Source organism: Bufo bufo, chromosome 1, assembly GCF_905171765.1.
Source record: "Bufo bufo chromosome 1, aBufBuf1.1, whole genome shotgun sequence".
Lineage (NCBI taxonomy): Eukaryota > Metazoa > Chordata > Amphibia > Anura > Bufonidae > Bufo > Bufo bufo.
Genome location: NC_053389.1, coordinates 135,094,364 through 135,166,452, shown reverse-complemented (window position 1 = coordinate 135,166,452; position 72,089 = coordinate 135,094,364). Strand labels below are relative to the sequence as shown.

At 43.6% G+C, this 72,089-nt stretch overlaps 3 protein-coding genes across 3 annotated transcripts; 1 reads left to right on the top strand and 2 right to left on the bottom strand.

Moving 5' to 3' along the window:
* Positions 1-11,316: 11,316 nt before the first annotated feature.
* On the bottom strand, positions 11,317-12,019 carry LOC120994897 (transcription factor HES-5-like). Its single transcript, XM_040423809.1, has 3 exons — positions 11,951-12,019; positions 11,661-11,835; positions 11,317-11,552 (listed from the first exon to the last, which is right to left on the bottom strand). Exons 1-3 carry the CDS (start codon positions 12,017-12,019, stop codon positions 11,317-11,319), a joined length of 480 nt encoding a protein of 159 aa, XP_040279743.1.
* A 5,496-nt stretch (positions 12,020-17,515) lies between these two features.
* Positions 17,516-18,884, bottom strand: LOC120998909 (transcription factor HES-5-like). Its single transcript, XM_040429791.1, has 3 exons — positions 18,765-18,884; positions 18,415-18,589; positions 17,516-18,306 (listed from the first exon to the last, which is right to left on the bottom strand). Exons 1-3 carry the CDS (start codon positions 18,819-18,821, stop codon positions 18,071-18,073), a joined length of 468 nt encoding a protein of 155 aa, XP_040285725.1. The 5' UTR covers positions 18,822-18,884; the 3' UTR covers positions 17,516-18,070.
* Positions 18,885-36,980: 18,096 nt separating this feature from the next.
* Positions 36,981-41,973, top strand: LOC120998900 (transcription factor HES-5-like). Its single transcript, XM_040429782.1, has 3 exons — positions 36,981-37,080; positions 37,235-37,415; positions 41,715-41,973. Exons 1-3 carry the CDS (start codon positions 37,015-37,017, stop codon positions 41,939-41,941), a joined length of 474 nt encoding a protein of 157 aa, XP_040285716.1. The 5' UTR covers positions 36,981-37,014; the 3' UTR covers positions 41,942-41,973.
* The last annotated feature ends 30,116 nt before the right edge of the window (positions 41,974-72,089 follow it).

Below are 72,089 nucleotides of genomic sequence, written 5' to 3'. Positions count from 1 at the left end.
GTGTTGGTTACAGTTGCCCTGCCCTATAAAAAAACACACACCAGTTCTGGGTTTGCTTTTCACAAGAAGCATTGCCTGATGTGAATGATGCCACACACAAAAGAGCTCTCAGAAGACCTACGATTAAGAATTGTTGACTTGCATAAAGCTGGAAAGGGTTATAAAAGTATCTCCAAAAGCCTTGCTGTTCATCAGTCCATGGTAAGACAAATTGTCTATAAATGGAGAAAGTTCAGCACTGCTGCTACTCTCCCTAGGAGTGGCCGTCCTGTAAAGATGACTGCAAGAGCACAGCGCAGACTGCTCAATGAGGTGAAGAAGAATCCTAGAGTGTCAGCTAAAGACTTACAAAAGTCTCTGGCATATGCTAACATCCCTGTTAGCGAATCTACGATACGTAAAACACTAAACAAGAATGGATTTCATGGGAGGATACCACAGAGGAAGCCACTGCTGTCCAAAAACATTGCTGCACGTTTACAGTTTGCACAAGAGCACCTGGATGTTCCACAGCAGTACTGGCAAAATATTCTGTGGACAGATGAAACCAAAGTTGAGTTGTTTGGAAGAAACACACAACACTATGTGTGGAGAAAAAGAGGCACAGCACACCAACATCAAAACCTCATCCCAACTGTGAAGTATGGTGGTGGGGGCATCATGGTTTAGGGCTGCTTTGCTGCGTCAGGGCCTGGACGGATTGCTATCATGAAAGGAAAAATGAATTCCCAAGTTTATCAAGACATTTTGCAGGAGAACTTAAGGCCATCTGTCCACCATCTGAAGCTCAACAGAAGATGGGTGTTGCAACAGGACAACGGCCCAAAGCAAAGAAGTAAATCAACAACAGAATGGATTCAACAGAAGAAAATATGCCTTCTGGAGTGGCCCAGTCAGAGTCCTGACCTCAACCCGATTGAGATGCTGTGGCATGACCTCAAGAAAGCGATTCACACCAGACATCCCAAGAATATTGCTGAACTGAAACAGTTCTGTAAAGAGGAATGGTCAAGAATTACTCCTGACCGTTGTGCACATCTGATCTGCAACTACAGGAAACGTTTTGGTTGAAGTTATTGCTGCCAAAGGAGGTTCAACCAGTTATTAAATCCAAGGGTTCACATACTTTATCCACCTGCACTGTGAATGTTTACATGGTGTGTTCAATAAAAACATGGTAACATTTAATTCTTTGTGTGTTATTAGTTTAAGCAGACTGTGATTGTCTATTGTTGTGACTTAGATAAAGATCAGATGACATTTTATGACCAATTTGTGCAGAAATCCATATAATTCCAAAGGGTTCACATACTTTTTCTTGCAACTGTATATAGTATATAAAGCAGTATACTGATATGTGAGGTATGAGGTATAATTGAAGCAGTGTGTACAGATATATAGTATATATAGCAGTGTACTGATATGTGAGGTACGAGATATAATAGATGCAGTATATACAGATATATAGTATATAAAGCAGTATACTGATATGTGAGGTATGAGGTATAATAGATGCAGTGTGTACAGATATATAGCATATACAGCAGTGTACTGACATGTGAGGTAGGTAGTATAAGATGCAATGTCTACAGATATTTAGCATATACAGCAGTGTACTGACATGTGAGGTAGGTAGTATAATAGATGCAGTGTGTGCATATATATATAGTATATACAGCAGTATACTGATATGTGAGGTATGAGGTATAATAGATGCAGTGGGTATAGATACATGTGGTCAGTTACACATTATGGTACATTAAATCATGAGGTATTTCTGAGTTAAAAAAAAAAGGAAATGGGGGGGGGGGGTAAATAAAGGGTAAAGGGGAGAACCTCCTATTACCACTCCATTCTATTATCAATGGAAAGCTTATCTTGACGTTCTTCTCCACGCTGTTGGGGGTTGATGAACCTGTGATAATGTCATCACATGTCCTGAGAGATGCACCTTTCTGACCTGGGAACTACACCATTCTTTGTGCAGTTCCTTTACTAGATGATAAAGAACCTGTGGTGACATCACAGGTCCTTTAGATTTATGCACTGATGACAGGTATTCTGGACTGGACCTGAGCCTGTTTTGAATTTAATTAGGGGGCGAGGCCTTTGGTGCACTGTCGGCCACCCTTTCCCACAGGTCCCATAGCTGCTAGGAGGTCTGCCTCCATTGGATTAAAGGGGTTGTCCAAGTTATCTTCAGGATAGGTCATCAGTATCGGAATATAGGGGTTCAACTCCTGCCAATCAGCTGTTTGAAGTGACCAGGGCGCTCTGTGAGCACTGCAGCCTTTTCCTAGGCCAGTGCTGTCAAGTTCATCTCCTCACATGGCTTAGGAGGCACTAGTGTTGGGAAAGTATGCTCGGCCAAGCACCATTTTGACTCGAGCATCGCGATGCTCGGCACATTGCGGTGTTCGGCTGAACACCATGTGTGCTTGAGCGCGATGTTTGAGTCTCCTCCCCGCACATTTGTTGGCTACGCAGCCAATAAACGAGCGAGGGAGTACTGGCCCTCACTGTGATGCAGTAGCCATGTTGGTTACTGGCATTACAGTGATTGGCTGGCCAGAACGCGTCATCGGGTGCTATAAAGCACCCAATGACACGTGGTTCGGCTCAGTCTTAGTCAGGGAGAGCTGCAGCAGAAGGGACAGATGTTTAGGTACAGGAATTGTTTAGTGTTGAAAGGTGTTAGAGACCCAAAAGTAATTTTAAGGACTATTGCTTTATCTAGCTGCAATATATATTATTATCGCAACCTGCGCTAAATTGCGTGCAATTGTTTGGCCGTTGCTGACAGTGACACAACCTCTGCTACATCTGTCGTGTTACATTAGCGCATCCTAAATATCTGTGACATTCAGTGTAACTTTTTCTTAGCCACTGCTGACAGCGACATTACCTGTGCCACATCTCCTGTATAACGTTTGCGCATCTTAAATATCTGTGACATTCAGTAAAAAATTTTCGCTGCTGGTGACAGCGACATTACCTGCGCTATATCTCCTGTGTAACGTTTGCGCATCCTAAATATATGTGACATTTAGTGTCATTTTTTCTTAGCCGCTGGTAACAGCGACATTACCTGCGCTATATCTCCTGTATAACGTTTGCGCATCCTAAATATTTGTGACATTCAGTCTAATTTACTTGCGCATACACTTACAAAACCTGCGCTACTATACGTGTGACATACTTGCAAGCATATACAGTCATGTGAAAAAATTAGGACACCCTTTGAAAGCATGTGGTTTTTTGTAACATTTTTAATAAATGGTTATTTCATCTCCGTTTCAACAATACAGAGAGATTAAAGTAATCCGACTAAACAAAGAAAACTGAAGAAAAGTCTTTTCAAGATCTTCTGTAAATGTCATTCTACAAAAATGCCTATTCTAACTGAGGAAAAAGATAGGACACCCTTGCCCCTAATAGCGAGTGTTACCTCCTTTGGCTGAAATAACTGCAGTGAGACGGTTCTTGTAGCCATCTACCAGTCTTCGACATCGGTCTGAGGAAATTTTACCCCACTCCTCAATGCAGAACTTTTTCAGCTGTGAGATGTTTGAGGGGTTTCTTGCACGTACAGCCCTTTTCAAGTCACCCCACAGCATCTCAATGGGATTCAAATCTGGACTTTGACTTGGCCATTCCAGGACTCTCCATTTCTTCTTTTTCAGCCAATCTTTGGTTGATTTACTAGTATGTTTTGGGTCATTGTCATGTTGCATGGTCCAGTTCCGCTTCAGCTTTAATTTTCTAACTGATGGTCTCACATGTTCTTCAAGCACCTTCTGATACACAGTAGAATTCATCGTGGATTCTATGATGGTGAGCTGACCAGGTCCTGCTGCAGCAAAGCAGCCCCAAACCATGACACTTCCACCTCCATGCTTCACAGTTGGTATGAGGTTCTTTTCTTGGAATGCTGTGTTTGGTTTACGCCAAACATGTCCTCTGCTGTTGTGTCCAAATAATTCAATTTTGGACTCATCTGTCCAAAGAACATTATTCCAGAAGTCCTGGTCTTTGTCAACTTTATCGCTGGCAAATGTCAGTCTGGCCTCGATGTTTCTCTTGGAAAGCAAAGGTTTCCTCCTTGCACACCTCCCATGCAAGTTAAACTTGTACAGTCTCTTTCTGATTGTAGAGGCATGTACTTCTACATCAACAGTAGCCAGAGCCTGCTGTAGTTCTCGAGATGACACTTTAGGGTTTTTGGATACCTCTTTTAGCATCTTGCGGTCTGCTCTTGGGGTGAACTTGCTGGGGCGACCAGTCCTGGGCATGTTGGCAGTTGTTTTGAAAGCCCTCCACTTGTAGACTATCTTCCGGACAGTGGAATGGCTGATTTCAAAATCTTTTGAGATCTTTTTAAATCCCTTCCCAGACTCATAGGCTGCTACAATCTTTTTTCTGAAGTCCTCTGACAGCTCTTTTGCTCTCACCATGGTGCTCACTCTCACTTCAACAGTCAGGAGCACACCAAACTAAATGTCTGAGGTTTAAATAGGGCAAGCCTCATTCAACATGCAGAGTAACGATCTACTAATTATGTGCACCTGGTGTGATATACCTGTGTGAGATCTGAGCCAATTTAAGAGGGAATACATGTGAGGGTGTCCTATCTTTTTCCTCAGTTAGAAAAGGCATTTTTGTAGAATGACATTTACAGAAGATCTTGAAAAGACTTTTCTTCAGTTTTCTTTGTTTAGTTGGATTACTTTAATCTCTCTGTATTGTTGAAACGGAGATGAAATAACCATTTATTAAAAATGTTACAAAAAACCACATGCTTTCAAAGGGTGTCCTAATTTTTTCACATGACTGTATACCATTTAATATGCTCAGGGCGAGCAGTAAGGGACGGGAAAGTGGCCGTGCTGCTGATGGTGCACGCAGAGGCCATGGCCCTGGGCGCGGTGAGACTGTGCCTGCTGCCAGAGCACAAGAAACACACTCATCCACGATACCTAGCTTCATGTCCCAGTTTGCAGAGCGGCGCAGGACACCACTCTCGAAGTCAGACCAGTGCGACCAGGTGGTCGGTTGGATTGCAGCAGATAATGCTTCCAGTCAGTTAAGCATCACCCTGTCTTTCACAAAGTCCAGTCTCAGTAGCCAAGAGTCTGGTCAACAGAATCCTCACCCTGATCCTCCTTCCTCCTACCATGGAGAGTCTTGGCAAACAAGTGATCCCACACTCGGATATTCCGAGGACGTCTTTTCAGCACCATTCCTTGATTTGGGCCTCTCACCAAGCCTGCTTGAAGAGGGACATGAGGAGATCTTGTGCACTGATTCCCAAACTCTTGAGCATCCACAGTCAGAAGAAGATGACGATGGGGAACGGCAATTAGTGTTTCACAAGATGGATGATGATGATGAGACACAGTTGCCAATAAGTCAACGGCAATTAGTGTCTCAAGAGGTTGATGATGAGGATGAGACACAGTTGTCAATAAGTGAGGTTCTTGTTAGGTCAACAAGTCAGGAGGATGACCAGAGTGAGGAAGTGGAAGAGGAGGTGGTGGCCGATTAAATCACTGACCCAACCTGGGAAGGTGGCAAGCTGAGTGAGGACAGCAATACAGAGGAGGAGGGATCCACAGCACCGCAACAGGCTGGAAGAGGCAGTGGGGTGGCAAAAGGGAGCAGGCGGGCCACACCAAACAGGCCCACAACTCCTCCTCCACCTCCTCCTCCACTTCCACCTCTCAATTCTCATCAAGTGATAAAACAGCACACCGCCGCAGAGCTGTGGCAGGGGATAAGGGAACAGATTCAGACTGAGCCACTCGCCGCTCAACCTACAACCAGGCATGGTTGTGTCTGATAATGGCCGTAACTTGGTGGCGGCTTTGGAGGTCGGCAAGCTCACACACATACCATGCCTAGCCCACGTGTTCAACTTAGTGGTTCAGCGGTTTATCAAAACCTACCCCAATTTGTGAAGGTGCGCCGCGTCTGTGCCCATTTCTAAAAGTCATCTACAGCTGCTGCCGGTCTGGCAATGCTGCAGCAGCGCTGGCAACTGCAAGCTCACCGACTGTTGTGCACGTTCCACATGTTGGCCAAGCTTTGTGAGCAGCAGAGGACAGTAGTGGAATACCAGCTGCAACATGGTCGTCGCCTTTCCAGTCAGCTTCCGCTCTTCACAAGCGACGAGTGGGCATAGATGTCTGACCTCTGTGAGGTTTTACGCAACTTTGAGGAATCAACACAGATGGTGAGCGGCGATGCTGCTATTATCAGCGTAACCATCCCACTTCTGTGTCTACTGAAACGCTCGCTGCTCACAATGAAGGCGGACGCTTTGCATGTGGAAGAGGTGGAAATAGGGGAAGACAGTACACAGGGTGATAGCCAGACCACCCTCCATTCGTCTTCTCATCGCAAATTGGATGATGATGATGAGGAGGAGCAGAAGACGGTTGCCTTCGCTACAGAGGGTAGTACCCATATCAGGTTTATTCCATCTGTTCAGCGTGGATGGGCCGAAGAGGAGGAAGAGGCTGAGGAGATTGAGAGTCATCCTCCTGATGAGGACAGCAAAGTCTTGTCTGTTGGGACTCTGGCACACATGGCTGACTTTATGTTATGCTGCTTTTTGCGTGACCCTCGCGTTATACGCATTTTGGCCAACACCAATTACTGGCTGTTCACCTTCCCTCGACCCCCGCTACAAAGAGAACTTCTCATATCTCATTACTGTGGTGGAGAGGTCTAGCAGAATGATGCAATACCAGAAGGTCCTTGTGGAAAAATTGCTCCAAAAATTTCCAGCTGACAACGCTGGCTGCAGAGTACGTAGTTCCTTGGGCAACTGAGGAGGGGAGACAAGGGAAACACACAGCAGTTCCAACAGAGGCAGGGCAACACTCTCCAAGGCCTGGGACAGTTTCATGACACCCCGCCAGCACCCTCAACCTGATGCGCAGCCTGGTGTCACAAGGAGGGAAACGTTTTGGAAGATGGTGAAGGAGTACGTAGCAGACCTTGTCTGCATCCTCAGTGATCCCTCTGTGCCTTACAACTATTGGGTGTCTGTAGAGCACCCGAGCATCCCAAAGTGTTCTACTCGAGCTCGATCAAAACTACGTAGGCACAGCTCAGTCCTATTTAAGTGAATGAAGATGAGCTATAATACTAAGCACAGCCACTATAAAATGGATGGTGCTGTGCCTGGTAAGCTGAGAGGAGGCCACAGCACCCCCCAGACCCCACTGATCACATACCAATGACCTAACCCCTTCAGGACACAGCTAGTTTTCAGTTTAATGATTGAGCACAATTTTGCAAATCTGACAATAATGTGGATTACGGAAGCGCTCACTAGTCTAGAGGAGCCCTGGGGGGAGAGGTGAGTGCAGTGCTGCTGGTACTCAGCATTTATGCATATGCAAATGAGATGCGTATCTTTGACAATTAGGGACAGCTCTCAATTAGTGTGCTCCTTTTTGGCCTGTTTTTTAAAATATAAAAGACCTTATGTGAGCTCTATGTTTGTATAAGCAATTTTTACCTGATGATCCCCGAAACGCGTTGTATATGTTGCTTTAAGATACTGTACCAATAAAAGAGAATTCTCTACACTTCCTGGTCATGAGGGTGATTGCACCATGCAGTAATATCTACTGTGACGCTATTAGTGTCAGGGGCACTATTTCCTGGCGCAGCTATTTTCTAGGGCCCAAGATCTCAAGAATATTGGTCTGTGTTCCCCTTTTCAAATGGAGCAGTGGACACATATGCTGCTGCTATATTTAACTATATGGGACTGCTGGAGACAGCCAAGCTTTTGTACTCGGCTATGTTCATCAATCCCATAGAGTTGAATGAAGCAGCGAACACAGGCCCCTGTTCTAGTGATCAGTGGGGGCCCAAACGGTCACATCCCATTCAATCAGACACAAGTTGTAATTGGCCAACTCCTGATATACTGTGTATACTTCCCTATGAAAGTAAAGACTCCCCACTAAATAGAAATTCCTGTTGTGTCATGTCATAGGGTCTTTTCACATGGGCAGATTTTCAATCATTTGTGCTGTCCTTGGTTCATCATTGATGGCAGCTGATCCCCTTTTAGTCAGGGTGATGCAACAATAATCATTTTATTTAATGACTGTAAGAAACCAGATAACACTGGGAAATAGTCTGCAGTAAAGAAGTGAGTGTTACATACCTAACGAATACAGCCCTGCTTTTATGGTTCTCCTGACTGGTCTCTGCTTACCTGGTTGCAGTGGTGACATCATGTGGACAACACTTGACTAATGCAGCCGATCACTGGCCTCTTTGGTGCAGGTAAGCAGAGCACGGTTGGGAGAACCATAACATCAGTGCTGTAGCGCTCACTTCTTTCCTATTATTTTATAGTTACACCATATGAAGCTTTTAACCCTAAACCTCCGGCAATGGATCACATATTAAGAAAGGAAGCAGGGCTGCTGTTAGAAAACAAATTTAAAGGGCCTAAAAATTTTTGCAACTAGATATTCTATTGCTTATTTGCATCTAAGATAACAAAAAAGGCAACTTTTCAAATAGCTTTCACTGAAGAAAAAAAAAATATGTCTCTGTTTTGTGTATGCAGCGCTTAGGCAGACTTATGTATCTCCATGGTGACTTGCTTAAAACAAATCCTGTATAATGTCTGATCTTGCGCTTATGTGTAACTACTTTTCATCATCTTCTTGGTAACTGCCAGAAGTATATATGAAGGGAAAGAGAGAGAAAAGAGTGCTTGCAGGAGCAGACCACATAGTTAAACCATGAAGAGAGGTGTGCACATGGGCTGTATACACCAAACAGTGGTAGACTATAATGAAAACTATTTGTAACGTTGCAACATTTGTTATGTTTGATGCACTGGAACAACAAAAATTTAAAGGTGGACATATTCTTTAAGAATTCGGCTTAATGGACATTTTACTTTTTTGTTGTTGCACTGTGTTTTTTTTTATTTATTATGTCTTCTGCTATATGTAGGCAATGCGACAAACATTAGAGGAAGTGTCTGCACTAGGACAAATTCAAATGTAAAGGCCAGAAGATCTGATCGAGTGCTCACCCCCATAATGGGAGACTGGAAAGAAGAAGAAATAAATCCTATCACTTTAGTCAGTAGTTTATTAATGATAATCATCAATCACTTTCATCAATGACATAAATTTGATATTTCTAGGAAAATTAAGCTGCAAATGTTGCATATGATACATATTATGGTATAATACACATCAGGTAATCTTCACTAATAGCTGCAAATATTGCATACCCAACATTATAACTTAACCCTTCTGTTACATAAAATGAGACACATATGTCATTTCTGCAAATTTTGCCAAACAATATTACCATATCCTGTCAAATATCCTCAAAAGAGACGCTGAACAGTATTATTAATTCTATACTACAGGTCATGGTAGCCAATATCCAGCAATACAAGCAATGCAAGTGACATTTTACTTATATATACAGTCAGTACACACTACATATAATCTGCTGTACAGTACTGTATGATACATAGTATCTACTGTATATATCAGACCGAAGGTCTCACCTCCATTATTCTACAATGCTTTGCACTGGAGGTCTGATATATACATACACTACTCCCCTCTGTATACAGCCAGTACACACTACATATAATCTGATGTACAGTACTGTATGATACATAGTATCTTCTGTATATATCAGGCCGGAGGTCTCACCTCCATTATTCTGCAATGCTTTGCACTGGAGGTCTGATATATACATACACTACTCCCCTCTGTATACAGTCAGTACACACTACATATAATCTGATGTACAGTACTGTATGATACATAGTATCTACTGTATATATCAGGCCGGAGGTCTCACCTCCATTATTCTGCAATGCTTTGCACTGGAGGTCTGATATATACATACACTACTCCCCTCTGTATACAGTCAGTACACACTACATATAATCTGATGTACAGTACTGTATGATACATAGTATCTACTGTATATATCAGGCCGGAGGTCTCACCTCCATTATTCTACAATGCTTTGCACTGGAGGTCTGATATATACATACACTACTTCCCTCTGTATACAGTCAGTACATACTACATATAATCTGCTGTACAGTACTGTATGATACATAGTATCTACTGTATATATCAGACCGGAGGTCTCACCTCCATTATTCTACAATGCTTTGCACTGGAGGTCTGATATATACATACACTACTTCCCTCTGTATACAGTCAGTACATACTACATATAATCTGCTGTACAGTACTGTATGATACATAGTATCTACTGTATATATCAGACCGAAGGTCTCACCTCCATTATTCTACAATGCTTTGCACTGGAGGTCTGATATATACATACACTACTCCCCTCTGTATACAGCCAGTACACACTACATATAATCTGATGTACAGTACTGTATGATACATAGTATCTACTGTATATATCAGGCCGGAGGTCTCACCTCCATTATTCTGCAATGCTTTGCACTGGAGGTCTGATATATACATACACTACTTCCCTCTGTATACAGTCAGTACACACTACATATAATCTGCTGTACAGTACTGTATGATACATAGTATCTACTGTATATATCAGGCCGGAGGTCTCACCTCCATTATTCTGCAATGCTTTGCACTGGAGGTCTGATATATACATACACTACTCCCCTCTGTATACAGTCAGTACATACTACATATAATCTGCTGTACAGTACTGTATGATACATAGTATCTACTGTATATATCAGGCCGGAGGTCTCACCTCCATTATTCTGCAATGCTTTGCACTGGAGGTCTGATATATACATACACTACTTCACTCTGTATACAGTCAGTACACACTACATATAATCTGATGTACAGTACTGTATAATACATAGTATCTACTGTATATATCAGGCCGGAGGTCTCACCTCCATTATTCTGCAATGCTTTGCACTGGAGGTCTGATATATACATACACTACTCCCCTCTGTATACAGCCAGTACACACTACATTTAACCTGATACATTGTATCACTGGGAATATTCATAGAATGTGTCCATATAGGACTAGGACATCTTCTTCATAGAAGACAACGACTCCTATAACAATATAGAAACAAGTCCATACAGGAGATCTGCAGCAGACAGCAGATAATATGAAGGACTAGTAAATCACGTAGTAATTACACCATGTCCAGAATGAACTTTTTCTCCATCTCATGATGAGACATTAGTGAGAGGCAGAATCCACCCCATCTCCAGCTCTCAGGTATACGGGGTACATAGCTCTGAGATCAGTCCACACCAGGGGATCCAGTCACTACCAGGGTCTCCACAAGGCTTTGCTGCTGTCCAGGGGGCTGTGTTTGCTGGGGGTCTGGTGGATGGAGGATACAGGAGGAGATACAGCCCCGTATGTCATAGTGTGAGCCCCAGGGAGGTTCTGCAGCAGCTGGATCTGGAGCTCGGTCTGTTTGTGCTGAGACAGGAAGGTGATGGAGTCCTGGACGCAGGTGGAGAAGCCTTCTCTCTGGGCCTGGCTGGAGGCTGTGACATCTAGAACAGGAGAGACATACATGTCAGTGACAGCGTCCATCACCTGCTGCAATCTGCTCTCAGTAAGAAACATATGAGGGGTGTTAAGGGCCGGGACAGGACACTTACTTCTCTCCGCCATGTGGCGCTGCAGGAAGGTGACCGTCATCTCCAGGATATCGGCTTTCTCAGGTTTGGAGGGGAGCTGATGTCTCTGGAACTCCTTCTCCAGTAAGATGTGCAGCTGCTCAATGCTGCTGTTAATCCGGTCTCTCCTCATCTTCTCGATCACCGGTTTCCTCAGCTGCAGAACAAGACATAAGGGTTGGTTAGTTACATGCGGCAGTGGATGCACCTTTATGGCGGTGAAGAAGCATTTGATGCTATGAGAGGAGGAGATGTGGTAGATCAGCACTTACTTTTCTGGGCTGCCGGGTGAGGGGATCATTAGCAGGGCTCTGGATGAGGCTGAAGCTGTAAGGAGCCATCAGTAAGTGTGCGGCAGTGTCCTCTCTGTAGATGGGACGTCAGTGATGTGCGGCCAGGGAGGCAGACAGCCCCTCTATATACCCCTCTCCTGCATAATGATGTGTGAGGATCAGAGCGAGCACAGGTTCCCACACTCAGCCTCCAATCACACAGCAGCGGGGACAATAGACGTGTGTCCATCTGGAGCCTCCAATACAGGAGATAATAGAGGCTGCTGGGGGCAAGCTGTGAGCCGGAGTGTGGGAAAGACCTGCACCAAGATGCTATCTGCTGTAAGGACATATTGCACTGATGTATGTTTTGGATACTAGTTGTTTTTATTGTTTCATTTAAGTCAAATATTACATATGAATACATTTTATTGACCAAATAGTTAAAGGGGTTATCCAGTATCTACAACAGCCCCCTCATGTGCTGGGCCCCTCCGTGGATATATACTTACCCTGCTTCCCGCTTCCTGTGCCGCTCCTGGTCCCCGCACCGCCGCTGCTGCTTCTCCCTGTACACGGATGAAAACATCCGGTGTGGGGGGGAGCAGCTAATGGCAGGCATGGACGGGGACGAGCCTCCCTAGTGTCACCCGCGATGCTATGGAGGCTCGTCCTCGCCTGCCATTGGCTGCTCCCCCCGACACCGGATGTTTTCATCAGTGTACAGCGAGAAGCAGGCAGCTTCTGTCAAGGCAAATAAAATAATGGGATGCATCAGAAGAGGCACAGATTATGATCTACCTAGACCGGTAACCATGACAAGTGGGCATGCGTCACATCTAGACAAAAGAAGCTATTACTAACAGCATAGATTAGTATTTTGGGCCATATATTGTTGCCCAGGGGTGGCCAACCTTACAGACCTTACAGACACAAAAAAACAACAACGTATGACTACCAGGAGCCACAAGCTATACATTTACACACGAGTCACCCTACAAGATGCACCTAGGTTTTAAGAAAGAAAAATAAGAGAATTTTTTTTTCATCTGATCTGAGGTCTGATAAAAATATTTTTAATTAGCAGAGAAAAAAAAGAAAAAATATATTTTTCATTAGACCTCAAATCAGACTCCTAAATCAGATCCCCAATCCTCATCTGACCTAAAATAAGATCCCCAAACCTCATCAGACCTCCAAATCCGACCCCCAAAATAAGACCCCCCAATGCTCGGATCAGACAACACAAATCAGACTCCCAGTGTCAGACCCTAAGTGCTCAGATTCCCCCCCCATGCTCAGATCTCCCCCCCAATGCTCAGATCTCCCCCTTCTCAGATCTGACCCACCATGCTCAAACAAGACCCCCCATGCTCAAACAAGACCCCCCCATGCTCAAATCTGAACCCCCATGTTCAAATCTAAAATGCCATGCTCAAATCTGAACCCCCGATGCTCAGATCTCCCCCCCATGCTCAGATCGGACCCCCATTGCTCAGATCAGACCCCCATTGCTCAAATCAGGACCCCCCCATGCTCAGATCGGACTTCCATTGCCCTGATCAGGACCCCCCCCCCCCCCCCATGCTCACATCAGAACCTCCCATGCTCCCACAGTGCCAATCAGTAAAAGAGATCTGAGCATGGGGTGGAGAGTGAGCCGGCCTGACTGCTTCCCGGCTCCACAGCTAGAGCCGCACTTGAAGAAGCAAAGAGCCACATGCGGCTCAAGAGCCACAGGTTGGCCACCTCTGTTGTAGCCAGCTGATCATCTAAGGTGTATGGGGGCCACCCGACTTCCCCAGAGGCAAATGTTGGGGGAATAACGATTATACTGTTGGATTTCAATTTCTCCATACTTTTGTTCTCCAGAACGTAAACCAAGTCCATCTGGCAGCGGCTTCCTCCCCTCTCCCAGTTTAGGACACATGCATACACAGCCAACCCAAGCCTGCATTCTAAGCCAATAAAGATATCTAATGGCCAGCCTATGAAATTCTCTACCACAAGATGTTGTGATAGTTTCTCAGGTTCAGGAAGGGCATGACTGCCTTCCTTGAAAGCAATAATATCACAAGTTATGATGTTCATATTTAGAGTCAGAAAGGAATATTTCCCCTTTTATGAGAATAATAGGTGACCACCTCATAGGAGTTTTTATCTTACTCTGACTCAAGTAGTAGGATAAACAATAGGATTATACGTACATATTAGGCTAATCTGTCTGCCATGTTTAATGGAATCTGAAAGGGAGTCTCCTAAAAAGCAGACGTGAACATACAGTATTCACAAAAGTGAGTACATCCCTCACATTTTTGTAAATATTCTATTATAACTTTTCATGTGACAACACTGAAGACCTGACCCTTTGATACAATGTAAAGTAGTCAGTGCACAGCTGTGTAGATTTGGTGTGCCCTCAGAATAACTTAACACACAGCCATTAATCTCTAAACCACTGGTAACAAAAGTGAGTACACCCCTAAGTAAAAATTGCCAAATTGTGCCCAAAGTGTCAATATTTTCTGTGGCCACATTATTTTCCAGCAATGCCTTAACTCTCTTGGGCATGGAGTTCACTAGAGTTTCACAGGTTGCCACTGGAATCCTCTTCCACTCCTCCATGACGACATCACTTTGCTGGTGGATGTTAGAGACCTTGCGCTTCTCCACCTTCTGTTTGAGGACGCCCCACAGATGCATGATAGGGTATAGGTCTGGAGACATGTTTGGCCAGTCCAGCACATTCACCCTTAGTTTCTTTAGCAAGGCAGTGGTCGTGTTGGAGGTGTGTTTGGGGTCGTTATCATGTTGGAATACTGCCCTGCAGCCCAGTTTCCGAAGGTAGGGGACCATGCTATGCTTCAGTATCACAGTACATGTTGGCATTCATGGTTCCTTCAGTGAACTGTAGCTCCCCACAGCCGGCAGCACTCATGTAGCCCCAAACCATGACACTCACACCACCATGTTTGACTGTTGGCAAGACACACTTGTCTTTGTACTCCTCACCTGGTTCCCGTGACACACGCTTGACACCATCTGAACCAAATAAGTTTATCTTGGTCTCATCAGACCACAAGACATGTAATCCATGTCATTAGTCTGCTTGTCTTCAGCAAACTGTTTGCAGGTTTTCTTGTGCATCATCTTTAAAAAGAGGCTTCCTTCTAGAACGACAGCTATGCAGACCAATTTGATGCAGTGTGCGGCGTATGGTCTGAGCACTGACAGGCTGACCACTCACCCCTTTAATCTCTGCAGCAAGGCTGGGAGAACTCATATGTCTATTTTGAAAAGACAACCTCTGGATTTGACGCTGAGCACATGCACTCAACTTCTTTGGAGGAGGCCTGTTCTCAGTGGAACCTGTCTTGTTAGGCCTCTTTCACACAGGAGTCGCGTGTGAGGGCCGGATAGGATGCGGGTGCGTCGCAGGAAAATGCACAATTTTTCCGGGCGAATGCAAAGCGTTTTAATGCGTTTTGCAACCGCGTTAGAAAAATCGGCATGTTTGGTACCCAGACCCGAACCCGGACTTCTTCACAGAAGTTCGGGTTTGGCCTAGGTGTTGTGTAGATTTTATTATTTTCCCTTATAACATAGCATTCTTAGGGTTCATTCACACGTCCGTAATGTGTTTTGCGGATCCACGGATCCGCAAAACACGGACACGGCAATGTGCGTTCCGCATTTTGTGGACTGCACATCGCCGGCACTAATAGAATATGCCTATTCTTCTCCGCAATTGCGGACAAGAATAGGACATGTTATATTTCTTTCGGGAAGGGAAATGCGGACCTGGAAGTGCGGGTCCGCATCTCTGGAGCCGTGCCGCACATCGTGCGGCCCCATAAAAATGAATTGTTCCACAATTCCGTTTCTGCAAAATGCGGAACAAAATTGCGGACGTGTGAATGGGGCCTAAATACAAAATAGGGATGGAGGGGTTAAAAAAAAAATATATAATTTAACTCGCCTCATCTACGTGTTCGCGCTGTCCGGCTCGTCTTCTCTCTTCTTCTTTGATGACCTGGGAAGAAAAGGACCTTTGGTGATGTCCCTGCGCTCATCACATGGTCCATCAGAAGACAGAAGACGAGCCCTCCATCACTATTTTACTAAGCATGCTGTATTAAGAATGCTATTATTTTCCCTTATAACCATGTTATAAGGGAAAATAATAATGATCTGGTCCCCATCCCGATCATCTCCTAGCAACCATGCGTGAAAATCGCACAATATAGAGCTTGCTGCGATTTTCATGCAAACGCACAAGTGATGCGTGAAAATCACTGCTCATGTGCACAGCCCCTTAGAAATGAATAAGTCCGGATTCAGTGCGGGTGCAATGCGTTCCCCTCACTCACCCGTGTGAAAGGGGCCTTAGAGTTCTGGAATGTATTATATGACACTGACATAAAGCTCCTGAATTTAATGGAGACCATTGTGGCACCATAAGAGGTATAATATATTATGGGCTCTGCATGCATGTAGGACCTGCATTCCCTGAATATAATCGAGGCCAGTATGGTAACAGCAGAGGTAGTATTTAGTGTTAGATTCCTGTCCTAAAGAGATCGTATTGACCCTGGTGGACAGGAACACATAATTTTGTACAAAATATATTTGCCAGGAATAATTTTATAATGTAGCATTAGTACATTTTCTTTCAAAAATGATTTTTATTAGAAATTTTCAATGTAATCTTACATTTAAAACATTGAAATATGTTTATGTAAATAAAAGCAATAAATAATATTACTGCAGAGCACTGTTGCATTGTTGTTTTTTTGCTTTTGGGCTTCTAGTTCCAGCCATGACGACGTGCACCTGTGCACTGGGATGTGCTGACTAACCCCCAATTGAATTAGTTTTTTCTTTGCAGAGAAAAAAATCAGATTCTGCTAGTAGAGCATCTCAGCTCTGCACAGAAAAAGGGCTCCATATTTGTAATAAAGACCAATTTAAAATAAAGATTTTTAGCTCAAAATTAGTAGAATGCAATCATAAAAAAATTGCCGCCAAAGGTGTATATAGCCATTAAGTCCCCACCGTCAGCATGTGGCATAGGGCCTTTGTAGCCTTGAGCAGTAAATAGCATTTGTTGAGACATATTGATAACACATAATATTTTATTACGAGAAAATTCTCAAAACATTAAATACACGTGACATTTCTCTGATACAGTCACTTACAAAAATTGCATAACATACATGCTTGAAGTATATAAAGTATAAAACTATTCATCACATAGATAACATAGTAACAATAGGTCAAATACTGCAAATACTACATACTATGTAAGTAAATGATAGATGCTCATCCTGCATATTATATGTTAGGTTTACACTATAATTATGCAAAAGCTTAGATATTCTGTTAAAAAGTATGAAATATTCAATATACTGTACAAGATTCCAAACATTTACCACTAATAAGTGTGATCTCTAGGGGGCGTTGTACACAGTACATCTAAACTTTATTCTCAGAATATACACATTACTAATTCTGTAGAACTTACAGTATTATATGATACATAGTATCTACTGTATATATCAGGCCGGAGGTCTCACCTCCATTATTCTACAATGCTTTGCACTGGAGGTCTGATATATACATACACTACTCCCCTCTGTATACAGCCAGTACACACTACATATAATCTGCTGTACAGTACTGTATGATACATAGTATCTACTGTATATATCAGGCCGGAGGTCTCACCTCCATTATTCTGCAATGCTTTGCACTGGAGGTCTGATATATACATACACTACTCCCCTCTGTATACAGCCAGTACACACTACATATAACCTGATACATTGTATCACTGGGAATATTCATAGAATGTGTCCATATAGGACTAGGACATCTTCTTCATAGAAGACAACGACTCCTATAACAATATAGAACCAAGTCCATACAGGAGAGCTGCAGCAGACAGCAGATAATATGAAGGACTAGTAAATCCCGTAGTAATTACACCATGTCCAGAATGAACTTCTTCTCCATCTCATGATGAGACATTAGTGAGAGGCAGAATCCACCCCATCTCCAGCTCTCAGGTATACGGGGGTACATAGCTCTGAGATCAGTCCACACCAGAGGATCCAGTCACTACCAGGGTCTCCACAAGGCTTTGCTGCTGTCCAGGGGGCTGTGTTTGCTGGGGGTCTGGTGGATGGAGGATACAGGAGGAGATACAGCCCCGTATGTCATAGTGTGAGCCCCAGGGAGGTTCTGCAGCAGCTGGATCTGGAGCTCGGTCTGTTTGTGCTGGGATAGGAAGGTGATGGAGTCCTGGACGCAGGTGGAGAAGCCTTCTCTCTGGGCCTGGCTGGAGGCTGTGACATCTAGAACAGGAGAGACATACATGTCAGTGACAGCGTCCATCACCTGCTGCAATCTGCTCTCAGTAAGAAACATATGAGGGGTGTGAAGGGCCGGGACAGGACACTTACTTCTCTCCGCCATGTGGCGCTGCAGGAAGGTGACCGTCATCTCCAGGATATCGGCTTTCTCAGGTTTGGAGGGGAGCTGATGTCTCTGGAACTCCTTCTCCAGTAAGATGTGCAGCTGCTCAATGCTGCTGTTAATCCGGTCTCTCCTCATCTTCTCGATCACCGGTTTCCTCAGCTATAGAAAACAATAATATATCTTTAATCCAGTCCTCCAGTATCCAGTGGTCACGTCCGCTCTCCAGTCCTATATAGGAGTATTACAGCAGCCTGTGTATTATAAGACTAGGAGGAGATGTGTAATAACAGGTCAGAGATATGGGGGTGGCGCTGTCACTACAGGGGGCTCTTACCTTTCTGAGTTGGCCACCAGCCTGATGATCAAGGGTCCTCACACTGCATGGAGCCATGGTGCAGTGTCTGGGGGTCTGCAGACTTGTGCTGTGTGAGGCAGGAGCTGTCTGACTACTAGTGAGCAGCCTCCCCTCTATATACTCCTCTCCCTGAGTAATAACGTGTGGAGAGCAGACTTACAAGAGGTTCCCACACTCAGCCTCCAATCACACAGCAGCGGGGACAATAGACGTGTGTCCATCTGGAGCCTCCAATACAGGAGATAATAGAGGCTGCTGGGGGCAAGCTGTGAGCCGGAGTGTGGGAAAGACCTGCACCAAGATGCTATCTGCCGTAATGACATATTGCTCAGGGCATTGATGGGATCATTTTGGTGGAATGGTTATTGATTTACAGATCAATAAGTAGATAGGGCAGCCTTCTAAGGAAAAAAGACAAGTTTTTAACACACTTTGTGTTTCAGTTCATTATCTTTTTGAAGATCTCTGCTTATTGACAGTAAATGGGAGCATTTTTTTCCCATTTTTTCATTTCAAGACTAGAAAGCCCAACGGACCCAATACTTCTCACAGCTCAGGGTATACTATTCTACGTCAGCTAAACACATAGGTGTGGGACACAAGAAATTAGTGCAGGTTAAGGGCCCATGCACATGGCCGTTCTGTGCATCAGTGGACTGCAATTTGCGGCCCCCAATGCACGGGCAACATCCGTGCGGTTTCCGCAGATGGATGCAGACCCATTTAACTTAAATGGGTCTGTGATCCATCCGCACCACAAAAAATTGGAGTCCGGAGTCACGGAGAGAAACCCCACGGAAGCACACCGTAGTGTTACCGTGCCTTCATTCCACACCATCTACATACGATGCACAAATGGCCAGAGCCCGAATATTGCAGACCCGCTGTTTGCGGGCCGCAATACGGACACAGCCGCGCAACGGCCATGTACATGAGTGCTAAGTTTTTGTTCCCATTCGACCCACATTTTTTGTGGGTCGGATTCGCTCCAGTGGGGCCGCAAAAGATGCGGACAGCACACAGTGTGTTGTCCGCATCCGTATGTCTGTTCCACGGCACCCGAAAAAACATAGAACATTTTCTAATCTTGTCCACATTACGGTCAAGGGTAGGACTGTTCTATTACGGGGTCAGATGTTTCCGTCCTACAAAATGCAGACTGCAAAAACCGCTACAGCCGTGTGCATGAGCCCTAAAAGCATCAGTCCAGGCTGTTGAGCTAACCGAAGATTATCTAGACTGGATACATTGTAGCAAACTCTCAGCTGTGATATATATTAGGTATGTACAGGTTTTACCTTCTGGATATAAATCTGATTGTTCCGGAATAGGGATGAGCAAACTTGTGTTTGAGTAACTTATGGTCCGTGGTAGCGGAATCCATAACGGAATTCTTAGATAACCTGAACCCGAACCTTGTACGCCGAACTTGAAACCACAAGTTCGCTCATCCCTATTCCTGACCCCCAAGCAGTGATCTTGGCAAGCAAGTCTTGTGATGGCATGTAAGTGAAAGTCCCACATGGGACTCCCAATGTCTGACAGTAAGGACAGCAGATATAGTCATCCCTAATGTCTATGTTTGTACAGTATAGATTCTATAGGGGTGCTCCTAGGCTCTTTACGTCATAATTCACGGCATAGCTGACTCTGTCCTTTGATCTCATGGATGCACTGTGCCGTCTCTCACATTCTACATGCATCTGTCTCAGTGCAGTCTAGGAAGTGAGCCTGACATGTGCCTGTGAATAACAACCCCCAACATCAATGCCAGGAAGTGTGCCTTTAATTGTTGGCTCATGGAGGAACCTGGAAGTGAACATGCAAAAAAAACCTCAGTCGCAATAAATGCATCTAATAACAAATCTGATGATCCAGAAAGTATGATAATCCGACATAGCGCTGCAGTATAATGTGGAATGTCAAATTCTTCAACACCAAGAAATAGCATCAGATTTTGTGTCCCTTTAAAAATATGTCTAATAATCCAGAATATGTTGTTTTCTTGGGTTAAAGGATTTTTATTGTTTTAACTGTGGAGTATAGGAATCTGCAATATGAAAAATGCTTTGCAAAGGGCGGTAACTGAGGCGGGGTGCAGAAATTCTTCTCAGTTTTAGGGCTCAGTTTTACGCTGAATTTTCTGCCTCAAAATCTGCCACGTGTGGAGGCCTACCTTTCTGCACCAGCCATGGGTTTTAGGGGCAGTGGTATAGATTTAGGGCAGTGGGTAACTTGAAGCTTTAGAGCCACTATTACGTGACCTTTATAATACAGGTCTCTTCATACATAGGACCCCCTTTATAGTATTAGTGATATCACTGTTTCGGGACATGGTCTGGATGTCATCTAATAAGTGTTTTCCTGTATAGAGAAGTAGATGCCGTATAAAAAAAAAAAAAAATACCCATAATCAGCAGGATGAACCTCATTAAACATTTGATCCTGCAGAATAAAATGACACCTGTCTTGTGAAAATCCGTGTTCCCCCCAAAAAAGACTTATTCTTTATGTCAATTAGGTTTTTTCTTCAGAAACACAGCAACTGATTTTCACTATTCAGGTATCATTGTAAACAGCAGGATCAACCCTACAAGTGACAGGTGCACTGTAAGACCTCATTCACATTTCCGTGTCAGTTTGACATCCTTAAGAAAAAGCGGCTGTGTTTAATGCGTGAAGATGTCCACAAAGAATCAGTGTTTGGTCCGTGTGTCCGTTTTTTTGAACTGTGTCTGTTTTTACTCTCCGTGTGTCATCCATGGACACTGCTCAGCTGAAAATTAATTTCCAATGGATCTCCAGTCTTCAGTGAAAAAAAGACGCAACACGAATGCAATCCGTGTTGTGTCTAAGGTGCATGTGTCAGTAGTGCATGTCTCTGTGATTTTTTACTGACCCATGGTACGTGTGCTGTCCGTGGAAAATGCGGGCGGCACACGTCAGTGAAAAACAGAAATGTGAAAGAGGCATTAGGCTACATTGTGGATTACATGTGGTTTTTGAACATAGATTTTCATGCAGAAAAATCGCTGTATAATACAGTACCAGCAAAGTGAATGAGATTGCACATTTCTCACGTATACTTTGCACTTATTTTCCCATGCAGACAGTGACCTGCAGTGTGTCAATTGTTTGCACGAGTCCTCATGTTGGTAGGGTCCATTCACACATCCACAAATGGGTCCGCATCCGTTCCGCAATAACGGGAGTGGATGCAGACCCATTCATCCTCAATAGGGCAGAAATGGATGCGGAGAGCACACTATGTGCTCTCCGCTTCTGCATTTCCGGAGCGCGGCCCCGCAAAAAAAATAAAACATGTCCTATTCTTGTCTGCAATTGCGGACAAGAATAGGCAGTTCTATGGGGGGTGCCGGCCGGGTGTATTGCGGATCCGCAATACACTAAGGACGTGTGAATGGACCCAATATAGAGGACCCCAGTGGTCATATTCCTGCCATGGGACAACCTTTTTACGTACCATACTTCTTCATTAGGCTGTTTGTTTTTTTTTGCCCTTTTACGTTTTTTCCACCAGTGTGGTTTTAGTGTCGATTTTTGCTGTAAAAACATCCAGCTCCAGATATCTGTTCAAAGTCTGTGGGAAAAAAGCAAACAAAGGACTCAAAATATTCTTTTTCTACTGGCATTTTTACAAATTAGGTGGATATTTATTTATTTTGGGGGGGGGGTTCTGCCGCTTGTTTAAAAATGCAGGACGTCAATTGTGTCAAGTTTTTTTTCCGGGGGTTTTGACATCACTTTAAGGAATAAAACACCAGAAAAATGGTCCTGACATAGTAATTAAAAAAAAATATAAATATCCCATATTAAATGCCATAAATACTGAATGTGGTGCAGAAAAAAAAGTTTATATGGCCTACTTTTAGTGAACATGTGCGTAGCGGCCCTTAAAGGGTTTTCCAAGATCTTAGAATTCCTTAGGATAGATCAGAATCTGATCGGTGGGGGTCTGACACCCGGGACCTCTGCTGATCAGGTGTTTGAGAAGGCACCGGAGCTCGCAGTAGCACCTTGGCCTTTTCCATGCTTACCAAGCACAGCACAGTACATTGTATATAGGGGCTGTGCTTGTCGTGTTATCACATTCAGCTCCATTTACTATGGGGATGAGCTGCTTCTAGGCCACGTGACCAATGAACGTATCGTCACTGGCCTAGGGAAAGCTGTGAGAAGGCTGCAGTGCTTTCATAAACAGCTGATCGTGGGGGTCCTGGATGTTGGACCCCCACCGATCACATAATGATATCAGTATAAAAGCTGCAGTACACATCTTGTGCTAAATGATATCGCTTGTCATAGACCCAGAAGACCCTTAGAATCTCCAGGTTAGAATCTAGGTTGCCGAACCCTTGTCTTCTCCTATACAAAACTGTTGGGGTGCAGTCAGTCCGTACTGATAGACATACAGTAAGCAGATCCTGTACAGGCAGTTTCTGTCATTGAAATGCAAATACATTTTGCTGTCCATTTATTAACATTCAAAACGAGTTATTCTCCATTTTGTGTATTGTCTCCACAGGACAGTATTCATATACCACCCTAAAGAGGGGATCATCACAGGAGAATTAGACCTCAGAGCTGCTTTTGATATGGAAATCAGCTTTTGGCAACCATGAAACTTTGGTGGCCCTGCATTAATATAAGGCTGGGTTCACATCACGTTTTTCCCATCCGTTTAACGTATACAAAAAAAATATATACGTTAAACGGATGCCTTAGGTCCCTTTCACACGAGCAAGTTTTTGAGCGGGTGCAATGCGTGACGTGAACGCATAGCACCTGCACTGAATCCTGACGCATTCCTTTCAATGGGTCTGTGTGCATGAGGGTTTTTTCACGCATCAGTTCTGCATTGCGCGAAAAACGCAGCATGTTCTATATTCTGTGTTTTTCAAGCAGCCCTTGCCCCATAGAAGTGAATGGCGCTTCAGTGAAAAACGCATTGCATCCGGAAGCAAATGCAATGCGTTTTTTCACTGATGGTTGCTAGGAGATGTTGTTTGCAAACCTTCAGTTTTTTATCACGCGCATGAAAAACACATCAAAACGCATTACATTTACGCGGAAAAAACTGAACAACCGAACGCAATTGCAGACAAAACTGACTGAACTTGCTTGCAAAACGGTGCGAGTTTCACTAAACGCATCCTGAACGCATCCGGATCTAATCCGTCACGCTCGTGTGAAAGGGGCCTTAGGCCTAGTTCACACGAACATTTTTTTTGCGAGTGTACGGGCCGTTTTTTTGTGTTCCGTATACGGAACCATTCATTTCAATGGTTCCGCATTAAAAAAGGAATGTGTTCCGTAAGCATTCCGTTTCCGTATTTCCGTTTTTCCGTTCCGTTGAAATATAGAACATGTCCTATTATTGCCCACAAATCACGTTCCATGGCTCCATTCAAGTCAATGGGTCCGCAAAAAAAAAGGAACACATACGGAAATGCATCCGTATGTCTTCCGTATCCGTTCCGTTTTTGCAGAACCATCTATTGAAAATGTTATGTCCAGTCCAATTTTTTCTATGTAATTACTGTATACTGTATATGCCATACAGAAAAACGGAATGGAAACGGAAACACAACGGAACTCAAAAACGGAACAACGGATCCGTGAAAAACAGACCGCAAAAAACTATAAAAGCCATACGTTCGTGTGAACTAGGCGTTAGACTGATGCCATACAGTGGCATCCGTTCACCATAGAGTTCCATTGAAAAAAAAAAAGTATACTTTTTTTACCATTGTAAAAAGAAAAACCGTATACTTTTTTTAATGGACTCTGCAGGATACAAGAACGTGGTGTGCTGCGTTCTTGTATCCTTTTTTTTTGTAACGCATACAGTACAGACCAAAAGTTTGGACACACCTTCTCATTCAAAGAGTTTTCTTTATTTTCATTACTATGAAGGCATCAAAACTATGAATTAACACATGTGGAATTATATACATAACAAACAAGTGTGAAACAACTGAAAATATGTCATATTCTAGGTTCTTCAAAGTAGCCACCTTTTGCTTTGATTACTGCTTTGCACACTCTTGGCATTCTCTTGATGAGCTTCAATAGGTAGTCACCTGAAATGGTCTTCCAACAGTCTTGAAGGAGTTCCCAGAGATGCTTAGCCCTTTTGGCCCTTTTGCCTTCACTCTGCGGTCCAGCTCACCCCAAACCATCTCGATTGGGTTCAGGTCCGGTGACTGTGGAGGCCAGGTCATCTGGCGCAGCACCCCATCACTCTCCTTCATGGTCAAATAGCCCTTACTTTCAAAGTTTTCCCAATTTTTCGGCTGACTGACTGACCTTCATTTCTTAAAGTAATGATGGCCACTCGTTTTTCTTTACTTAGCTGCTTTTTTCTTGCCATAATACCAATTCTAACAGTCTATTCAGTAGGACTATCAGCTGTGTATCCACCTGACTTCTCCTCAACGCAACTGATGGTCCCAACCCCATTTATAAGGCAAGAAATCCCACTTATTAAACCTGACAGGGCACACCTGTGAAGTGAAAACCATTTCAGGGGACTACCTCTTGAAGCTCATCAAGAGAATGCCAAGAGTGTGCAAAGCAGTAATCAAAGCAATAGGTGGCTACTTTGAAGAACCTAGAATATGACATATTTTCAGTTGTTTCCCACTTGTTTGTTATGTATATAATTCCACATGTGTTAATTCATAGTTTTGATGCCTTCAGTATGAATCTACAATTTTCATAGTCATAAAAATAAAGAAAACTCTTTGAATCAGAAGGTGTGTCCAAACTTTTGGTCTGTACTGTATGTCAAATGGAGGCATAAAACATGATGTGAACCCAGACTTACATAGACCATCACTGACAAAACAGTTCCCTGCTAGTCCGGTTTTGTGCATCATATTTCTTATAAACCAGATTTGTCAATTCACACAATATAATGATATTTAAGGGAAGATTTGCAGAAAATGACGCATAGCTGTGCATTACATTTATAGGATCTACAAAAACATGGCGCTAGCGTTTTGTTTGTGGGCTAAAAATGGTGCAGACTGTCATCTAATCAAATAATGTGAACAGCCCCCAAGAGAAACTTTCTTTGTTGCCCCATACTTAAATGAAAATCTCTTTTAGTTGCCCATGGCAACCAATCACAGCACAGCTTTAATTTTTCAAGAGCAGACTATGAAATGAAAGCTGTGCTGTGATTGGTTGCTAGGGGCAACTAAATCAGTTTCACTTTTACACAGTCTCACAAATCCCTCCTGACAATTCTGGTGAGCACATGGGGTTCATACGTAGTGCTCGAGACCCCATTCCATGAGCCAAATTGGGAGCAGCTGTATTGCATGGTTGCTCTTTTTTTTTTTGAATGGGCAAGGTGTAATACAATTTTTTTTTTCTGCTACCCATCCCATCTAATTCCCCACTTCCGCTTTTGCTACCCCTAGGTGTTCGCTGACATAACGTTCATAATGACAACACATCAGGTGACCCTCGTGGGGTCTGTGGTGACATCAAAATGGATAAAACACCTCAGAAGTGGCCATATCTTTTAAAATTTGGAGCCACAATTTAAATATTTTACATCCTGCTGCTAAATTTATATCACATCTGGCCACCAAATATTGCCTGTTTTCATATATATATATAAACTAACTAGCTAAAAATAAGTGATAAAATGACGGACAATACAGGACGTTGCTGGGTTTGGAGGGGAAAACTGTGGCCACGGTCTCCTGAGAGAGTTTCTGTTTCTGTCACCACAATGTAAATGTTCCCCTCAATGAATTTGTAAAAATTTCCCACAGATCGGGGTCTCGGTGAACAATAGACGTGTGTCTGACTGAACTGTGCGGCTCTACAAAGCAACAGCTGGAGACAGGGTCACCCATCTCATGAAAGGCCTCAATGTGGGAAAGGACTGCCGAAAACACGCAGTAAATGTGACCCTTCTCACAAGCTAAGCACAATTTAATAGTAAGTGACACATTCCATTTCTGGGAACTGTCCCTGATCCCTTTACAGGGGGACAAAGCGCAAAGTATTACCTCATCGTATTCTCTGCCGCACGATTTATCAACGGCCATTTGTCAGCTAACACAGAGCAAGAGTTAGAGCTTCATCATAAAGAAAGAAAATCAGCAACATTTCTAATATGCTTTGTTTCTTTGCTTGCTGTCAGTGAATGGAATCCTGCTGAGGGCTCATACAACTTCAGTTTGCAACAAGGTATTCACTTTTCCAGAAGCACATTTAACTAACAAATAGGGACATAATCAAGTTTTCATTTAAAAAAGTCTTCCGGAGAGGCAATTTTTTTTATTTTTTTTTATTTCTATTTCATTTTTATATTCTTTAAGCCAGAAACACTGATTAAAAATGTTTAACATTTCCTTTGCATGCATGGCCAGAAACCATCTCTCATTTCTCAGTTTTTGAAAACTTTTTTTTTCTTTTAACCAATGGATGTTCAGTATAAGGGCTCGTTCACATGAACGTGTGATGCCCGTTGCCATTTTGCGGACCGCTTTTGCGGATCCGCAATACACGGGCACCGTTCCGTGGCCATTCCGTGGCTATCACAGATGCGGCCCCATTCATATCAAAGGGTCCGCAAATCCGGAGATGCGGAACGGAAGAACAGAACGGAACACTACGGAAGCACTACGGATAGAACTTGCTCTATCTTTTTGTGGAGCGGAAGGAACGCGGACTGGCCTGCGATCCCCATGCGCCTGCCCCACAGATGGTGCCCGTGCATTGCAAACCGCAATTTGCGATCCACAGCAGGGGCACGGGCTTCACACGTTCATGTGAACGAGCCCTAAAACTGCTTTTTCAGCTTGTGGTTTTTTGGCACAGATCTGCACCAAAAAACATGCAAAAAACACATGGACACCCACAGAGCTGTTTCTTGATTCTTCCCATTCAATTCAATAGGAGATTTAGTGCGAATTCCGCCCCAAGATAGGGCTGGTGGCTTCTATTTTCCACGTGGAAAAAAGCAAGTGCTGCTTCCCATTGAAATTAATGGGAGGTTGTTTTGAGGTGTTTTTTGGAGCTGATTTGGAGGCTGAAAAGCTCCAAAATTTGCACCAAAAAAACGGTGGGAAGTGGCCTGTCACATGCAGGCGTATAACTGGAGAGGGTAAGCTAATAGGATACATGCCAGGGGGAGCGCCAACAACCCACTCTGCCACGGTGTTTAGATACAAAGCTATCGCGACAAAGCAACAAATCAGATTCCACCTTTCATTTTTCAGACCACCTTTTGAAAGTGAAAGCAGGAATCTGATTGGTCGCTACAGGCAACTAAGTCAGTTTTCCTTTACACAAGTTTTGATAAGTCTTTGCCCTGGTAAAGCCTAGCTAAAGCCATTGTATTATAGCCAAACATTAAAATGTATCACCTTTGCACAGGATAGATGACAAGTGTCTGGTTGGTGGGTGTCTGACCACTGGGACCACCTGATCACAATAATGGGGGTCCTGCCGTCCTCCCCATGGCAGTCAACAGCGTACACTGTAATTCCCTTCAGATTCTAAGCTACTACCTAAAATAGCTGAGTATAGTACTCCAGGAGTGGGCATACCAGAAGTGTGAGTGTAGTTGCTCAGGGGCCCAGTAGGTAGGGGCCCTCAGCTGTCTGTGTCCGCCCCTGCAATACTTGGCTATATTTGGCAATTGTATAGGCTTTGAATAGGCAGCAGTGCACATGCTCAAACACTGATCCATTCAGATGGGGGGACATGGGACCCCTGTTCTTGTGATTGGTGGAGGCTCCAGTGGGTTGACTCCACCATCACTTATTCTGTGGGTAGGTTATACATTTTGATTATTGGAAAACACCTTTGACATCCCCATTACGACCAAAACACCAGGACCCTCATCACCCACAGTTTTGACAATCCGAGCTTAGATTACCATTGAGCCTTAGGTGATCTTTCAGTAGATCTTCAGAGCCCGGGGGAGGGTAAGTAGTTTTTGAGGCCTTGTCCATAGTATGGACATTAAAATGTCGGTCTGATTTTTTTTATTTTTCAGCATTTTGCAATAGCAAATAATCACAACCAACTATTTCCCCAGTGGTGTGATGGAGTAGACAATGGTGAGTTGGGTATTTTTGGGATGGTGGGGGTGCATGTTTATTCAACATAGACTTTCTGAACTATAATATAATGAAATCATTTAGTATCTGGCTGACTTCATCACATTCCTGCATGAAAAGAGTCCCCAGCCGGACTGGGTGGTCCTGTATGTAATTCTCACAGGACTGGAATTCATCATTTAATCTCATTCATTTGCAGTCAGTGACTGGGAAACGTAATGGCCATTTAACACTCAACACTCTGGGAACAGTTAATTTATTGCAGCGGCCATTGTTCCTTCCATCTAGAATTCTCCCCCACTTCTAGATATTTCCTCTGTCTTAAAGATTAATTCAGAATGGTAATTTTAGGCTAAAATATAAGACTTTATAACTTCTTGCAATGGTAAAAAAGGGCACCTCAAAGGTAAAGACAAGTTGGGTTGACATTTGGCACCTTTGGCTGTAGTAATGTCACACGATTGTAAGATCTGTAGCAATGGGTTTGCAAATAGCACAATGTGACTTTACAGTCACATTCCTATAGTAATGAACTGTAATGAAAAGTTATGTAGACAGTCATGGAAGTGTTGGAAGCCAAAATTGCGCTGTCCTGGGCACTCGATGTGCTTCGTTTCTCTGAAATTCGATGACATTTTGTCTCACTTGACTGGACCTATACGTAGAATGCACTAGCTGGGAGCTGCGATGCCAGGCAGGTGTCAGCCCACAGGGGCAGCCGCTGCTCAGACATGCTTCTTGTCAGTGGTGTGGGAGTTTGAGTTTGCTCAATTTTCCCACACTGTTTTCTGTTGAAAGCATTCAGCCTGAGCACAATAGAAGTGTGCCGCACTCCATTCATTATCTGGGGGATCTGACCTCACTGGGTGTTAAGCTGTGATTCTGCTCTGTAGACCATCTGGAGGTTGGGTCCCTTATACATGGTTCTGATGATCTCACAGCAGAAGAATTTACATGAACAAATGGACTATACAAGGTTAAATCAAATTACATTTTTTTTACCATCCAGTAAAACTGTCATAAACTAGTGTGTGAGATGTAAACCGCTTAATTATTAGAAATATATTTAACTGTTGGGGGGTTGGGGGGTTTGGATGACTGATTGTATCATTCACCTAATGCCAGAATGAGGGTGCCTTGTGTGGTATTTAGACGCAGGGCTGGGGCCGCAACTGAATATATGTCCTAGTTATGGAAAAATTTGCCTGGTCAGGGGAGGAACAAGCTGTCTTGGTACCAAAGGCAGGAAAGACGTATGACGCCACTTGTTTCCCACCTTCACTTTTAAACTTTTGGAAGAAGAAGATACCCCTTAAAGTTATAACCTGATCCTCAGCTGTGTCATGTGACCAACCGACATAGGACAGGAAGTCAGTTACTCCTCTATTCATTCCTATGAGACTGACATTGAGACTCCCATAAGAATACATAGAGAAACTGTCTTCCTGTCCACACACAAGATTCTGTGTTATTTGGAGAGTCAGAGTGTTGGTCACATGACACAGCTGAGGACCAGAAGGGAGGAGATAACTCACAAATGCAGTCTCTGGTAAGAAAATTACCTTCACTAGAGTTTAGGCTACTTTAACATTCGCATTTTGGGCGGATCTGTCATGGATCTGCAAAAACGGATCCGTTACAATAATACAACTGCATGCATCCGTCATGAACAGATCAGTTTGTATTATCTGTAACATAGCCAAGACAGATCCGTCATAACCTCCATTGAAAGATCCGTTTTCTATTGTGCCAGATTGTGTCAGTGAAAACTGATCTGTCCCCATTGACTTACATTGTGTGCCAGGACGGATCCGTTTGGCTCAGTTTCGTCAAGCGGACAGCAAAACGCTGCAAGCAGCGTTTTGGTGTCTGCCTCCAGAGAGGAATGGAGACTGATCGGAGGCAAACTGATGCATTCTAAGCGGATCCTTTTCCATTCAGAATGCATTAGGGCAAAACTGATCGATTTTGGACCGCTTGTGAGAGCCCTGAACGGATCTCACAAACAGAAAGCCAAAACGTGAGTGTGAAAGTAGCCTTAGGTAGCTGTCACCAGAGTGCGCATGGTTTTTCAATGGTGAGAGGGGAAAATTCTGCTGCCAGACACCTCTGTCTGTGGCTTATCACCTGCGTAAATAAAGGAGGAGGTATGTCAGGGGCGTTGCTAGAGTCTCAATAATCTAGGGCCCAAGCCTTTATGCATATGTGCCAAATTCTTGAAGTAACCACGTCCCATACACACGTGCACTAGCAGTAAAACATATTTTACTTGCTGGTTAGAAACTACCAAACATACAGGAATGTGCAGCACTACATGCCTATTACATCCAGTGCCTCATAGGTGATATCTCTCTGATGTAGACGTTGTCTTTCCTCATCTTCTCCATTTGGCCCATGACAACTTCTTTCTGCCATGTCTTTTCTCTGCAGTTTGTCACACAGATATCTTAGGTTCCTCACTTTTTTTTATCATCCGCCCCACCCTGGTGCCCCAACCGTGTTTTCCTGCTGCTACCCCTAACGCTATGCCTGCTGTGCCTCCCAATGCTTCCAAATACTATACAGCAGAGATTATACCACCAGTACTAATAACAGCTCTCTGTAGTGGCCCTAGTATTAATAAGACCTCCCTGTATTTCCCCCAGTGGTATCAAGGCCACTTTATAGTACCCCCAGTAGTTACTGCATAATGCCCCCCTTTAGTGCCTCACTAGTTATAATACCCCCTATTGTGCCCCATGAGTTAAAATGCCCCCTATAGTGCCCCCAGTAAGTATAATGCTTCCTACAGTGCCCACCTGTGGCCTAAGTAGTAATAAGGCCTCTCTGTAGTGCCCCTAGTATTATAATACAACCATGTAGCATTCCCAGTAGTATTAAGGCCTCTATGTAGTGGCCCCAGCAGTTATATTATGTCCTATAGTACTCCCAATAGTTACTGTATAATGCCCCTATAGTGCTCCAGTAGTTAAAATGCCCCCGGTAGTGCCCCCAGTAAGTACAATGCTTCCTACAGTGCCTTAGAAGGTCAGGAAATGGATGCCTACACAGATGAAAAATGGCCATGAAAAACCTGACACTGTTTTTACCTGACATTTTTAACTGCTGTACCCCAAGTGGTAAGGGGCCCGTGACCTTTAATGCCATGAGGCCCAGATACAAAGCTATTAAGCTGAATAAGATAAAGGTAAAATCTGAACATACATTTCATTTAGAGTGCACATAGTTACATAGTTAAAACGGTTGAAAAAATACATAAGTCCATCAAGTTTAACCAAGGGATAGGTGGGGACGCAAATCTCAGATGGAAGTTAGACTCAGATTTCTACACATTTTTATAAACATTAATGTTGTTTACTTTTTAAGAATTCATCTAAACCCTTTTTGAAACTGTCCACTGTTCCTGCTGTGACCACATCCTGAGGAAGTCTATTCCACAGATTCACAGTTCTTACAGTAAAGAAGCTTTGACGCTTCTGGAGACTGAACTTTTTCTTCTCCAGTCGGAGGCAGTGCCCCCTTGTCTTTTGAGGGCATTTGACATGGAACAGTTTTTCACTGTATTTTTTGTATGGCCCATTTATATGTTTGTATAGGTTAATCATGTCCCCCCTTAGACGTCTCTTCTCAAGACTAAATAAATGTAATTCTTAATCTTTCTTCATAACTAAGACCCTCCATGCCCCTTATCAGTTTAGTCGCTCTCCTCTGTACTTTTCCCAGCTGCAGTGAGTCCTTTTTATGGACTGGTGCCGGCCAGAACTGAACTGCATATTCCAGATGAGGCCGCACCAGCGCTTTGTAAACTGGTAGTATTACATCTTGGTGGAAGTGAAGAGGTTCCAATTCTAAAAACCAATGGGGGCCCCAGCGATTAGATTCCACCAACCTAACATTTGTCAACCATCCTTATTGTACCTGTTTTATACTAGTCTGACACATACAAGCTCATGCACCACCATTAGGGCCCTTGCCAATTAGTTGCCTCGCCTCAATAGCCCCCAAAGAGGATAAAACCTAAAACTGCAAAATAAAAGTAAAAATAATGGGTGCTGAACCCCCCCCCCATCCCCCCTTCCTCCACTGAAACATCCTAAATAGATTTCAGTACCCTCTTAAGCAAATTAAACCTCTGAAATAACATATTTATATGTAAATGAAGTGATGTCATAGATTTAACCCAAGAGCATTGAAAGCTGGCATGAATGAATGGCAGGAGTCCAGGCCTTCAGTGATAATCTAATTAGGCAATTGTGTTCTTGCCTCCTTCTTGTATACAGCACGATTTATTACTCTCACCATCAATCAAGTCACATGCACCTCAGATATACATCACATTAATGAACAATATTAATAATTAGATTGTTGTACGGATGGGCACAAAATCTGTGATTATACTCTATACATAGCAGCCTATACCTTCTGACTGCAGGGGAGAACTGTGAGGAGTGGTAGTGGTGGCACAGATAGGGGTAGTAGTGGTTCATGATAGCTTTCTACACTCTTGCAATCCCTGGGACCCCAGGAGGAAGCAGGGCCAAACGTACATCGGGGTTGCGACGCTTCCCCTACACTGGGTCTGTACCTCACAATGCCTTTGTCTTTTTGATGATTACTCTATGTGCTATGTATTATATGTGCGTGATTTAGCATGCTAAACTATGGTATGCATATGGTATAATTGAATGGTCCCATACCATTGTTGAATTGTTCCAGTAATCGCATCACTCTCATTATCAACTTCCCACCAGGGATATTACCAATAGGTGGCTGGATATTATTGTGAGTCTGTGCGGTAATTTCTTGATTATTATTTATCTATTATTGATTAGGAGCATATTTCAATTATGGCCGGGTATCTTGGCATCATGCTGCTACAGGGGTTATGTGGTGGGGAGCTGTACTTGCAGTAGAGGTGGAAGGGCTTAGCATATTGTGAGTCCATGCTGCATTATATGTAATTATTTTATCTTATTATCTTCTATGATGTAATAAAGGATGTATTGGTATTTTATCTGTGGTGTTATACTTTTGGTCGGTCATATTTTGTTACCACACTGTGGGTTATACTTCTTTTGCTGTTGGTTGCTCCCTGGGCCGTGCAGTGAATGGAGAATACATCCTTTCTTCCCTTAGTGCACACCATGTGCCTTCTGGGGACTCCCGTCTGGTGGTAGTCGGGGTGCCCTTGATCGTGAACGATTGGCAGGGTGCAAGGAAGGAAGGAAGTAAGGAAGGTGCAGGGCCAGATAATGGCAGCGGTGCAATGGTGTGATACCGCAAAAGATAAAAATGAGATTTATTATGTAATTATGCATTTTCCTGTAAAAAGCAGTTAATAGTTAACAGGTCGTAGCCACGTTGTTAGGTGTGGCTGTTGTCACCCTACCCATAGGGAGTGTTTAGAGAATTGAGTGTGTAGAGACAGTGGATGTCTGTGCAGTGTAGTGTGTGCGGAGGCAGCAAAGCACAGCCCTGAAGAAAGCCAGCAAGCAAGAAAGCTTAAAACCAATGAAAGTGGAGAAATATACAAAGAAAACATTGAAAAGCAGTCCAGTGTTGTGGAGGTATAGACTCCATAGAAGACATTGTCCAGAAAGTGAAAGGCTTCCGGCCCTGGACAAACCTAAAGGCATAATCTAGCTATGTCCACTATACCACATCCCGCAAAGTAAATCTGTGGTGACAAGTATTGTGAGTACGGCAACCTGTAAAAAAGATGCAGAGCTTAGTTTGATGTTGGGGTCCATAGAGAAAATAAGAAGTGTTGCACCCCTATTTCTGGATGTTTATGCTAACTAGAGAAGTGTAGTGTGAGAAAAAGGTACTTTAACAAAACATCTTGGCCTGTTAACTTTGCTCTGCAGCCATGTAACCTGTGATAACTATGAAAATGACACTTTGTGTAACAACTGCCAGTCCATGCCTGCTGAGAACTGTAACTAATGTACCTGAACTTGACCCTTCCCATCACATCCCAGGGGAGAGTCAGAGTGAGTAACAACTACAACCACCATTCTTGCTACTATCACTCCCATCTGCTCCCCTGCTCTCTTCTCCTGGGCTCGCTGCACAAAGGTGGATGCTCTTTGGAGTATGCCTCGCACTGCGCAGGCAACATGCAGCTACTCACTCTCAGGTTGCTAGACCTACACTTCTCTGCTCCTCCAGCCTTCCTCCTTCTAAGTTGGGCACAATAAACTAAAGAGTGCTACCATTTTAAGCTCTTAGAATAACATTAGCCCAAATAGCAAATGTTAACCCCTTGCAGTGGTCCTCTGGGGCACTACACTTCCAACATAAATCGACCACTGGACATAGCCATAATAAAGTTTTATTATACTCTAAACATAAACACTACAACATGACCGACTACTGGAGATGACACAATACAATTCTATTATACTCTATACATAGAACACTACACCTCCCAACAGGACCTGATCACTGGACATAAAAGAAAAAAAGAGAGGGTGCGCTCCCTGGTGTGATACCACCTAGGTCACTGTATTAATCCCTGTCGGTCAATACACCTTACAGGATCATACTGTGCAGCCCACACACCTGTGGGAGAAGCACCTCCGCACCTTTATGCATGGCCATGCTAATAATACCTAAATAGAGGAACATTTGAACAAACAGGACGCAGAGTAAATCGCTGTACATCTACGGCTTTTCATTGACTGGACACAGATCACGCTCCAAGTCCCGCAAGATTTTGGGTAAGAGGACTATCGGAAGTAGGAGCGAGACGCCGGCAGTGCCCTGTGCCGCTCGCCTTCACCTTGTATCGCCTTCAACCTGCATGGCCTCAAAGAGGCTTACGGGACACAAACCAACAGGAAGGTAAGAAGGCTCCATCTGTAAAACCTTATATGAGGGGTAAAAACCAGCACAAATAATCCTACTACGTATACTCTGCCAAACGGTATTGTGGAGTGGTATATCATATGAGCAGGAGTGTAGCTGGACTAAATTGCACTGCACAGATTGGAACTTGCAGTTAATACAAGCACCGGAATAGTGTGCAGGAATTAGGAGCTGTAATATCAACTCCCATGGACACACATATTATTGGACATTGAAGTTCAGCCACTGCACAGTAATCCACATAGGTGCAGATACATACACACAGCAGTGTGTTGTGGATACAGGGACTCATCCCACCCAAGAATTCTGTTTGTGTGGATATATACAATAATTGATTTTATTTTGAATATTTTATTTGTATTTTATAAAGCATGCATATTGTGATTTTATATTGTACACGTGTAATTAGATTGTGATTTAATAAAATTTTATGCACTTCATCAAATACTGTGGTACAAGTGTTGTGTGCTCGCCCTAACCCTGGTTATATAAAAAAATAAATAGAGTGCGCTGCAGGGGATACTTCGAGGTAGGTGTTTGATTCTATAAAAAAAAAAAAAAACTTATTAAAATGTTTTTATGTGTTTTTATATTTACAATCACTGGACATGACATGATACAATTCTATTATACTCTATAGCAATAATTCTCAGTCTTTTGCCTGTCATTCCATTGACAGACGTTACTGTCAGCCCCTTACCAGCCTAAAAACAACTGATAAGTGGGGACAATAGATGCGTTCCCCAGATTACATACCGGTTAGAGACCTACTTATTACAATTCCATGTTGTCATATCACCGGCTAATAAGACAAAGGCTGCAGGTAATTATGGCAATTGTTGCACGGCTGCCTCAGCACAGTATCTCCTTCTGAGTTTCCCTCCAATGTCAGATATTTGATCCAGAGGAGGAAGCACGTGTCTTGAGGCCACACAAGCCTTTCCCAGAATCTAATGTATCATTACCAGCTCCGACCCATTGTCATCCCATACTCCACCTGCTGCTGAACAGAGGGTTGTTATCCTGAGGCAGTTCCCCAGTTAATTTAGCATCTAGTAATTGAAGCCCTTGGTATTGTTTGGGGGGTGGGGGCTGTGATTGGCTACTGAGTGTGGGAAACTTCACAGGGCTGAGGACTCACAGATTCAGCTGCTGATATGCACTTATAAATAGGGAACGGGCTCACATCTGTCACAAGCAGAGTTATCAGTAATCAAAGATATATCTGCCAGTACAGTGCATTAAGAATGGCGCCTGCCAGTGCTGCGGTGGAGTCCTGCACCAGTGGTCAAAAGTCCATAAGTTCCCTTCGGGTATGTATCTGGCTTATTTTCTGCAATGTAAGGCTTTCTGGAATTAACATTGTGCATACCGTTATAATATTGTGCATTGAAATTGTACTGTCCATAAGAGCTAGCAATCTATACAGGGGATACAGAAATTCATGTATTTTGTTTTAATTTTCAGCAATTGAGGAAACCCGTGGTGGAAAAGCAGAGACGGGACAGAATAAACAGCAGCATTAAACAACTCAGATTGCTGCTGGAGAAGGAATTTCAGAACAATCAGCCTCACTCCAAACTTGAGAAAGCGGACATACTAGAGATGACAGTCAACTATTTGAAGCAGCGCCACCTGCTGGTGAATAGTAAGTGCAACACACTGTAGTATTATCCTATAGGGGGAATTTATCACACTCTGAACTCAAGAATGTTCAACTTTTTGGGCTTGTTTGCAACATAAAATTTTAACATTTTGCATTTTTACACTGCACATTTTAGGTTTGAAAAGTGGGTAGGAAAGTGGGCATGGTTAGCCCACTACCACTTTTTAAAATGTATTCCAGTAAAGGGGTGCTGTAGAAAGTGGAGTAACATCTCAAGACAGATGTGTTAGGGGGGAATTTATCATGAGAATACCATTTGAAGTCAGTTTTTCTTAAAAGGGTTGTCTGGTTTCGGGAGGAAACTGGACAACCCTTGGGATCTGCCTGCAATAAAGAATCGGTAAGTACTTACCCTAACATCCCGCGTTGTCACTTCGGTTCTCCTTACTGAACTCTATTTAGCCAGCTGCAGAGGTGACGTCACATTGACAACACGTGACCACTGCAGCCAATAACTACCTCGTCAGTTGCACTGCTGAGACCAGTGGTTGGCTGCATCGGACATGTGTTGTCAACAAGACGTCACCATCTGCAGCCAGTTAAGGACATCCTGGCCGGGAGAACCGCAGTGGTGGTGTGGGATCTGTCAGCTAAGTACTTACTAGCACTTCATTGCAGGCGAATCCCGAAGGTTGTCCGGTTTCAGGAGTCTACGTTGGCTCCACATTTTTCAAATATCATACGTTGTTTCACAAACTTGGCGCATCTTTAAACCAAACAAATTTGTCTAGAAATTAAACTCCAGGTTTTTTTAACCCCTAAGTGTCCAGCCTGTTTTGGGTCTTAGTGACCAAGCAGTTTTTTTCATTGTTGTGTTCCAAGAGCTATAACGTTTTTATTAGTTAGCTATATGGGGGCTTTTTTTTTTGTGGGACAGGTTATAGTTTTTAATGGCACTATTTTGGGTTACACAAAACTTACTGATTAACTTTTATTAATCAGTATTATACTGTCAGTGCTATACTGACAGTCACTAGCAGGCTGCACCAGAGAGGCACATCCTGCTAGGAATACACTGCAGGCAGCCCCGGGGCTTCTATTAGGTCCCTAGGCTGACATGCGAAAACATCTGCACACCGCAATCTAATTTGCAGGGTGCCGATAGATGCAGCAGTCAGTATTGGCCGCAGTATCTAAGGGTTTAAACGGCCCAGATTGGCACTTGGGCCTTTAGAGCAGAAGGTCAGCTCTCATGGGAGACCACTGTCATAAAAAGGCAGCCCAGCCTAAGGCCCCTTAGAGACTGCCGTGAAACAAGTTAATAATAGGTCCAGGTAAACTCCACCTCATACGTTGTATATTGAAGCTAATCCTACAGTCACATGTGTCTAATACAGCAATGACAGAATATAATAGGTCCTAGACTATCTCATATTACAGATTATCTAATGTTGGATTAAAGGAATTTACTGTACACTGTTCTCATAGTTATTAAAAAAATGGTTTAGGAAAGGTTCACATCGGAGTTTACATTCTGTCATCCTTATAGAGATGGATTTGGGTGTCCATGTAGATGGTAGATTAAATAACAGCATACAATGTCAATCAGCTGCTTCTAGGGCCACCAGGATATTGTCATGCATTAAACGAGGCATGGACTCGCGGGGCAGGGATGTAATACTACCAGTTTACAAAGCGTTGGCGCCGCCTCATCTGGAATATGCAGTTCAGTTCTGGGCACCAGTCCATAGAAAGGATGCCCTGGAGCTGGAAAAAGTACAGAGGAGAGTGACTAAACTGATATGGGGCATGGAGGGTCTTAGTTATGAAGAAAGATTAAAAGAATTACATGTATTTAGTCTTGAGAAGAGACATCTAAGGGGGGGGACATGATTAACCTACGCAAATATATAAATCGGCCATACAAAAAATACTGTGAAAAACTGTTCCATGTCAAATGCCCTCAAAAGATAAGGGGGCACTGCCTCCGACTGGAGAAGACAATGTTCAGTCACCAGAAGCGTCAAAGCTTCTTTACTGTAAGAACTGTGAATCTGTGGAAAAGACTTCCTCGGGACGTGGTCACAGCAGGAACAGTGGACAGTTTTAAAAAGGGTTTAGATGAATTCTTAAAAGTAAATGACATTAATGTTTATGAAAATGTGTAGAAATCTGAGTCTAACTTCTATCTGGGATTTGCATCCCAATCTATACCTTGGTTGAACTTGATGGACTTATATCTTTTTTCAACCATATTAACTATGTAACTATGTAACTATTCTCGCATAGAAAATGCCAGGTCAGACATTGTCAGTGCCCGACAGATCCCAATCACCATAATCTTAGATATGACTACTGCCATTCTGCCAGACAAAATACAGTGGTCCCTCAAGTTACAATATTAATTGGTTCCAGGACGACCATTATATGTTGAAACCATTGTAAGTTGAGTAATCGGTTCCAAGGCCCCAAAATGTCATCCAAGATAAGAGAAAATGAAGATTTAAAGAAAAATAAGCAGATAACTAAGACAGATAAAACAAGTCCTTACATATAACAGTCAGGAATGGCTGCTAACTAGCAACTAATACAGCTATTATATCGGAGAAGTGGCCTTGATTGGTTGGATCTGAGTCAGAGGCATTGTATGTTGAGTCTAGTTTCAACTTACGATGGGTCAGAAAAGACCATTGTATGTTGAAAATATTGTACAGTATCTTGAGGCCATTATATCTTGAGGGATCACTGTATAGCTACATGCAGCGGTATTTTATCCTTTATTTTTTCCAGATTCTGTGATGGAGGCTCCTGCCAAAACCTCCTCTACAGATGTGCCAAAAATAATGGCTACTGATGCTTCCTGAAACAAACTGATACATAGTGACAAATTTACGTTTCGCACCCTAATTATTGTCACAGCTAAGAGAAACGTTGTGGATGAATTAAAACTTCAATACTTTATTAAACTTACACTAAAAAATAGGGAAGAAAAAAAATAAAAAAATTGTGTGAATCCCTCAATGAACACATACACAGAAACATGTACTTGGTCACTAAACGACCATAAGACACAATCCAAACCCACCACTAAGGTATGGCTTCACGTATCTGGTGGGAGGACATAGGTTGTATTCAATAGTGACCAGCTATCTGTACATGTAAAACGCTATATGAAAGATGGTACCCTGTAGCTGATATATTTCCTGTGAAATTTGCTGTAGCACAATCTATTAACAGGATGATGTCACGCTATACTACCGCCGATAGTCCCCTGCATTGCATGTATGAGTGTGCTGACACTCAGCGCAGGATCGCGGTTTGGAGAGGGGCGAGTTGTGAGGGCGGGCGTGCACAGAGTTTTTGACACGCCTTCCGTCCTCCCACCCGCCCAATGCCGCTAGATCCGCCTCACAGGGGAGGGATGTTTTTTCCTATTTAAACCTCAAAGATCGGCGGCCGTATTACGGCCACCCTAGCGCCGATACCGTCGCCTCACCACCCGAGGCGTACAGCGTTATGTGTTTGTCTGTTTTGTACTATACCCATCTCCTGATGAACCCTTTGTTGGCGAAACGTAGAGGTTATGATAGGGTTTGGAGTACAGACTCAGCGCATCCTAATGTTCCTTTGAGAGGGCAGATAGCCGTTCAGTATGTCAGTTTAGACTATCCAATGTTGTACATAGGGGCGATATAGGGACTAGCAACATATCAGTGGGGGTGTTAATAAATGGTTACCCACATAGGGCGTCCAGGTCCCTTCCCTATAGCTGAGAATAGTCTAGCTGTACATAGAGATGGTAAATTTACATTACTTATAGCGTGACATCATCCTGTTAATAGATTGCTCTACAGCAAATTTCACCGGAAATATATCAGCTACAGGGTACCATCTTTCATATAGCGTTTTGCATGTACATAACGCTGGTCACTATTGAATACAACCTATGTCCTCCCACCAGACACGTGAAGCCATACCTTAGTGGTGGTTTTAGTTTGTGTCTTATGGTCGTTTAGTGACCAAGTACGTGTTTGTGTGTATGTGTTCATTGAGGGATTCACACAAATTTTTTCTTTTTTTTTTCTCCCCTATTTTTTAGTGTATGTTTAATAAAGTATTGAAGTTTTAATTCATCCACTACTGATGCTTCCAGTTTTATCTGATATCAGTGGCATACGGTCTCCTCTGCTGTAGACACACAGGGATGTCACCTGGAAGCACCAAGGTAATTTTAATGAAACCTAATGATACCCTTCTATAGGTTATTATAGCAGTCTATGTTCTGTATCTATGTGAATATAAATTTTACTGATAGTTTATGTTGTTTTTCTTCTTACATAGGAACATCAACCCCTGCAAAAAGTCCTTTCCAAGACTATAGTCAAGGCTACAACCGGTGTCTGGAGGAGACCTTACAATACCTATCATATTCTGAGAAAATGGGCCACGCCAACCAAAATGTCATTCAATATTTCAACAGAGGCCACACAGCGTGCAGAAAAGCACCTGCTACATCACCACCCATCTCAGAGAAGTCACCCAAACATGTCATCTGGAGACCATGGTAAATGACTGTGATGCGTGAGTCTTCAGAGCTGCAGATTCTGCTGCACAATTCACCCTCTGTCAGCTGTGGACTTAGTGACTTTACCCAAACCAGGGAACTAACCTGGTCATGTGACCATGTGTCCTTCCCTTAGTAAAAAAAAAAAAGTTAGCTTTTTTGCCAGTTTAACTTTAGTTGCTTCATGTTGAAGTGGTCAATAGTATTCCCAGGAAATGTCTAAAGCACTTATTGTCTATATTGTACATAGGAATATCAAGTAAAGACTAATAAACTACATTAAGAAAACTGATTATTATGAGTAACATAAGATTATTGTATTTTTAGGTAGTGAAATCCATTGATCTTGTAATAAAAGTTAACGATAATAAATATAAGTATTTGCTGTTTACCTTTGCCTATTAAAATCATTGGTCCAGGACAATATTCAAAGATCTTCTGGTTGCCCTTGGAGACAGACAGCAGTGTAGCTCCTCCCTGCTGTCATACATGTGACTTAGCTTTAATGTCATCTGATCTAAGATATTCTGTAAGATCCTTTAAATTTTTACATTAAAGGCATATTGTAGGATTTTTATATTCTCAGAATAAGCCATCAGTATCAGCTCGTCAGAAGTCCACCTGTGTTGATTAGCAGTTTCAGAGTAGCTTCTGCACTGAATTGAATGGCAGCAGAGATGCGGTTACAAGCTCTGTCCTTGACAATCTGATATTGAGATCCTATCCTGAGGATAAGCCATCAATATTAAAATCCTGGAATATCCCTTTAAACTGGATTTATAAAGTCCATACTATGGTGTACATAACATGCAGACCAGAAGACTTCTACGGGCCCCAGGTGGAGGTGGCCAGGTGGTGAACATCACTTTGGATGTGCTAGTCTAAATTTTTTTGCAGTATGTTTGGAGGGTAGCTGCCTCCTTTATATTAAGCACTCCCATGCCCATCTGTCCAGGGCTTCTAAGCAGAGTATAAATATAGCTGGTTCCTACACCACCCTAAACATTGTACAGTCGTGGCCAAAAGTTTTGAGAATTACATAAATATTGGAAATTGGAAAAGTTGCTGCTTAAGTTTTTATAATAGCAATTTGCATATACTCCAGAATGTTATGAAGGGTGATCAGATGAATGCATAGTCCTTCTTTGCCATGAAAATATACTTAATCTCAAAAAAACTTTCCACTGCATTTCATTGCTGTCATTAAAGGACCTGCTGAGATCATTTCAGTAATCATCTTGTTAACTCAGGTGAGAATGTTGACGAGCACAAGGCTGGAGATCATTATGTCAGGCTGATTTGGTTAAAATGGCAGACTTGACATGTTAAAAGTAGGGTGATGCTTGAAATCATTGTTCTTCCATTGTTAACCATGGTGACCTGCAAAGAAACGCGTGCAGCCATCATTGCGTTACATAAAAATGGCTTCACAGGCAAGGATATTGTGGCTACTAAGATTGCAGCTCAATCAACAATTTATAGGATCATCAAGAACTTCAAGGAAAGAGGTTCAATTCTTGTTAAGAAGGCTTCAGGGCATCCAAGAAAGTCCAGCAAGCGCCAGGATCATCTCCTAAAGAGTATTCAGCTGCGGGATCGGAGTTCCACCAGTGCAGAGCTTGCTCAGGAATGGCAGCAGGCAGGTGTGAGCGCATCTGCACGCACAGTGAGGCGAATACTTTTGGAAGATGGCCTGGTGTCAAGAAGGGCAGCAAAGAAGCCACTTCTCTCCAAAAAAAACATCAGGGACAGATTGATCTTCTGCAGAAAGTATGGTGAATGGACTGCTGAGGACTGGGGCAAAGTCATATTCTCCGATGAAGCCTCTTTCCGATTGTTTGGGGCATCTGGAAAAAGGCTTGTCCGGAGAAGAAAAGTTGAGCGCTACCATCAGTCCTGTGTCATGCCAACAGTAAAGCATCCTGAGACCATTCATGTGTGGGGTTGCTTCTCATCCAAGGGAGTGGGCTCACTCACAATTTTGCCCAAAAACACAGCCATGAATAAAGAATGGTACCAAAACACCCTCCAACAGCAACTTCTTCCAACAATCCAAAAACAGTTTGGTGAAGAACAATGCATTTTCCAGCACGATGGAGCACCGTGCCATAAGGCAAAAGTGATAACTAAGTGGCTCGGGGACCAAAACGTTGACATTTTGGGTCCATGGCCTGGAAACTCCCCAGATCTTAATCCCATTGAGAACTTGTGGTCAATCCTCAAGAGGCAGGTGGACAAACAAAAACCCACTAATTATGACAAACTCCAAGAAGTGATTATGAAAGAATGGGTTGCTATCAGTCAGGAATTGGCCCAGAAGTTGATTGAGAGAAGGCCCAGTCGAATTGCAGAGGTCCTGAAAAAGAAGGGCCAACACTGCAAATACTAACTCTTTGCTTAAATGTCATGTAATTGTCGACAAAAGCCTTTGAAACGTATGAAGTGCGTGTAATTATATTTCACTACTTCACAGAAACAACTGAAACAAAGATCTAAAAGCAGTTTAGCAGCAAACTTTGTGAAAACTAATATTTGTGTCATTCTCAAAACTTTTGGCCACGACTGTAGGCTTAGGTTAGGAATAGGAAAGCCAGTTCTGTTATTGTTAGGTACCCATCTGCAGAAGACACCTTGATGTTGGCAGATGGGCCCAACACATGTTTGATCAAAAATGTGCGCAAAGAGCTTCCATTTTCCATGTATAGTAGGTATAGTACCACTTTAATCCAGAATAATCCCTAATCCCTAGTTCTATTGTTTGCATGTGTAATGGTGTGCTGCCATATTTTCTTTGCTGTTTGTATGTCAGTCTAGACATCTTCCCTATAACTTCTGTTCTTAAACCAGACATCTTCCCCATAACTTCTACTCTTCGATGTAGACCTCATTCCCAAGCCATCTGTACTTCTTCCCTGGAACTTTTATTCTTCAATCTAGACCTCTTCCTTGGAACTTCTATTCTACAACCTAGACATCTTCTCCATAACTTAATCTTTTAATCATTTTTTTCATAATTCTATTCCTCAATCTAGATGTCTTTGCCATAACTTGTATTGTCAATCTTGTCTCTTCCCCATTACTTATTTTGTTATTTTATTATTATTATTCAGTTTAGATGTCTTTCCCATAATTTCTATTCAAAAATCTAGATATCTTCCCCATAACTTCTACTCTTCAATCTAGAAGTCTGCCGCACTTCTATTGCTTAATCTAGATGTCTTCCTCTTTACTTTTATGCCTCAGTCTTGATGTGTTTCTATTCTAAAATGTAGATGCCTTCCCCATAATTTTTAGTCTCTAATCTAGATGTTTTCCCCACATCTTCTATCCTCAAAAACTTTTCCTTGCCATGAAATTTAATTTTGATCAATTTCGTAAATTACTATCTTCTCACAGTTTCTCTCCAGAATATTTATGTCAGCATTTCATTAAACGCGCATAAACTCTGCCATTCTTTCATCTAGTAATTTAGCTACAACTTTTAAAATAACTGAATAACTTTTACCACTTCATTATTCTGCGGGCAAAAAAAGGCCTGGTCATTTCCCGCCCAGAACTCTTGTGTATCATGACTTTGTGAAGTAAATTCTAGCCTAATTTCCATGAGAAGAACACTCACTTTTATACTCCTGATTGCCATGATCTCATCTAAAAATAAATATCTGCTTGAATTTTTTTTCTACAAAAAGAACAAGAAAAACAAAAAGGCTCAGTGAATCTTTCTTGAAGATGTGAGAGACTAGGCAGCGGCTGAATAGGTTTAGACATCCTGTCTTTTGATCTTTTTTTCCCGCCTCTAAGTGTGTCCCTATTTATGGCTGTCACTGGAATGCCCCTGATTCCAAACATTAGGCCGTGTTGGTTTCTCTATTGGAGCCATTAACTCTCTCACAATTTCTGTCCCATTCAATCGCCCCTCTGTTTTCTGTCACGCACCCTCCACCTGTTCAGCTGTCATTGTTCCAAGGTCATTCACAGTCAATTGAGCTCAGCAGTAATTGAAGCCTCTATTGTGGCCACCAGTTAACAATTGGAAGCTGAGTGTGGGAATGAGAAGAGAGGATGGGGCTCACCAACCGGACCCTTCGCAGACTGAACACCAGAATACCACACAAATTACGTCAGAGGCGACATTGAACTCTGCCACATTCAGAAATGCACAGCCCATTTCTCAGTACTGAGGCCTAGAACAAGAGCAAGTCTTGGTAGCTTTAGGGTCCTTTGAATGAGTTGATGGGTGAGGTGCAGGGAAAGGGAGGAGGTTAATAAGTGTTTATATGGACACACAGAAAGAGATAATTAAATTCATTGACAAAGGGAGATACTTTTCTTTGTTGTGTAGAACTGTAGATAGTACTTAGCCAACGGAGGGAAACTCTTCATTTGGATGACCAGAGCTGAAATATTGTTGAATAGCTATGACGATATCTCAGTGTGTAATATTTATGTGAATACAAATTCAGTATATATAGATTCAAATTCAGATTTAAATGCAGTCCATTCTTTCTTTTTTTTATTTTAATAGTAAATATAAAAATATCAAATTGAAATCTGTTTGCCGCGTAAACTGTTAAAATGAGAATAAAAGTATAATTCATAATTACCTTTGTCATTGTTCAGTTCACTGTAAAAAGATGGATAGTAAAAAATTAACGAATGATAGTGAAAATAAAACAGTGAAAAATATCACAAAAAGACAACTTAGAATTTTTTTTATACATTCGCGCCCCCCTCTAACTTTTCCACCAGTTCATAGCATCCTCCACACAGTTACAATTACTGTACCCTTTATAATTGTTGCACAAAGTTTCCTTTATAGAATGTTGATTTTTTTTGTTTTATATTGGTTTGAAAAAAATCCTCAAAAATACTTCTGGGAAAGCTCAGTCCACTAGCTCCAGTGGTGCAATCGGTTAGCACACAGTCCTTATAAGACTGAAGAGCAATGCTGAGGTTGTGAGTTCAGTCCTCACCTTGAACAGATGTTTTACTGTGATGTATAAGTGTACATTATGCTTTACATATAAAGGGGCAGATTTATAAAACCTGAAGATGGAGTAAATTTAGGGAGTAATGCCTTAAGGAAGACATTTATCAAGACCTGTGTTTTCATTGCCAGTCTTGATTCCCCCTGCGCAGCTGGAGGATGTGCCAATGTTATGGTGCGGCTCAGGCCTCAACATAAATTTTGTGCATCCTCCCGCAGGCCGTACAACAGACTAAAATCTACAGCAGCCTCCTAGCTGCTGTAGATTTCTATCTTCATTCATGCCAGAAAACTGGTAGGAATGAAGATAAATGTGCTGTCCCTGCTGGCCATGCCCCCTCCAGCCGTCAATTTTCCCCTTTTCTCACCTTTTCAGAAAAGTGGCAAGGAGGAAAAGTCGCACATCCTACCACAAAAAAATGCTGCGCAACACAAATTTCCGCTTTTTAATGCTACAATAGTGGCACAAAGGGCATGATAAATGTCCCACTAAGTGCACAGTGCAAGTAAAGTGAAGTGAATTTGCTTGTTTTGTCAATGGAGTAAGGAATTTTCACTAAATTTGTAATGTATGTTCTCCATTTTTGGCTGGTTTGTGCCATGGTTGGCAATTTGCATTTACTATGGGAAGAGCAGATGTTTTGTGGACAGGGCTTCGTTTTTAGCCAGATTTAGCTTTGTGACTTTTTGGAAAAAATCACACAAAGGAGGCAATGTATTAAGTGCTCTGTGCCAGAAGAGTGAAGTGATTTTGTCTATTTTGTTGGTGGACTAGGCATCTGCACCAAATTTATGATGTATTTGCAGCATTTTAGGGGTGGTTCACACCATTCCTGGCAGTCTGCCTTTACTAAGGGGCAGCCACATATTTTGCGGGTGGAGCTGTGTTTTTAGCTGGTGAAGTACAAACTGATGAAGCCTTTGTAAAAAAATAAAAAATATGACTAGGCTTTAGACTAAAAAATACATAGGACTGTTGTGCGACAAATTTATTAAATGGCAAGCAACATTTTGTAAGTGTGTCGCAAAAAATGGTTTATAGTAGACACTCAAAAGAAAAAGTACTAAAATGTGCATATTGATACATTACCCCTTAAGGGCCCTTTACACAGGCCCACAATTTAACCACTTACCGTCACACTAACGCCGAAAGGCGTCATCTCTGCGGCGCTCCCAGGTCACACTAACGCCGACTGGCGTCATCTCGCGTGAGCCGAGATTTCCTGTGAACGCGCGCACACAGGCGCGCGCGCTCACAGGAACGGAAGGTAAGAGAGTGGATCTCCAGCCTGCCAGCGGCGATCGTTCGCTGGCAGGCTGGAGATGTGATTTTTTTAACCCCTAACAGGTATATTAGACGCTGTTTTGATAACAGCGTCTAATATACCTGCTACCTGGTCCTCTGGTGGTCCCCTTTGTTTGGATCGACCACCAGAGGACACAGGCAGCTCAGTAATATGTTGCACCAAGCACCACTACACTACACCCCCCCCCTGTCACTTATTAACCCCTTATTCACCCTTGATCACCCTTGATCACCCCTGATCACCCCATATAGACTCCCTGATCACCCCCCTGTCATTGATTACCCCCCTGTCATTGATCACCCCCCTGTAAAGCTCCATTCAGATGTCCGCATGATTTTTACGGATCCACTGATAGATGGATCGGATCCGCAAAACGCATACGGACATCTGAATGGAGCCTTACAGTGGCGTGATCAATGACTGTGGTGATCACCCCATATAGACTCCCTGATCACCCCCCTGTCATTGATCACCCCCCTGTAAAGCTCCATTCAGATGTCCGCATGATTTTTACGGATTCACTGATAGATGGATCGGATCCGCAAAACGCATACGGACGTCTGAATGGAGCCTTACAGGGGCGTGATCAATGACTGTGGTGATCACCCCATATAGACTCCCTGATCACCCCCCTGTCATTGATTACCCCCCTGTCATTGATCACCCCCCTGTAAAGCTCCATTCAGATGTCCGCATGATTTTTACGGATCCACTGATAGATGGATCGGATCCGCAAAACGCATACGGACGTCTGAATGGAGCCTTACAGGGGCGTGATCAATGACTGTGGTGATTACCCCATATAGACTCCCTGATCACCCCCCTGTCATTGATTACCCTCCTGTCATTGATCACCCCCCTGTAAAGCTCCATTCAGATGTCCGCATGATTTTTACGGATCCACTGATAGATGGATCGGATCCGCAAAACGCATACAGACGTCTGAATGGAGCCTTAAAGGGGCGTGATCAATGACTGTGGTGATCACCCCATATAGACTCCCTGATCACCCACCTGTCATTGATTACCCCCCTGTCATTGATCACCCCCCTGTAAAGCTCCATTCAGATGTCCGCATGATTTTTACGGAGCCACTGATAGATGGATCGGATTCGCAAAACGCATACGGACGTCTGAATGGAGCCTTACAGGGGCGTGATCAATGACTGTGGTGATCACCCCATATAGACTCCCTGATCACCCACCTGTCATTGATTACCCCCCTGTCATTGATCACCCCCCTGTAAAGCTCCATTCAGACGTCCGCGTGATTTTTGCGGATCCGATCCATCTATCAGTGGATCCGTAAAACACATACAGGCGTCTCCCTGGAGCCTTCCAGGGGGGGTGATCACCCCATATAGACTCCCTGATCACCCCCCTGTCATTGATCACCCCCCCTGTCATTGATCACCCCCCTTGTCAGGCTGCATTCAGATGTCCGTATGATTTTTACGGATCCACGGATACATGGATCGGATCCGCAAAACACATACGGACATCTGAATGGAGCCTTATAGGGGGGTGATCAATGACAGGAGGGTGATCACCCCATATAGACTCCCTGATCACCCCCCTGTCATTGATCACACCCCTGTCATTGATCACCCCCCTGTAAAGCTCCATTCAGATGTCCGCATGATTTTTACGGAGCCACTGATAGATGGATCGGATTCGCAAAACGCATACGGACGTCTGAATGGAGCCTTACAGGGGCGTGATCAATGACTGTGGTGATCACCCCATATAGACTCCCTGATCACCCCCCTGTCATTGATTACCCCCCTGTCATTGATCACCCCCCTGTAAAGCTCCATTCAGATGTCCGCATGATTTTTGCGGATCCGATCCATCTATCAGTGGATCCGTAAAACACATACAGGCGTCTCCCTGGAGCCTTCCAGGGGGGGTGATCACCCCATATAGACTCCATGATCACCCCCCTGTCATTGATCACCCCCCCTGTCATTGATCACCCCCCTTGTCAGGCTGCATTCAGATGTCCGTATGATTTTTACGGATCCACGGATACATGGATCGGATCCGCAAAACACATACGGACATCTGAATGGAGCCTTATAGGGGGGTGATCAATGACAGGAGGGTGATCACCCCATATAGACTCCCTGATCACCCCCCTGTCATTGATCACACCCCTGTCATTGATCACCCCCCTGTAAAGCTCCATTCAGATGTCCGCATGATTTTTACGGAGCCACTGATAGATGGATCGGATTCGCAAAACGCATACGGACGTCTGAATGGAGCCTTACAGGGGCGTGATCAATGACTGTGGTGATCACCCCATATAGACTCCCTGATCACCCCCCTGTCATTGATTACCCCCCTGTCATTGATCACCCCCCTGTAAAGCTCCATTCAGATGTCCGCATGATTTTTGCGGATCCGATCCATCTATCAGTGGATCCGTAAAACACATACAGGCGTCTCCCTGGAGCCTTCCAGGGGGGGTGATCACCCCATATAGACTCCCTGATCACCCCCCTGTCATTGATCACCCCCCCTGTCATTGATCACCCCCCCTGTCAGGCTGCATTCAGATGTCCGTATGATTTTTACGGATCCACGGATACATGGATCGGATCCGCAAAACACATACGGACATCTGAATGGAGCCTTATAGGGGGGTGATCAATGACAGGGGGGTGATCACCCCATATAGACTCCCTGATCACCCCCCTGTCATTGATCACCCCCCTGTCATTGATCACCCCCCTGTCATTGATCACCCCCCTGTCATTGATCACCCCTCTGTAAGGCTCCATTCAGACATTTTTTTGGCCCAAGTTAGCGGAAATTATTTTTTTTTTCTTACAAAGTCTCATATTCCACTAACTTGTGTCAAAAAATTTAATCTCACATGAACTCACCATACCCCTCACGGAATCCAAATGCGTAAATTTTTTAGACATTTATATTCCAGACTTCTTCTCACACTTTAGGGCCCCTAGAATGCCAGGGCAGTATAAATACCCCACATGTGACCCCATTTCGGAAAGAAGACACCCCCAGGTATTCCGTGAGGGGCATATTGAGTCCATGAAAGATTGAAATTTTTGTCCCAAGTTAGCGGAAAGGGAGACTTTGTGAGAAAAAAATAAATAAAATCAATTTCCGCTAACTTGTGCCAAAAAAAAAAAAATTCTATGAACTCGCCATGCCCCTCATTGAATACCTTGGGGTGTCTTCTTTCCAAAATGGGGTCACATGTGGGGTATTTATACTGCCCTGGCATTTTAGGGGCCCTAAAGCGTGAGAAGAAGTCTGGGATCCAAATGTCTAAAAATGCCCTCATAAAAGGAATGTGGGCCCCTTTGCGCATCTAGGCTGCAAAAAAGTGTCACACATGTGGTATCTCTGCACTCAGGAGAAGTTGGGGAATGTGTTTTGGGGTGTCATTTTACATATACCCATGCTGGGTGAGAGAAATATCTTGGCAAAAGACAACTTTTCCCATTTTTTTATACAAAGTTGGCATTTGACCAAGATATTTCTCTCACCCAGCATGGGTATATGTAAAATGACACCCCAAAACACATTCCCCAACTTCTCCTGAGTACGGCGATACCACATGTGTGGCACTTTTTTGCAGCCTAGGTGGGCAAAGGGGCCCACATTCCAAAGAGCACCTTTCAGATTTCACAGGTCATTTACCTACTTACCACACATTAGGGCCCCTGGAAAATGCCAGGGCAGTATAACTACATCACAAGTGACCCCATTTTGGAAAGAAGACACCCCAAGGTATTCCGTGAGGGGCATGGCGAGTTCCTAGAATTTTATATTTTTTGTCACAAGTTAGCGGAAAATGATGATTTTTTTATTTTATTTTTTTCCTTACAAAGTCTCATATTCCACTAACTTGTGACAAAAAATACAAACTTCCATGAACTCACTATGCCCATCACGAAATACCTGGTGGTGTCTTCTTTCCAAAATGGGGTCACTTGTGGGGTAGTTATACTGCCCTGGCATTCTAGGGGCCCAAATGTGTGGTAAGAAGTTTGAAATCAAAATGTGTAAAAAATGACTGGTGAAATCCGAAAGGTGCTCTTTGGAATATGGGCCCCTTTGCCCACCTAGGCTGCAAAAAAGTGTCACACATGTGGTATCTCCGTACTCAGGAGAAGTTGGGGAATGTGTTTTGGGGTGTCATTTTACATATACCCATGCTGGGTGAGAGAAATATCTTGGCAAAAGACAACTTTTCCCATTTTTTTTATACAAAGTTGGCATTTGACCAAGATAGTCAGAGCTGCTTCAAAAAGCGGAAATTCACATTTTTGTACCATAGTTTGTAAACGCTATAACTTTTACCCAAACCATTTTTTTTTTACCCAAACATTTTTTTTTATCAAAGACATGTAGAACAATAAATTTAGAGCAAAATTTATATATGGATGTCGTTTTTTTTTGCAAAATTTTACAACTGAAAGTGAAAAATGTCATTTTTTTGCAAAAAAATCGTTAAATTTCGATTAATAACAAAAAAAGTAAAAATGTCAGCAGCAATGAAATACCACCAAATGAAAGCTCTATTAGTGAGAAGAAAAGGAGGTAAAATTCATTTGGGTGGTAAGTTGCATGACCGAGCAATAAACAGCTAAAGTTGTGGAGTGCCGATTTGTAAAAAAGGGCCTGGTCTTTAGGGGGGTACAAACCTGTGGTCCTTAAGTGGTTAACAAGTCATTGCTGACTAAAGTTACCAGTAGCTTGTTAGCGATTATCTGGCGGTGTAAATGCACCGCCGATTACCCAATGAACAAAACGCTTGTTCATTGGGTAATTGTATCTTTTGTATCTTTTCTGTTCCCGGGAAATAACAAGACTGTATGGGGAATAGCGATGGCATTAGCGATTGCTACTCCCCATACTCTGGAGGAGCTGGAGGAGATCGGCACATGTAAATGCACTGGTCTCCTCTGCTAGCGATCAGCAGATTGTTGGGAAGGAACGGTTCCTTCCCGACAATCTGCTAGTTCGTCGTCCCGTGCAAAGGGACCATTCAACAGACTGCCTAGACCTGCACCAGATTTATCACAGGGATTCAGGCTTGATGATATACAGTATTTGTGGCAGGGATCAGTGGCGTAGCGTGGGTTGCCAGCGCCTACAGTATTGCGCCCCCCCTTAACCTGTGGACATGCCCATTTTTATACAGACTGAACTGATTACGGTTTTCTAAGACCCAACAGCTCTGCTCAGCCCCTGAGACAGCTGCTTCCTCTATTCCAGGGGTGGGCAATTATTTTTTCGATGGGGCCACATGAGAAACTGAAAATATTTTGGAGGGCCGGGCCAAAAGGCTAAACTCAATACTGCATAAAATCACCGCGTCCTGGCACAGGCGGGCGTGATGACATCATCATGCCTGCCTGCGCTGGGATTTCACTACCAAATAGACCTCAGGCCTGTAGCCTATGACAAGTCTTGTCGCCATCTGCAAATTTTAAGGCGCATTGGCGACCATTTTGGTCGCCATCTGGAGCGCTGTATTGCATCAGTGACATGAACACTCTCCACATAGAATGTTATATTACATCAGTGACATCACCGCTCTCCACATATAAGTGATATTTTACATCAGTGACATCACCGCTCTCCACATATAATGTTATATTACATCAGTGACATCACCGCTGTCCACATATAGGCGATATATTACATCAGTGACATCACCGCTCTCCACATATATGTGATGAGCGGTGATGTCACTGATGTAATGTATTACTTACCGGTATATGTGGACAGCAGTGATGTCACTGATGTAATATATTACTTATGTGTGGAGAGTGGTGATGTCACTGATGTAATATATCACTTATAAGTAATATATTACATCTGTGACATCACCGCTCTCCACATATAAGAGGCATATTACATCAGTGACGTCATCCCTTGGCGCTGGGGTGCGCAGCCAGGGCCGGCCTTAGGTGTTCAGGCGCCCTGTGTGAGCTAACCTTGTGGTAGTGTTACCTGCAGTCCTATGTAAAACCACAGATAACACTAGTGCTAAATAATGTAGTAGTGTTACCTGCAGTCCTATGTAAAACCACAGATAACACTAGTGTAGATCATGTGGAAGTGTTACCTTCGTCCTTAGTGTGCCTCCCTGTGTCTATCGCACAGACTCCATGCTGGCGCTGCCTCCTCTTCCATCTTCTTCCCCGCACAGAACGTTCTGAAGCAGCTGCGTCAAGACATAGGAACACTGTGGGCAAGGTGATACACACAGGGAGAGACATACACACAGGGATGGGGACACACACAAAGGGACAGACACACTCACACACACACAAAGGAACGGACACACACAAAGGGACAGACACACACGGACGGACACACACAGGGACGGGGACACACACACAAAGGGACAAACACACACACACAGGGATGGACACACACACACACACACACAAAGGGACAAACACACACACACAGGGATAGACACACACACACAAAGGGACAGACACACACACAGGGACGGACACACACACACACACACAAAGGGACAGACACACACACACAGGGACGGACACACACACACTGGCACACTCAACATCAGCAGCAAGTCCAACCCTTAATGACCCCCACAATCCCTGGGGGGGGGGGTGATGTAGTAGCAGGCAGGAAAGCACACACTGTCCCCCTGTCCTATATGAGCCCCCCCCACCCCCACCAAATACCTGTAAGTTCTGTTAGTTGCTTGGCTTTGGCTGTGGCTGCTGGCTGGGGCTCCGCCTCCTTCCTCTTTCTGCCTGTGCGGCAGCTGCATCACGCTCCAGCAGCCACTGGTCTGCTCTGTTAAAGAGACAGGCAGGCCAGGCAGCAGAGCGGAGCGCAGAGCGGCCGCGGGCCCCGCCCCCTCCTCACTCCGGACAGTGACTCCGTGCTGTTACAGGGCCGGCGGCGGCGGCGGCAACAAAAATGCCGGGGGCCGGATTAAAAGGTCCGCCGGGCCGTATACGGCCCGCGGGCCGTAGTTTGCCCAGGTCTGCTCTATTCATTGCATAGGGTCCATTGGGGGGTCATTTAGTAAGTGTGCTATATCCGTTTTAGGCATTAAAAAAAGTCACAAACAAAAGCAACTTTTTCTGACGCCCATGAGATAATATTTTGTCATACAGGCATTTTTGTGCTGTCCTCGCCAATTGGAAGGGGAAACTTAGGGGGATGGCGTGGGCTGGGTTGAGGACTGGACATCGGACCTGACACTTATACAATCTGTTACACTTGGAAACAGATTTAAAAGAGGAGTAAAAACTACTTCAGTCAGAGACTGGATTACTTTTTACTCCAGGTGCATGGACTGAGCCTCGTCATAAATTATGAACTTTCTCCACCAGCGCAGGCAGGGAAACAAGACTCCCCTTGAAGAGCAGGCACATGGGAATTTTACTAGTACTACTCTGAGCCTGCTATGCAGACCACTTAAAGAGGTTGGCCAGTAAAAGCACATTTGCTGATAGTAAAAAGCATTTTTAAACTATTGGCACTAAAGTCCGATAGTGCTATGAACATGGCCGCTGATGGAGGGTTCTGTCCATCAGCGGCCTCTATTTACTGATATTGGGGACAGACTTCACATGTGCTAGTTCCCCTGTCTATTCCAAACTCCCACAGATTCCAGGTTAGACTACCTATTACTGTAATATAGACTCCACACCAGACTCCCCATTAGTACAGTTGACACATGCCACCACCCAGGGCACGATCGGGGTCCCAGTGTGTAGGAAATGTTGAGTGGTGATGTGTCTTTATAGTTCTGTGTGCCACGGTGCTCCTACCTGGATACCTTCGCTCCCCAGGGTTAGGCTCCGCAGCATTCAAAGGAGCTGTAGATGGAGGAATAAGCCGAGTCCAGACTTGATAAAGTTTAACTTTCATTCAGATAATATTTGATCTGTCTCTGGCTCCAGCAGATTTTGGGGTGCACTGGCAGGTCAGCTCAGGTAACATAGTAACATAGTACATAAGGCCGAAAAAAGACATTTGTCCATCCAGTTCGGCCTGTCATCCTGCAAGTTGATCCAGAGGAAGGCAAAAAAAACCCTGTGAGGTAGAAGCCAATTTTCCTCACTTTAGGGGAATAAAAAATTCCTTAGGTGCTTTGCCTTTCTCTGCTGTACTAATCTCTGGCTTTGTCTGGTATGTAGGCTTTTTAGCAGTTCTGGGACCTTTGAGTGGGGTGCCTTTGGCTGTTGACCCCCTCGTAATACTCAGTTTATGAACTGCAAGGAGTCCTGGTGCTCTATGAGCTGCTTACCCTGGAAGACTTCTACTGCAGGAGGGGGAGCTCCCCTCACTACGCCATGATTCCCCTCCTTCCAACTCTCATATCCCCCTGAACAGGCAAGACGCCACTCCCCTTGGAAGATCTGGACAAAAAGGGGAGAAGAATGGAATGGTTAGTTCCATTCTACCTATGGCTCACTGCCAGACACACTGCCACCTGCTGGTAAACCAGACACAATGTATACAATACATTAAATAACAGTTACATACCAATGCTATTAAGTCACAATATCAAAGGACCTGGAATCAGATATTCAGATGACATAATTGGTTAGCCTATCAGAGACAGTAGCAAGTTGAAGGAATGGTAGTGCCCACTCTGGGGTACTACACAAGGAGGTGGGAAATATGTTTTTTGCCTCAAAGGAGGAAAAATATCATACTGTGTAAGCGTCACCCCACCCCTTCTTCATTCTCCTCCTCTTCTCTCCTCTCCTGATGCTGAGGCAGCCTGCGAGCAGTGTGTCTCATAAGGGTGAGTGAATGCCATTCACTGTATCTCAGGCAGCACCAGCGGCATTGCCAGGTTAAAACATTCGGGGTCTGGGCCACTGTTGTTTTGTCTCAGGCCCGGAATGTCCTGCCTGCCAGCTAGATACAACTGTATTGCTGTCCTCAGGATGGCAATACAATTGAATCTAATGCAGAAGAAGATCTGAAGGACCTGTGGTGACATCACAGGTCATGTGACCAGTAAAACAGGCAGTGGTTGAGAAGGACCTGCGATGATGTCACCATCATGTGACCAGTGCAGGAGAGGACGGCAATGAAGAGGAGAAGACCTGGGGGAAGAAGCTGTGGTGATGTCTGCTACATGAGGAGAGGTAAGTGAAGGGAGAGGCAGAGCAATACTGGGAGTTGTGGTTATTTAACTGGGACTGTAGGTTAGGGTTGAAGGGAGGGATGTTATGTACATAGGATTGTATGTTGGAGGTGGCTGGGGAGGGGGTCATGTTATTTACATGGGACTGTATGTTTATTGTGGCTGTAGGAGGGACTGATGTTATTTACATGGGACTGCATGTTAGAGGGGGCTGTGGAAGGGAGTGATGTTATTTACATGGGACTGAGTGTTGGAGGGGGCTGGGGCAGGGTGATGTTATTTACATGGGGCTGAATGTTGGACGCGGATCTGGGAGGGAGTGATGTTATTTACATGGGAATGCATGTCGGAAGGGTCTGGGGAGGCAGTAATGTTATTTACATGGGACTGTGTGTTAAAGGCGACTGTGGGAAGGAGTGATGTTATTTACATGGGACTGAATGTTACAGGGGTCTGAGGGAGGGAGTGATGTTATTTACATGGAACTGAATATTGAGAGGCGATGTTATTTACATGGGACTGTATGTTGAAGGTGGCTGGTGGGGGAATGATGTTATTTATATGCTACTGAATGTTGAGGGGGTGATGTTTACATGGGATTGCATGATGGGGGCTGCTGGGAAGGGGGTGATATTATTTACTTCGGACTGAATGTTGAAGGCGGCTGGGGAGGAGGTGATGTTATTTACATGGACTGTAGATAGAGAGGGATGTTATTTACATGGGACTGTATATTGGATCGGGCTGAGAGATGGTGTGATGTTATTTACATTGGACTCTATGGCGGAGGGAGGGAAATAGTTTTATTTACATTGGACTGTATATTGGAGAGGCTGAAGGGAGGGGAGTGATGTTATTCACATACGACTGAATTTTGAAGGGTAACTTGCAAAAATGGTCATCACCTGACTTCCAGTTCGTCGGCACGGGAAAGGAATCACTTTAATGGAAATGTAGCAAAAAATCCCAGCAGACGCTCTTTGTCTTCAAAGCATCTCTTTCTTTATTACATCAATGCAGATACATATTGAGAAAAAAATCATTAATAAATGTTCCTTGGACTTAATATTACTTACAGTGGATCGCCTACAGAAAGCGATAATAGAGATTAAAGATCAACTTGAGACCACTGAACGCCAGTTGCAGGATTGCCTTGATACTGATGAATTTTCCAAGTTGAAAGACACAGTGAATAATTATATCTCCAATTACAAAAAAGAAGTGGAGGAAAAGAAGAGGTCTAAATTTTTGCATGATAACGAGGATTATTTATTGAATAAAGTGTATAAATGGCAAGAATCCTCACAGCGTTCCGGTCTGGGTTACAAGAGACCTACCAGAAAGAATTATTCAACAAGTTCTGGAAGCGAGTCAGCTGGGTCGCAAGAATCACGCCCTTTTTTTCGGAGGGGAAATGGCCGACGACCACCAGGAGGAAACGTAGGGTGGGTCGCAAACATCGACGGCCAGGGAATGACTCCACAGAACATACAGACGCGATTCTAGGTAGGATGCCATCTCTGTTAATCTGACCTCTAAAGCAGCGGTCCCCAACCGCCGGGCCGCGGCCCAGGACCGGGCCCTGGGAGATAGTTTGCCGAGCCGCAGAGGAGCGCAGACGCCAGGTGCATGCGCGCCCGACGCGTTCATCTTGCCAACATTAGTGGAGACGGAGGGAGGGAATCTCTCCCTCCCATGACGCGGCCGCTGCAGAGCCCAATACAATGAGCGGGCTCTGAGGGGCCGCACCACTGCCACCAATGAATGTGTCTAATATTAAAGTATGAGGAGGGACGGGGGAGGGTTTACCACTGCACCGTCTCAGCTTGTGCTTGGCGAACGGCAGCAGCGGCAGCCTCCTCCTCCTCCTCCTGACTCTTGTGTTATCAGACCAGTCCCCAGCCATTAGTGATCTGGAAAGCGCAGGTACCCACACACTGTCCCACAGATGGGGTCACCTATTATTAATCTGATGTAGATGGTGCTATTACATTAGTACCCTCATGTACCTCAGATTAAAAGTATGTGGCCCCCAAGCACATAATCAAATAATGGGCAACATTAATATGAGGTACACATAATGAGGTTTCTTACTATTAATGTGAGGCACATGCAGGTCCAAATTGATAAAACAATGTGCCTCATATTAACAGCAAGTACCTGATGCCATTAACCCCATGTTGTCCATTATGTTAAGCGGGGTACTTGACGAGGTTGCTATTAATATGTGGCACATAGTTTCATCAATTTAGACTTCATGTGCCTCACATTAATAGCCAGTAACCTTATCATACTGTAGTACCCAACACCAGCCTACACATTAACCCCATGCTGCTCAATGTCCATTATGTCAGGAAGTACTTGCTGGTGTTACTATTAATATGAGGCACAAGGCATTATCAATTTAGACCTCTATTTGCTTCACATTAATAGTGACCCCATCAAGTACCTCCTCACATAATGGGCAATTGATACTTTGCAAAAAGTAAAATTTAAAAAATACTCACACAGTAACCCCATCCAACATGTGGTTAATGTGTGAGTGTAACGGAATGCCTAGCACCCCTCCTAGTGCTTCCAGAGGACTCCAAGCACTCCACTCGACACCGTCAGCACTGCAGACCCCACGAACAGCCGAAGCTTGGTGGAAGTCTCGCCGTCTCCTACCCACCCTGGACCTACGACAAGGCTCCAGGCTCCAGTGGGTGAACCTCTCCTAAATCCAGAGACAGGAACCAGGAACAAGCTCTTACAAGAGCTTACACTCAGGGGAGTATTATGATATAGCAATCCCCAACAGTGTAGTTATCCCATGAGCCAAACATGAGCCAAGACTTCATGAAGGTATAAAACAGGAACTGACTGTACTTCACGCACAGCCTCTTTTATTCACAAACCAAAAACATAGTACTGCCCACAGGGGTTTGAAATACAACCAATCAGTAATTTACAACACATACAATGTAAGTACAGTAACCAATCGTTCACGCCCCCAGAGGACCAGAAGGGAGACTGCGACACAGGACAGATACAACACATCCCCACAATGCATCATGGTTTCCTCCTCTCTGTCCCGGAGACAACCGAGGAGCAATCCAATTATCTCTCAGGACAAAGGGAAATCGCCAACACACATGTGCAGACAGCAGGACAGACATCACCATTTAAACACACAATGGGACAATGGCACAATAGAAACACACCCAGCATATTCCTCCCAAGCTGACAAGTTACACTTATTATAAATTGTTACAACTTTGTGAGTTTACATTGTCCATACATATACTTACATCAATTTAAACAGTATAACTTGGGGACAAACCTATCCAAAATTCACTTGAATAGGTTCAGGGGTTTAAAAGTTAGTATGGGCCATAATCCTGAGGCAAGAGGCTGTTAAACAGGCCTCTCCAAAACCCAGTGGTGAGGTTGGTTTCGCCACACATCTCCCCCTCCCAGGGAAGACTAACCAGATACCTGACCTCACGGTCAGTACCTGAGTTAGTCTGGCAGTCCAACCACAACCCAATACTGGACCTGTTGAATCTTGGGGCCTGGCTCTGTTTTGTATGTCCCCAGCTGTTGAGTGGGCATCTGCGACTCCTTGCTTCCTTGTGGTTCTCTAGCTTGGAGCTGTAGGTACTTGGTGGGCAGAGGCCGACTGCGCTCTGCCCAGATGCCAGCTCTTCCGCTGGGGTAGCCTGTGGGAAGTCCGGCTCTGGAGAAGAGGATAGGGGAGGGCAGAGGCCAGCGGCGCTCTGCCCTGATGCCAGCGCTTCAGCTGGGGTGCATGGTGCCAACTCCTGCTTGGTAGTAACTGAATGGTTAGGGCAGAGGCCAGCGGCGCTCTGCTCTGATGCCAGCTCTTCTGCTGGAGAGGGGTCAGTGGGGTTTAAAGCCTTACCCACTACCCTCAGTATTGGGCTGGGAGAGAGCTGTGGAGGGGGGCTATCACTTACCCCCTCCTCTGGATACCCCATCTGCCGCTGGGGAGAGAGACAAACTGTCTCCTCTCCCTGTAGAGTATACTGCCGCTGGGTAGTGAGACCGGCTGTCTCCACTACCAGTGATTCTGGTTGTTGCAGAGATGAGGGACCGACAATCTCCTCTCCCTGTACTCCCAGTGGCAGTTGGGGTTCTGGGCTGCCTGCCCAGCCACCCTGTTGGGACGGTGGAGTGACTACGGTCCCATCTCCACCTGCCGACTGGGGTTCCTCCCAGTACCAGTCTATGAAGTCCCCTACCTCCACAGTTGGTGAGGAAGTAGGGGACACCTCAGCTGTGACTTGCCAGGGAAAGGGCTGCAGGTCTGGGCCTGGTATCCAACTGTCTTGTATCTTGCACTGGGCTTGAATGGAGCGAAACAACTGTTGATAATCTTGCTCCAGCTCCCACTCCCTTTGGACAAGAAAGGTCAGATCTGCCCTCACCCCACTAGTTGTAGGCCAATTGTGCAAGTCCCACCCGTAGTCAGTAATGTCCCAAAATCTAGACTCTTCTGTGCTCCCAAAGTCAATGTCTTCAAAAGACTCCCACAATAACCCAGGGCAATTATATTCCTCACCTTCGGGCTTGGCGTACTCCTCCATCCATGGAGACTGTCGTACTGTGTCCCACCATAGTGCTTGGTAAGCGTCATCCAGCCAGGTTTCCTGCCATACCAGTGTCTCAAGCTCTGACACCCACTCCGTCAATGGTTGCTCTCCCAGTAGAGGTAGTCACAGCGCCAATCGCATTCGCAATCTCTGCTCCTCACTGGGAAGACTCTCACCCCTCCGACGCTGCACGTCCTCCAGGGCCTGGTGCCATACGCCTTTCCGCTCTGCATCCCTGTAATCCGGGTGATCTTCCTCATGGAATGCTGTGCAGGAACCAACGGCATCCATATTGCTGTAGCCAGGGGCGTTGTACGGATACTAGCGTTGCCCTCAATATACTCCACGAACGGTGTCTCCGAGCTGCTTCTCCTCACACTAGGACGCCATCCCACTGCTGCCACCAATGTAACGGAATGCCTAGCACCCCGACCGGGTACCTCCGTCGATAGATGCTCCTAGTGCTTCCAGAGGACTCCAAGCACTCCACTCGACACCGTCAGCACTGCAGACCCCACGAACCGCCGAAGCTTGGTGGAGGTCTCGCCGTCTCCTACCCACCCTGGACCTACGACAAGGCTCCAGGCTCCAGTGGGTGAACCTCTCCTAAATCCAGAGACAGGAACCAGGAACAAGCTCTTACAAGAGCTTATACTCAGGGGAGTATTATGATATAGCAATCCCCAAGAGTGTAGTTATCCCATGAGCCAAACATGAGCCAAGACTTCATGAAGGTATAAAACAGGAACTGACTGTACTTCACGCACAGCCTCTTTTATTCACAAACCAAAAACATAGTACTGCCCACAGGGGTTTGAAATACAACCAATCAGTAATTTACAACACATACAATGTAAGTACAGCAACCAATCGTTCACACCCCCAGAGGACCAGAAGGGAGACTGCGACACAGGACAGATACAACACATCCCCACAATGCATCATGGCTTCCTCCTCTCTGTCCCGGAGACAACCGAGGAGCAATCCAATTATCTCTTAGGACAAAGGGAAATCGCCAATACACATGTGCAGACAACAGGACAGACATCACCATTTAAACACACAATGGGACAATGGCACAATAGAAACACACCCAGCATATTCCTCCCAAGCTGACAAGTTACACTTATTATAAATTGTTACAACTTTGTGAGTTTACATTGTCCATACATATACTTACATCAATTTAAACAGTATAACTTGGGGACAAACCTATCCAAAATTCACTTGAATAGGTTCAGGGGTTTAAAAGTTAGTATGGACCATAATCCTGAGGCAAGAGGCAGTTAAACAGGCCTCCCCAAAACCCAGTGGCGAGGTTGGTTTCGCCACAGTGAGTATTTTTTTTTTCATGGTATCGAATTGGTGTTGCAATACTTTTTTTTGGGAGTCACATTTAAATAATAAATGTAATCGTTATATAGTGTTATATATTTTAATATGCACCTTGTGTTTTGTCGTGTGCGTGAATCAGTCAGCGCCAACCAGCACCCCCATAAACCCTGCCCACCCCCTAAGCCCCGCCCCAGAACCCCCCCCCACCCCACCCAGTCCCTGTAAAAATTGTCTTACATGAAACTGGTCCTTGGTGCAAAAAAGGTTGGGGACCACTGCTCTAAAGCATTAACCCCAACACAATCACGTGCTTTAGAGAAGGGCTTGTCTTTCAGCCCAGTTTCTCAATTTGATAGTTTTCAGATGGACATTGATTTTCAGCAGTTTTTCAGGAGGATAAGACTAAAGACACATTTTGCTACAGCTGATAACGCATTTGTTTCTGAAGATCATGTGATTGATAACCCAGATAAAGAACAGGTATATTAAAGTTAAGAGACCTGGGGTTGAGAATGAGAAGTAGATATATGCCACCAAAAAATCTACACCCACCAGAGACTTATACAGTTGCAAGAAAAAGTATGTGAATCCTTTGGAATGATATGGATTTCTGCACAAATTGGTCATAAAATGTGATCTGATCTTCATCTAAGTCACAACAATAGACAATCACAGTCTGCTTAAACTAATAACACACAAAGAATTAAATGTTACCATGTGTTTATTGAACATTCACAGTGCAGGTGGAAAAAGTATGTGAACCCTTGGATTTAATAACTGGTTGAACCTCCTTTGGCAGCAATAACTTCAACCAAACGTTTCCTGTAGTTGCAGATCAGACGTGCACAACGGTCAGGAGTAATTCTTGACCATTCCTCTTTACAGAACTGTTTCAGTTCAGCAATATTCTTGGGATGTCTGGTGTGAATCGCTTTCTTGAGATCATGCCACAGATTCTCAATCGGGTTGAGGTCAAGACTCTGACTGGGCCACTCCAGAAGGCGTATTTTCTTCTGTTTAAGCCATTCTGTTGTTGATTTACTTCTATGCTTTGGGTCGTTGTCCTGTTGCAATGCCCATCTTCTGTTGAGCTTCATAGATTTTAATGGACTCAATAAGAAGAGGAGAACTACATATGACAAGTAATACTACACCCCTAGTAAAACAGGCTATTCAATCACTGGTGGATTATAAAAGCCTGACCATAAAACCTGTGGACAAGGTGGGTTCTGTGGTAATCATGGATAGGGCTAAGTATGTCAAGGAGGTTGAATGTCAGATTTCTGATTTTGATACATATGCGGTATTAGACAAGGATCCGATGTTTCGGATCAAGAATAAAATACCTGATGTGGTACATCATTTTGCACCTTTGGGAGTGAATGATGATAAAATGAGTGAATTCTTGATAAACCATTCACTGATGACTCCGGTATTTTATGTCCTCCCAAAGGTGCATAAAACCCTTATAGATCCACCTGGATGCCTTATAGTGGCGTCAGTGAATTCTATCCTGTCTCCACTAGCAATAGTATTAGAGAAAGCTTTGGCACCTCTTGTGAAGCAAACCACCTCTTTTCTGCTGGATACTTCGCACTTCCTTGACATGATTAAAGGTCTCCATCCAATTCCAAAAGATGGTTGGTAACTATCGATGTGGTGAGCCTCTACACCTCCATTGACCATGAGGGGGGTGTGGTGGCAGTGCCACGATCGCTACATGAGAGTGAATATGATGATATACAACGAGAGCTTTTTCTGAAGCTGTTACAATTGGTTCTTTTTGAAAATTATTTTATGTTTGGTGATACTAATTGCAGCGACGCGGGACCGCGATGGGCTCAATTGTGGCCCAGCCTTACGCAAACGCATTTATCGCATCAATTGAGGAGATACATATACTGTATACCCAAATCCTGATTATCGGAAATTTGCTATATTATGGAAAAGATATATAGATGATGTGTTTTGCGTATGGGCGGGGCCACTCGAGCCCCTCGTACCTTCTTTGGATACCTGAATGAAGTTTGTACTACACTGAAATTCACAATGACATATGATCAAAAACAAGTGAATTTTTTGGATACCTTGGCTATCAAAGATGAAGAAGGCTTTTTACTTACAGACCTTTTTTGAAAGGATACTGATAAGAATAGTGTACTATATTATACCTAGATCATTCCTAGATCCCAAATACAAAGGGTTAAACGTATAGTGTCTGATTAACAGGTGCAGGAGCAGAGGGTAGAAGAAATGCTGGATAGATTTAAATCAAGAGGTTATACGGAGCGGGTCCTTGGGGAAGGACCAAGAAAAAGGATAACACCTTACTTATCCATTTATTCATAAGTTTCATGTATTCAATAAACGATTTGATAACATTGTTCGGAGACATTGGTCACTTTTAAATGTCATATCCACAGATAATGGTGTTTAAAAACCCTCCATTAATTTGTAACAAGCGCGGGACTAATTATCGAGATTGGTTGGTCCATGCAGACATTGGTACAATGAAGACTACATTGCGACAAAGATTATTGGGCAGTCAACGGCACTTACCACACATACAAATATAAACATTTATGTGCAAATAAAAAACATCTTGTGAATATGTTTACAATATGTATATATATTCTTTTCATACTAGGTCACGCCTCTAACTCTGCCCAAAGCATAACTATACGCACCCAGTTCCCTTAATGCCCCCACATAGTAATTATTCCCCCTTTGTGCCAGTACATTGTAGTTATGTCCAGATATGTGGCCCCTCACAGAAGTAATGGTCAGAAATGTGCCCCCTTCACAGGAAGTTAACCGCTTTACGTCCGCCCATAGGATATAAACGTCCTATGGGTGGACCTCTATTTCTGAAAGCACGTTTTAAAACGTCCTTTCAGAAATAGCAGCTGCACGCTAATCGTGCAGCTGCTGATCGGGTTGCCCGCTGTCAGTGACAGCAGGGCAACCCTAAGACAAGGCAGGGACAGTGCCCAGGTGTCCCTGCCTTCCGGATCGCTGCAGACACCGAACGCTGTGTATGCAGAGAAGGAAGCGCTATGCGCTTCCTGTTCCGGCCCGGCGGTCGAGTGACCGCCGGGACCGGAGAGTGCAGGGGCTGTGTTAGGTCTCTCGGAGACCTCGATCAGCCCTGCTCTGAGGCTGTACAGCGCTGGATTGCTGATGTACAGCCTCTTTAGGGGTGTATTTGTCCTGTAACTGGGGCTACTATGTCAGCCCCAGTTACAGGAGAAATCAACAGTGAAAAAAGAAAAAGTCAAGTAAATGTCCCCCAGAGGTCTTGTATGACATTATGGGGGACGAAAAGTGTAAAATAAAAAATAAAAAAATAAATGTAAAAAAAAAAAGTCCCCAATTAAGGAATGAAAAAAAAAAGTAAAAAATAGAAAAAATAAAATAAAATAGACATATTTGGTATTGCCGCGTCTGTAAAAACCAGCTCTATAAAAATATCACATGACCTAACCCCTCGGGTGAACACCGTAAAAAAATGAAAAAAATAAATGTGTCAAAAAAAAGGTGCAACACCAAGTGATCAAAAACGCGTATGTCCCACAAAATGGTACCAATAAAACCGTCACCTCATCCCGCAAAAAATGAGCCCCTACATAAGAAAATCTCTCAAAAAATAAAAAAACTATAGCTCTTAGAACATGGAGACACTAAAACATCATTTTTTTGGTTTCAAAAATGCTATTATTGTGTTAAAGTGAAACAAATAAAAAAAAGTATACATATTAGGTATTGCCGCGTCTGTAAAAACCAGCTCTATAAAAATATCACATGACCTAACCCCTCGGGTGAACACCGTAAAAAAAAAAAAAAAAAAACTGTGTCAAAACAAGCAATTTTTGTCACCTTGCATCATTAAATGTGCAACACCAAGTGATCAAAAACACGTATGTCCCACAAAATAGTACCAATAAAACCGTCACCTCATCCCGCAAAAAATGAGCCCCTGCATAAGAAAATCTCTCAAAAAATAAAAAACTATAGCTCTCAGAACATGGACACATTAAAACATAATTTTTTTGTTTCAAAAATGCTATTATTGTGTAAAACTTTAATAAATGAGAAAAAGTATACATATTAGGTATCGCCACGTCCGTAACAATCTGCTCTATAAAAATGTCCCTTGACTGAAGCCCTCAGGTGAACGCTGTAAAAATAAATAGATAGAAACTGTGCTAAAACAACCAATTTTTTGGTCACCTTGCCCCATAAAGTGTTATAATGAATGATCAAAAAATCATATGTACCCAAAAATAGTACTAATAAAACTGGCACCTTATCCCCTAGTTTCCAAAATGGGGTCACTTCTTGGGAGTTTCTACTGTAAGGGTGCATCAGGTGGCTTCAAATGGGACATGGCATCTAAAAACCATGTGGAGTTCCTTTTCTTCTGCGCCCTGCCGTGTGCCCATACAGCAGTTTATGACCACATGTGGGGTGTTTCTGTAAACTGCAGAATCTGGGTAATAAATATTAAGTTTTGTTTGGCTGTTAACCATCGATGTGTTAAAGAAATTTTTTTATTAAAATGGAAAATCTGCCAAAAAAGTGAAATTTAAAAATTTGATCTCCATTTTCCTTTAATTCTTGTGGAACGCCTAAAGGGTTAACAAAGTTTGTAAAATCGGTTTTGAATACCTTGAGGGGTGTAGTTTCTACAATGGGGTCATTTATGGGGGTATCCACTATGTAGGCCCCACAAAGTGACTTCAGACCTGAACTGGTCCTTAAAAAGTGGGTTTTGGCAATTTTCTTAAAAATTTGAAGAATTGCTTCTAAACTTCTAAGCCTTCTAACGTCCTAAAAAAATAAAATTACATTTCCAAAATGATGCCAACATAAAGTAGACATATGGGGAATGTTAAATAATAAATATTTTATGAGGTATCACTTTCTGTTTTAAAAGCAGAGAAATTGAAATTTAGAAAATTGCGAATTTTTAAAATTTTTGGGTAAATTTGGGATTTTTTCATAAATAAAGGTGAAATATTTTGACTCAAATTTATGACTATCATGAAGTACAATGTGTCACGAGAAAACAATCTCTGAATGACTTGGATAAATAAAGGCGTTCCAAAGTTATTACCACATAAAGTGAGATATGTCAGTTTTGCAAAATTTGGCCTGGTCAGGAAAGGGGCAAATGGCCCAGATGGAAGGTGGTTAAACAAATATACTCACCTAGTTCCTCATGATCACAGTTCAGCCGCTGGGGCTCCACAGCAGTAGCAGGATGTAGTGTCACACATTGCTCTGTGTAGGAGGAGGAGCGGAGGAGGAGCACAGCAGATTCCCGGCCGCACCGCTCCTCCTCCTACACAGACCAGCAGTGTGATGTGTGACACTACATCCTGCTACTGCTGTGGAGCCAGGTCCATATTTAGATTTGATGCTGCCCTAGGCACTTTAGTGCCAGCTTTCTCCCCCCAATGAAGTCCATAGCTGATGGTAAAATGCTCCCTAGGCCTATTCCTCGGGGCTCCCTCATACACTTGGACAATTAAACGACTGACCTGTCCTGTGTGCGCTTGGCAGCTGAAGGCATCTGTGTTGGTACCATGTTTTTATGTGCCCGCATTGCTAAGAAAAATTATGTTTTATTATATACAACCATTACACCTAGAGGCTCCGCTCTCTCTGTAACTGCCGCGCCCTCTGCACTCTAACATGGCCAGGTGTGATGACATTTTCACTGCCAGTCCCTGTCAAAGTAGACAGAGAGCGGCAGTTGCAGAGACAGCAGAGCCTTTAGGTGTAATGGTAAAGTCCCTGTTGCTCCTAGGGGATCATTTGCATATATTCAAATATTCATTTTTTTTTCTCAATAATGCAGGCATATATGAACATGAGCCCAACACAGACTGGCACTGATGGGTGGCTTAAGCACTGCCCTAGCCATTTTACAGGCTAAGGTAGCGCTAAAGCATGTCCATTAGTGACAGTGACATCACCGGGCTCACTGCCAAGCGGAAGCCCTCCCAAATAGTATCCCCAGTGGTAATAAGGCGCCCTACAGTGCCCTCAGTACTAATAAAGCCTCCCTATAGGGCACCTCTTATAATCAATAAGGCATTTCTATAGAGCCCTTAGTAGTAGTAATGTCCTCCACCACTGCCCACAGCAGGGGCGTACATAAAAATCACTGGGCCCCATAGCAGGAATCTAAATTGGGCCCCCATTCCCCTTTTATAGCCCCTCCTTTTGGTCCATGAACTATTCTTTCTGCTGCGTTTTATAATTTATGCCATCAGGGCCAGATTGGGATTACAAAACAGCCCTGGCACACAAAAGAGGTATAATAGATGCAGTGTGTACAGGTATATAGTATATTCCCTAGTGTTCTGATATGTGAGGTACAGGGTATATACAGTAGTGTAATATGTGAGGTACAAGGTATACAGGGAGTGCAGAATTATTAGGCAAGTTGTATTTTTGAGGATTAATTTTATTATTGAACAACAACCATGTTCTCAATGAACCCAAAAAACTCATTAATATCAAAGCTGAATATTTTTGGAAGTAGTTTTTAGTTTGTTTTTAGTTTTAGCTATTTTAGGGGGATATCTGTGTGTGCAGGTGACTATTACTGTGCATAATTATTAGGCAACTTAACAAAAAACAAATATATACCCATTTCAATTATTTATTTTTACCAGTGAAACCAATATAACATCTCAACATTCACAAATATACATTTCTGACATTCAAAAACAAAACAAAAACAAATCAGTGACCAATATAGCCACCTTTCTTTGCAAGGACACTCAAAAGCCTGCCATCCATGGATTCTGTCAGTGTTTTGATCTGTTCACCATCAACATTGCGTGCAGCAGCAACCACAGCCTCCCAGACACTGTTCAGAGAGGTGTACTGTTTTCCCTCCTTGTAAATCTCACATTTGATAATGGACCACAGGTTCTCAATGGGGCTCAGATCATGTGAACAAGGAGGCCATGTCATTAGATTTTCTTCTTTTATACCCTTTCTTGCCAGCCACGCTGTGGAGTACTTGGACGCGTGTGATGGAGCATTGTCCTGCATGAAAATCATGTTTTTCTTGAAGGATGCAGACTTCTTCCTGTACCACTGCTTGAAGAAGGTGTCTTCCAGAAACTGGCAGTAGGACTGGGAGTTGAGCTTGACTCCATCCTCAACCCGAAAAGGCCCCACAAGCTCATCTTTGATGATACCAGCCCAAACCAGTACTCCACCTCCACCTTGCTGGCGTCTGAGTCGGACTGGAGCTCTCTGCCCTTTACCAATCCAGCCACGGGCCCATCCATCTGGCCCATCAAGACTCACTCTCATTTCATCAGTCCAAAAAACCTTAGAAAAATCAGTCTTGAGATATTTCTTGGCCCAGTCTTGACGTTTCAGCTTGTGTGTCTTGTTCAGTGGTGGTCGTCTTTCAGCCTTTCTTACCTTGGCCATGTCTCTGAGTATTGCACACCTTGTGCTTTTGGGCACTCCAGTGATGTTGCAGCTCTGAAATATGGCCAAACTGGTGGCAAGTGGCATCTTGGCAGCTGCACGCTTGACTTTTCTCAGTTCATGGGCAGTTATTTTGCGCCTTGGTTTTTCCACACGCTTCTTGCGACCCTGTTGACTATTTTGAATGAAACGCTTGATTGTTCGATGATCACGCTTCAGAAGCTTTGCAATTTTAAGAGTGCTGCATCCCTCTGCAAGATATCTCACTATTTTTGACTTTTCTGAGCCTGTCAAGTCCTTCTTTTGACCCATTTTGCCAAAGGAAAGGAAGTTGCCTAATAATTATGCACACCTGATATAGGGTGTTGATGTCATTAGACCACACCCCTTCTCATTACAGAGATGCACATCACCTAATATGCTTAATTGGTAGTAGGCTTTCGAGCCTATACAGCTTGGAGTAAGACAACATGCATAAAGAGGATGATGTGGTCAAAATACTCTTTTGCCTAATAATTCTGCACGCAGTGTAATAGATGCAGTGTGTACAGGTATATAGTATATACAGCAGTGTTCTGATATGTGAGGTACAGGGTATAATATTTGCAGTGTGTACAGGTATATAGTATATACCGCAGTGCACTGATATGTGAGGTACGGGGTATAATATATGCAGTGTATACAGGTATACAGTATATACAGTAGTGTAATATGTGAGGTACGAGCTATAATAGATGCAGTGTGTACAGGTATATAGTAAATACAGCAGTGTATTGACACCTCGTACCTCACATATCAGTACACCGCTGTATATACTATATATCTGTACACACTGCATCTATTATACCTCGTACCTCACATATTAGTGCACTGCGGTATATACTATATATCTGTACATATTGCATGTATAATACTGTGTAATATATGCAGTGTGTGTGTATAAATATATATATATATATATATATATATATATATATACATACATACATGCATACACACAGAGCAGTGTATTGATGTGAGACATAGAAGGTATAATACTGTAGATGCAGTGTTTACAGAAATATGTGGTCAGTTATACATTATGGTCACTGTGTGTGTGAGGTACATGAGGTAGTGGTGGTCACTGTAACTGTCTGAAGTATTATACATGAGTGAGCAATGAGTAAAAACAGGGCATGGAGGGGGGTAAATGATGAAAAGTGGTGGACCTCCTCTTACCAGTCCATTCCAGTCTGTATGGATCAAAGCTGCTTGTGAACTTCTAATACTTGCTGTTAGGGGTTGAAGGACCTGTGATGATGTCATCACAGGTCCTGGCAGATATACCT

Bases quoted from the DNA above. Each gene is read 5' to 3' on its own strand.
- LOC120998909 (XM_040429791.1), bottom strand. From the start codon at position 18,821: ATGGCTCCATGCAGTGTGAGGACCCTTGATCATCAGGCTGGTGGCCAA. The intron at 18,590-18,764 runs GTAAGAGCCCCC...TGTTTTCTATAG, and splicing joins CTGGTGGCCAACTCAGAAAG to CTGAGGAAACCGGTGATCGA. The intron at 18,307-18,414 runs GTAAGTGTCCTG...CTCCTGTTCTAG, and splicing joins GCGCCACATGGCGGAGAGAA to ATGTCACAGCCTCCAGCCAG.
- LOC120994897 (XM_040423809.1), bottom strand. From the start codon at position 12,019: ATGGCTCCTTACAGCTTCAGCCTCATCCAGAGCCCTGCTAATGATCCC. The intron at 11,836-11,950 runs GTAAGTGCTGAT...CTTGTTCTGCAG, and splicing joins TCACCCGGCAGCCCAGAAAA to CTGAGGAAACCGGTGATCGA. The intron at 11,553-11,660 runs GTAAGTGTCCTG...CTCCTGTTCTAG, and splicing joins GCGCCACATGGCGGAGAGAA to ATGTCACAGCCTCCAGCCAG.
- LOC120998900 (XM_040429782.1), top strand. From the start codon at position 37,015: ATGGCGCCTGCCAGTGCTGCGGTGGAGTCCTGCACCAGTGGTCAAAAG. The intron at 37,081-37,234 runs GTATGTATCTGG...TTTAATTTTCAG, and splicing joins AGTCCATAAGTTCCCTTCGG to CAATTGAGGAAACCCGTGGT. The intron at 37,416-41,714 runs GTAAGTGCAACA...CTTCTTACATAG, and splicing joins GCGCCACCTGCTGGTGAATA to GAACATCAACCCCTGCAAAA.